Source organism: Pseudonaja textilis, chromosome 4 (genome assembly GCF_049901715.1).
Source record: "Pseudonaja textilis isolate UNSWEBS1 chromosome 4, rPseTex1.2, whole genome shotgun sequence".
NCBI lineage: Eukaryota > Metazoa > Chordata > Lepidosauria > Squamata > Elapidae > Pseudonaja > Pseudonaja textilis.
In genome coordinates, this window is record NC_141993.1 from 48,445,620 (window position 1) to 48,517,708 (window position 72,089).

The 72,089-nt window shown below is 39.7% G+C and overlaps 1 protein-coding gene and 1 long non-coding RNA gene across 7 annotated transcripts; one reads left to right on the forward strand and one right to left on the reverse strand.

Moving 5' to 3' along the window:
- Window positions 1–1,910: 1,910 nt before the first annotated feature.
- On the reverse strand, window positions 1,911–19,356 carry LOC148125819 (uncharacterized). 5 transcript variants are annotated; one of them, XR_015743705.1, is made up of 4 exons: window positions 19,274–19,356; window positions 10,942–11,070; window positions 9,326–9,402; window positions 1,911–2,186 (listed from the first exon to the last, which is right to left on the reverse strand). It is a non-coding gene; the product is annotated as an uncharacterized LOC148125819 (long non-coding RNA). The 5 variants fall into 5 exon arrangements; XR_015743704.1 differs by lacking the exon at window positions 19,274–19,356 and adding an exon at window positions 14,813–14,915; XR_015743703.1 differs by lacking the exon at window positions 19,274–19,356 and adding an exon at window positions 14,607–14,760.
- A 27,292-nt stretch (window positions 19,357–46,648) lies between these two features.
- On the forward strand, window positions 46,649–66,211 carry TLX1 (T cell leukemia homeobox 1). Of its 2 annotated transcripts, XM_087933882.1 has the most exons (3): window positions 46,649–47,145; window positions 51,795–51,996; window positions 64,674–66,209. In XM_087933882.1, the coding sequence occupies exons 1-3, from the start codon at window positions 46,665–46,667 to the stop codon at window positions 64,894–64,896; spliced, it is 906 nt and encodes a 301-aa protein (XP_087790008.1). In that variant the 5' UTR covers window positions 46,649–46,664; the 3' UTR covers window positions 64,897–66,209. The 2 variants fall into 2 exon arrangements, with proteins under 2 accessions (XP_087790008.1, XP_087790009.1); XM_087933883.1 differs by lacking the exon at window positions 51,795–51,996 and having other exon boundaries at window positions 64,674–66,211.
- The last annotated feature ends 5,878 nt before the right edge of the window (window positions 66,212–72,089 follow it).

The following is a 72,089-nucleotide window of genomic DNA, read 5'->3' on the forward strand; positions in this document are numbered from 1 at the left end:
AGGGTGGACCTTAATTTCCAGCCCATTAATAGTTCTGCTGGACTTCTATGTGTGGTGGCACTAGGTATGTTGTATCATTAGCATTTTGTCTATGTTTGCTTACCAATCCCCTGGGCCCATTCTGGCTAGGGTTTCTTTGGTAGATCTCACCATCCACTTCGTTTGACCATTGGTGCTCGGTTTTCCAGGTGCCGATAGGGTACGACGGATGCCTTGTTCCACTAGAAATCCTTTGGTTTGCCATGAATTAAGGCCCATTAAGTCCTGTAACCCCTGGGTGGCAAAGTTTCTTTAGCACTTTAATAATGACCTCTGCCACAGTCGGTGTCATGAGGGTTATTTCGAGCCACTTTGAATATGGATCGAATACTATGAGAAATGTTTGGCCCTGCACTGGCCCTGCGAAATCTGTGTGTATTCATGCCCATGGTGATTTGGGGTTCTCCCATTCTGCTGGGGATGCAGAAGGGGGCGCTGGTCGGGATTCCTGACATGGTGAGCATGTGGCAACCCATTCTTCTATTTTTTTGTCCATGCCTGGACACCACACATAGTTCCTTGCTAATGCTTTCATTCACACGATACCTGGGTGACCCTCATGTGATATTTCTAATAAAGTTTCCCTTAATGCCTTTGGTATTATCCAGGGGTGGGATTCAACCGGCATTACTACCAGTTTGGTGATTACTTTTGTGCCGTGCAAATGTTGAAATAAACTATATCCATTTATTTTTGCTTATCCATTAATTTAATTGTACCTTATGATCTTGACTCTTGACGAATGTATCTTTTCTTTTATATCCACTGAGAGCATTTGCACCAAGACAAATTCCTTGTGTGTCCAATCACGCTTGGCCAATAAAGAATTCAATTCTGTTCTGTTCTGTTCTGTTCTGCTCTGTTCTGTTCTGCTCTGCTCTGCTCTACTCTATTCTGTTACTTTATTGAAGAGCGCAATAAGGTTTATCTGGCATGATCTCTTTTTGACAAAACTATTTTGGCTTCTATGGCTTTTAGTAATAGCTTTGCTTGTTTCTAGATGTTCACATATCTGATGTTTATCTTTTTCAGGACTTTCCCAGGTAGTGGTGTCTGGCTGATTGATCTGTAGTTTCCTGGAAGACACAGGAAGAAATTAAATGCAAATAGCAGCCAGGAGATATTATAATCCATTGGTGTCAGCATAATCAGGAAACAGCACACACATAATTCATCCATCCACATTTGCATGATTATATGTCCTTTTGAATTCTATGTTGAATCTGTGCCCTCTGAGGAACAAAGTCCAACAATGCACTTAATCAACAGCTATAAACAGAATCTGTTTTTGTAGATTCATGATTGACAACAGAGGCTGATGATCAGCAATGAAGATAAACTCCATTGACATAAATACCAGTTAAAATATTAATTCCAAAAGCCAAACTCAATGCCTGCTTGTTTGCGCCTTTTTTTTGCTCTGCAAAAATGCAAACATGATTGGGTTTTCATTACTATCTTTCATGATGTGTGATATAACTATGCAGACACCATATTGTGAGGTACAGGTAGCCCTCAATTTATGACAATTGAACTCAAATTTCCATTACTAAGGAAGGAGTTTGCCTCATTTTATGACCTTTCTTCCCACATTTAAGTGAATCACTGCGGTTTTTAAGTTAATAACATGGTTGTTAAATGAATTTGGCTTCCCCATTGAGTCTGCTTGTCAGAAAGTTGCAAAAGGTGATCGCATGACCCCCAGAAACTGCAATCTTCATTCTCAACCACTCTGTAGGTCAAATGCGTGGATCAAGGAAAATAGAAATGCTTTGTTGTTTTCCTTCTTCTGCAAGGACACCAAGAAAACAGTCAAGCAATAAAAATAAAGTCAGCTCTAAACTGAGTTCAAACTGTATTTATAGTAATTTCTCCTTATTGCCCAGTATTATCTGTTATTACCCCTTATTACCCAATCACATTCATCGTAGTTAATTCCCATAGCCCAATTACTCCACCATTAGCTACATTCACATTAACATGCCCGTGACAAAACGGCTCCCTCAATACACCCTCCGTGTTTATTATTCAGGATTGTTGCTGGTGAATTTGAATTGCCATCCTTCTCGATACAGCCATCACCAGAGCTCTGTTGGTCTCTTGTGTTGCGTGGTCATGACAGGCGGCCCCCTCTACCAGGATCTAGTCTATAAAGCAATACACATTATATCAATACTTAGTTTATTACTGTGGTCCAGGCTTATCTGGATACTTGGCATGAAACTGCCTTAGAAGTCGGTTTGCACACACATCGGGATACTTCTACCCAGGTTCCCTCTGTTTCAGGATATCCCCTCCATCTCACCAGATATTGCAATACTTTTCTCCATATACACGAATCTAGAATTTTGTCAATTTCAGCATGAGTAGAATCCCCAGATATAATAGGTTCCTCAGTCCGAGATGTATTATTGTGTCCTATAGGCTTCAGTAAACTAGCATAAAACACAGGATGTATTATATGTATTTGGTTTAACCGTGGTGGTAATTTAAGTTGTACAGTAACGGGGTTAATCACTTTAGTAATCTGGAAAGGTCCAATATATTTTGGCCCTAGTTTCCTATTTAGGTTTAATTTTATATGTTTTGTTGACAGGTAAACATAATCGCCGGCTTGGAATGGTTTATGCTCTTTTCTTTTTTTGTTTGCCTGTTGTTTGTATTCTTGTGCTGTTCTGTCAAGAGTCTCTTACTTTCTCCCAACTATCCTTTACTTTTTTCAACCACATTTTAGCACTCGTAGGATGCATGTCATCACACTGTAAGTCAGGCATTGGAACAAACTCTACCCCATTTACTATTTGGAATGGGTTACACCCTGTGCTTTCATGTATAGCATATTGTTATATGCTACTTCAGCAAATGGAAGTGGATCAGCCTATTCCCGCTGTTGATAAGATACATATGATCGCAAATATCTCTCAATCATCACATTGGCTCGTTCAGCAGCGCCATTGGTGCTAGGATGGTATGCAGAATTAAGACCTTGGGAGGACCCTAAGATATGTACAAATGCTATCCAAAACCACGCAGTGAATTGTACGCCCCTATCTGAAATTATTGTCCTGGGTCTCCCATGTAGTCGGTATATGTGTTGTATGAATAGGTCTGCTAATTTTGTTGCTGACGGCAACCCTTTACATGGTATGAAATGGGCTTGTTTTGAAAACAAGTCTATGATAGTCCAGATTACCATGTATCCCTTACTGCGATGTCTGGCCATGGTCAGTTGGGATCTGAGACAGTTTGTAATAGTCCCAAAGGTTTTCCGACCCTCGATTTCTCAGTAGCACAGACATGACATTCCTTAATGTATTGTTCAATTTCTGATCTCATATGTGGCCACCAGAACTGCTGCTTTGCCAAATGCAAGGGTTTCAGAAATGCAAAGTGCCCTGCCTGCCAAACTTCATGACATTGGGCCAACACCTCTTTTTGACAGATCGATGGAACATATATTTTTTCTCCTCTCCAAGCCCACCCATCTTTATGCAAACAACTATCTTTATTGTTTTTTATCCAGACATCCTTTTCTGTAGCCTCCTGTAAGTCCTTCTTGCTGATCTCTTTTATGCTCAATACCTTAATTTGTTCGGTTGACACTCCCGTATCGCTCATAGGTTGAATAACCTCATCCTTACATAAATTGTGTTAGGGTAGTCGAGATAGTGCATCCGCCATGAAGTTTCTACCTCCAGGAACATATTGTAGTTGAAAATCAAAATGTTTAAAATACAAAGCCTACCTCACTTGTTTAGGGGACAGTTTTCTCGGCTTTTATAAAGCCTGCAAATTTTTATGATCTGTCCATACTTTGAATTTTTCCTTTAATCCTTCTAGTAGATGTTGCCATGTACCAAGTGCCCATTTTACAGCGAACGCCTCCTCCTCCCAAATAGCCCACCTTCGTTCTGTAGTTGTAAATTTTCGTGATGTATATGCGTATGGTTGTAACTGTCCTTCTGTGTTATATTGCAGTAGGACAGCTCCTACAGCAACATCACTTGCATCAGCTTGTATTATAAAATGTTTAGTAGTATTGGGATGTTTTAAAATAGGCTCTTGAGAAAATAAGGCTTTTAAACTCTCAAACACTTGCTGACATTCTTTTGACCACCCAATGGGTTGGCTAGGCCTTGGGTTTGGCAATTGGTTTTTCGTTTTTAACAATTCTGTCAATGCTAATGCGATTTGTGCGAATTTGGGGATAAACTGCCGGTAAAAGTTCGTGAAGCCTAGAAAGCTTTGTAACTGCTTTCTTGTCTTTGGGACTTTCCAATCGACTACTGCTTTTACTTTATTGGGATCCATCTCTAATCCTTTATTTGATATTCTATACCCCAATAATCCAACGACGTGCAATGAAACTCACACTTCGAAAGCTTCACATACAACTTCAATACAGCCTCAAATAATTTTTTCAGAATGGTTCACACCAATGCCACATGTTCTTCCATTGTTTTAGTGTAAATCAGGATATCATCTAAGTATACCAAAACGCCACAATATTGAAGAATGGAGTATTCTTGCAATACTTCATTTATAAGTTGCATGAAAATGGCGGGTGCTCCCTGCAGCCCAAATGGCATAACATTAAAATGGAAGCTTTCAAGGGGGCAATTGAAATTAGTTTTCCACTGATCCCCCTCTCTAATCCGAACCCAATAGTAAGCTTCATGTAAATCCAATTTTGTGAAATAATGGCCAGTTGCTAACAAATCATTGATTAACGGTAGGGGTATACATTGTCTACACAGATAGCATTGAGCCCACGAAAGTCAACAAAAAGGCATAATCCACCATCCTTTTTCTCGCAAAACAAAACAGGGGCAGCTATATGTGATCTCCCTGGTTGAATAAACCCATGAGCCAGATTCTTATCGATGTATTTTCTCATTTCTTCTATCTCCTTTGGAGTCATTGCATACATTCTTGGTTTCAGAAACTTCGCCCCAGGAATCAAACTAATTGCACAATCCGTTGTTCTAAGTGGTGGTAATGTTTCACATTCCTTTACACTAAATACATCTGACAAATCTTTATATGCATCCGGGTAGGCTCTAATTCAACCACAGCTGTTACAGCTTCTCTATTTTGCATGTACAGAGGAAGCGTAGGGCCAACTACAACTTGTAACTTCCGGAACCCATTTGTCTAACCATACTAAACCCAAAATGAGCGCCTCCCGCATGTCTGGTACCACAATAAATTGTAAAGACTCCCAATGACTCCCTATCTCTAGCTTGACGGGTTGTCATTACAGTGGCAGGACCCCCACCCAATAATGAACCATCTACTTGTTCAAATCACATAGGCTTGGGCAAATCCTCCACTGATAACTGCAATTCATCAACTACCCTTTTACTAATTAAACACCTAGTACATCCAGTGTCAATCAATGCTCCATACTGACCCCTTACTTTTCTTATCTGATTCTCCAATACTACTGGTATAATAAATGGTCATACGGGATTACTCACCAAATCATCCTCCTCTGGACTGTCCTCTCTGCTATCATATAGCCCCAAGACTACTCTGGGTGGTTGGCCATCATGTGTCTTATTCTCATGGCCACTTGACATTACATCCGTATCCTCCTTTTGTGATACACATTGACATCTTTCAGAGCTACCCAACCCTTTTGCACCATAGGTAGAATGTGGGTGGGTGATGGATGTTGGGTAGTTATTGGGGCGGGTGTTAGCTAATGATTGCAGAAAGGGATTATAACAAGCACTTAGAGGCAGACGCTCTTAGTGCTGGCTTTGCTTGGACTTACCGTTTGTTGCTGCTGTCGGAGGAAGCCAAAATAAACGCACATTGCTACACCAGGACTGTGAGTAAAGTGTTTTATTGAACTAGTTTCAGCGACCTCCCGTAGGAGCTGACATTTGCAATATGCCAGCCCAAGGACTGCATGTATAGACAGGTTTTCAATGCCTAATACAAGGTCAGTAGTACCAAAGCCATGTGAATGTTAGGAGTGGGGGCAGCTTTTTCACAGCACAGGTACAACAGAAAAGACATGCTTCTCCAAATGGCACTGCTTGATGGAGGGGACCCAGAAAATGACAGCTGTTTGGATATGGGCAGATAAGCAAAACTAAGGGGAGGCAGATGGTGTCACAAACAACCTGCAATTATTTAATGAAGGACTTTATAGACAACCAACACCTGGAATGGGCCCAGAAGCCTATTGGAAGCCAACTCAATTGGCATTGTAGATCTGTAACACAGGCCAACTGACTATGTCCTTAACTACCCACACTGCTGATTTTGAAACAAATGTAAGTTTACCTCCATTTATACCATATCTTTCATTCAGGAGCTCAAAACAGTGTTCACTCTTTTATCTAACTTTTTCCCACAACAGTTCTCCCTCTGTGAGATAGGTTGGTTAACAAAGAATGATTGGGCTACAGTCATCCAACCAGCTTTTGTAACTGAGGATGGCCTTGAAACCTCAGTCTTTCCAGTGGCAGTCCAAACCTTAACCACTGTACCACACTGGCTCTTTTCTGGTACTCTCTGAAAACTGTATCACATACTCAGATATAAGAACATTGGTTGAGAAAAACGTATCAAAAAATCATTTCTGCCCAATATGATAAATCAACCTCCAATTCATTTCTAGATTCAATTTCACATGAGGCTTTAGCCGTTTGGCTAGCCTTTCTACTCGCAGTTCTGCTAGAGGGCTCTGTATTGCATGGTTAAAGGCGTGAATTGTTGAAGAAGATGCCTCGTATATTAGTTTCTACCAGGAGAACTGAACCATGCTAAGCACCCTCCTTGTACTTTTGACTTTAAGCTAGATTTTTCTCATATAGGCTGTGTATATATATATTTTGAATCCATGGTGAGCAGGAAAAATTCCACACCAGTTGCTCACGTCTGTACTACATTGTAGAATGAGATCATATCACGCAGATCCTACATACTATAGGAGCCTTTCTCCATGCTCGAATGTAACAGTATATGATAGAATGCCAGGAACAGCTTATATGAAATATTAGGGGAACATTTTGATGATGAGCCAAAACCAGGTGCATCTCCATGCCACAATAACAACCCAGTCTGCCAGTTCACTGTCATAACTGTTATAAATAGCACTCAGCTTCACCATAATAAAAATAGCAGCAAACTGCTGCATAGACTCCACAATAGTTGAACTAGAATGTTTTGTTATCCATTTTCCAACCCTGGAGCACTCTTTGAAATTTAATGAAGACTTTCTGAGGCTGCACTCTTTGTTCTGACACAAAAGACTTCATCTAGTTTCACACAACAGGATGGGTATAAAAAATATGACAACTTTTTTCCCCAAAGGAAAATGGAAAAGATGGAAGGGACTGTGGTGATATAGGTTGTCAACATACATCATCAACCATTGTCTCCAAGAAAAACAGTGGCCAATCTGTCTGTCATTCAACCATCCAGGGAATATCTTTTTGACTAAAACTTTACACTGCTTTTCTACAAGGGCCATCTAAAGTTAAAGACACGTATTTCCGGGTTAATCATATTGTTCTCTGAGAAACATCTTAGATCCTGGATGCCTGAAAAAACAATGAGTAAAGTACTGGATGTATGGCCCTTTTGTCTGTGTGAACCATGTTTCATATTTTAACTGTGAATTGAATCTCCTTTTAATTCCTTTTAAATTGGAAATCTAATACTGAATTTAAATTCTGGAAAAACACCAGCTAAAATTATGCATGGCTCCATGAAGTAACATTGATAAGAAATTGCAGTAAAATAATAAGAAAAGCATAGAATTATTTATTTCAGATCTTAAAGTATTTTAAGCTTTTAAATTTTTAAGAAATTTAAATATAATGACAAAATGTAAAACTACTTTCAATTTTCATTAACTTAAAATTGTTGTAAATAAAAAAAATATTTTGGCCCCTCTAAGACTTCAGAATTAAGATTTAAGAATTGTTAAAATATTTTTGCAGAAGAATAAAAAAATAAAAAGGCTGAAATGATGAAATACGTTCATGAAAACATTTTTAATATATAGTATTAATGCTACAATGTGATCTGGTTGCTTGTCACAATGGCAAATGCCCTAACAGAGTACAAAGTCAGCAAAACAAGGCAAAGCTAGAACTCTCAATATGACAGCCAAGGGCGATAGGAGTTCAGATTGTGAAATTGAGACAGCATTGCATATAATTCTTCAATGCCCTGTATACCTGGGGCTAAAGGTAATCTCCTGTCTGGTCAGAAAATACTGATTGATTGCACATAGCACTTGTGCACTGCCTTCTAAATGACCAGGATTAAAAAGTTTCCAGAATGGTGGCCAAATCTACATCTTTGCAATGCTCAAAATTTCTGGATCTGACTACAGTATACTCTGGATATGCTTACTTTCAGATATAAATAGAGGTTTTCATTAAATATTTATATTCTTTTAACTTTTTGTCTTTTTTTCACTCTATGAGCCTATATTTTAATAAAGTAATCAGAGTACAGCATCAACCAGGTTCTATACCCCACAGTACTTTATATTACTTTATTCAATTCTTTTAATTAAATTAATATCCCATATCCCAGAGGCATTCTTAGATAAGCAGCTGCAACCTATTGCTTTCTTTTTCAAATAATCATTGCTATCATATAAAAAAGAAAGAAAAGGCAACATATTCAAAAAAGAAAAAGAAAAACAAGAAAAAAGGAAGAGAGAAAGAGAAAAAAAACAGAAAATGTTTTTCACAATGGTATTGTACCTCTAGGAAAGGCTAACACTACTGTTTACAAGCGTTCACCTTGGCCTAATAGTGATCTGTCATTCTATTTTGTCATTAGAGAATCAGTTCAAAAGCAAAAAACACAAACTATCAATCAAGATTTGTAGTTCTGGAGTGGCACAATCTTTCCATCAAAATAAAATAAATGTATTGTGGTGTGCCATGCTCAATAAATTCATAGTTCTTCATACAGTATTAGTATGTCCCTTATTCTTCTAACATAAAGAAAACGCTATTCCTTAAAGTGAAAATCTACATTTTGAACAGTCTCCTAGGTGGGAATCAGAAATATAACATCCTTAAAAACTACATTTACTAGAATTATGCAGCACCTGGATCCAAAGGGGAAAAGGTGATTCAGAGAATGCATGGACATGCAGTGTCTGTTGCACTTATTAGCAATTCCTTTAAAAAGCAGTGTCTTTTTTGGGGCTTGTATGTGAGCCCAAGAAAAAATGTGTTTGATTAAAAGATTTACCAAACAGGTACATACACCTTTCTCTCCTTGAATGTAGTATTTATCTTACCTGTTGGAATAGTCCGAGAAGCCTGAAGCTCTCTGCCCATTTAAGACTCTGCTGCCTGCAGATTATAGTAAATGTGGCTGGAAGATAATCAGGATGGAAAAAGTTAGGTATTTCCAAACCTTATTAATAAGTAATTGAGATTCTCAATAATATACATCCTTGCATAGTGTCAAAATATATTTTGCAGAAATACATGTGTTTTAATTTCATATCACAAATGAGAACAGAAAGGAAGGAAACCTAAGAGACTAGAAGATGACCACAGAATGTTAATCAACTTGCAAGCCTATTGCCTTTACAATACCGTTATCTTGGACGGAACGCAGACTTACAAAGGTTTCAAACTCAAAATGAATTTGAGATAAATGTTCTATTTTACATGTAAATTTAGCATTGTAATCTTCTGTTTTGAGACTACACCAACTTATTTATTCAGTTTCTATAGCTATACCAAAATGGCATCGCTTAATATGGGTTCAGGTTGCAGTAAAAACTTTCTCAAAGAGGTTTATTTTAACTTTTTAGTGGCGTTTTAAGAGCATAGCACTTTTCTTTAGAAGCAGCTGTTGCTCAGTAACAGAGAAGATCAGGTGTTGATGAATCACCATATTTTGAATGTGATTTAGCCAGAAAAGAAAATTGTTTCTATGGCAAAATATTAAAGTGAACATGAACAGGAGACACCACCATGCCCCCCCCCCACCAAAGTAAACCAATAGTTGACCTTTCACTTCTGAGGTCAAAGATCAAATTAAAATTATGGCTGATGTGAGTTCAGAAGATTCCAATGACACCACTATATGCTCATAGGGATGTATTTTCTTTACCCTTGTGAGAGCAGTCCACATGCATGTAATTCAGTCCTTTAAGAAGGACTTTCCATATTGATCAAACCATCTGCAAGAGTCTACTACCAGTATTATATTCTTCAGTACTCATTACTATTGTCCTAAAATGCCTTTTAGAGAATCCTTATGTGTGTCAATAGATCTGGACGATGAGAACACAAGGGACTATTAGCTTGCTGCCATCTAGTAGTTATTCTAGTACTCTACCTAGGGCTTGAAGACTACACATAATCTACAACTGGTTCACAATGTGACATATACAGTGATGAGCACTGCTGGGTTTGCATTCTGTTGAGCAAACTGCACTTATTCCCACTTTCCTTCCGGTGCAATTCAAAATGCTGGTTATTGCCATTAACACCGACAGAGTATGTGCAGGACTCTTTCCTAAGGATATCTACTTGTCTTAAAAGATCAGATAAGATGGGCATGCTCCTAGTCCCCTTTGTTAAATATTGCCACCTTAAGGGAGCAAGAAATGTGTCTTTTCCTTAATTTCCACAGGTCTCTACCCAGCTAGCCTTCCAAAAAGCACTGAGGACTTTGCTTTACTCCCAAGTACTGGGATAGGATGAGGTAGGTGAGATTTTATGAGGCACTGTATGCCAAAAGTTTAACTTTAGTGCCAGGTTTTTAATGTGTATGGTTTAATATATTTATATATTGTTTTATTATTGATATTGTTTAATTGCTGATTGAGAGCCACCCAGAGTACGAGTGAAGATGTGTGGCTAAATAAATGGTTTAAATAAATAAGAGTGTTCTCACCCTGATCTATAGCCTGACATTTATAGATCTTTCTTGCCAGATCTGCTCTGCCAAGTAGAAGCTTCCTGTTCACCCTCATAGGCATTACTTCTCGATCAACACAGAGTTCCCATGAACTTACTGGACATTCTGCAGTAATAAAAAGACAGAAATAGAAATTGTGAGTAACTCTCAGCTCTGGTTGAGTTCAAAAACAGTGACTGGTCTGAAGTGACCCAGCAAGACCCCACAGCTCACAGTGGATTTGAATACAAATATTCCAAACCTAGGCCAGCTTCATGTCACATTTTCCCTCACATGCATGGATGTGTTCCTCAAATACTGGATCATTCTAAATAGTCTAAACATAACTTCTCATTAGGGGAATATCAACAGTGCATTTAACAATGATTAATAATAAACATAAAAGCCTACTCTTCTTTAATGTCTAGCTTTGTGCCTAAGTGGTTGTATTCCTCCACCTTCCCAATTCAAAATTATTACAACCTTCCTAAGAGTTATTGGCAATGGCTATTTTCTGTAATGCAAGGATGGAAGATTGATGTTGTTGCTTATCAGTTTCCATCACGCCTAACAAGGTCCTCAAGCTCACTGTCAGGTTTCTAACTTTTGTCAGTGTTTCTCAACTTCACAACTTGGAAGATGTGTGGAATTCAACTCCCAGAACCCTACAACTTGCTACAATTCAGAAACAGTGCACTTTGCAATAAACAGAAACAGAAAAAGTACTTTAAAGAAGCCTTAAAAGTACTCAAGTGAATTATAAATCCTAAGAGCATTGTTTCATGCTCTTATGCAACAAGCCTCATATAAAACGATTGCAGTAAGATGTGTATTGAAGACTGCATTCATTAAACAAGTTTGGACTAATTAACCTCTTTATAGATATGATTTATAAACTTAGACTGCTCTTCAACTTGGTGAATTACCACTCCTGAAATTTAAGGTGACCATTACCTTTTGAATTCTGGGAATTCAAATTCAACATACTGTATCTAGATGACAAGAGGTGGAGAAATTTGAAGATCACCAAAAGAGGAAATTAAAAAAAAAAAACCAAACCAATCCCTTCTGAATGGTATTCATGAAATGTGCATATTTTTTTCTTATTTAATCTATTGTTTTCCTGGGTTGAACTAATCATGTACATTTCAGCCCAGAATATTTGAAGCTGTAGGACTTAAATGGGCAGGTTCCTTTTTTTTTCTGGATTTTTAACAGCCACCACGAAATCTACAGCCTTCTGCAAAACCTCAGCATCTCATTGAGCTGTTATTAATAGGGAGTTGGTCTAGTGTCAGAATGCAGAGACACAGAACACATTAACATTATCACATAATTATATTTAGTAAACACTTGGTGCTGCTTTGCCTTTGGTAATTGCATTTGGTAGATTCAATATTTATGAAAGGGGAAACAGAAATGTCACAGCTCATCTCCATGGAGCAGTAAAGGTCTTAGGATAAAATTGCATTAGATCCAATTTTATGCAAGCCTGCTACGTAAAGGTGCAGCACTGTAGTAAATTCTATCTGAACAAAGTGACTTCCTGGCTTTAGATTCCTCAGACTGGAAAAACCCACACTATAGCATTTATTTATTTAGCATATGGCATAACATACATGGACTAGCAATATATATTAACATTTTACCTAGATTAATAAAACTCAATAAAGCATACTGAAGTGTGCGTGTATATATACATACGTCCTATAGAATATCTTGGTTTTTAAAAAGATCCATTTTATTCTAATATTTATATTTGCTTAATTTATTTTTCCTTGCATTTTCCCTGTTCCCGACATCAGAAATATATACACAAGAAGAAAATCTGGATATTTAATGTGTTTACTGAATTTTTAAGGACTGCATAAAAATTGATTAATCAAAGCAAATTGTAAAGGTGTTTAGAGAAAGGACAGTTACTGTAACTTATTAAATGGTTGGAATGATTAGCATGCTATCACATATCACAAAATCTTGTGTAACTCACTCTTTTTATTCATTGATCTATATATTATTTATTTACTAGTAGTTATCATTGGCTTGTCAAAAGGGTTTGAGATATATCTGGACAGCCTGTACTCAGTTGATCTTCCCTTTGCCTCTCTTTTGAAAAAGATAATCTCGAGTGTTTCAGTTCACCCTTTTAGGGTTTCTGTTGTTTCGTAAATAATTAATCTTGATAAAATTTAAAATATTAACTGGGAGAATTTATAATCCTCCTGCAATAATTGAAATAAAAGTGTTTGATTATTTGGTAAATAGGAAAATACTACCTTGACAGTACAGCACTAGAAGTATTAGACAGTACTAAAAAGGCAATACCGGAATATAAAGTTTCTTCTATACTAGTTTCCCTTTCCTCACAAATGCATAGATCAGTTTCCTTTGATCTTCCTGATTGCGGTTTGTGAGCAAATTTCTATTGCCAAAACAAGGATTTGCCTAGTTTGAGAAACAAACAAAAAGCAGCCATCTATCTCCTCTGTGATCCCTCTCTGTGAAGGATTTTTTTACAAAGATAAATAAAAACAAATAAGTCAACTACTATGGCAAGAGAATGAAGGGCTACCTTCTCCTGAAGTCCAAAGTCCCCAAAAGTATTCAGTTTCAATTCCTCCACAGACTTGTACAGAAAGCTTTCAAAAAAAAAAAAAAAAAAGAGGATGCCTTTGGGGGGCCAGTTATAAATACAACTGACAATAGCTTAGTGCTTGGTTTTAGGGAAGAATTAATGTACAGCTTTTCATAAAACGATCTTGCACAATTATTTGTAGCATTCTCTCACACAGAAATCAATAAAGAATTAAAAAAAACCAATCAAAATAATTTTCAAACTTAATTATTTTTTTAAAAAATTCCATCCTATTGGGTGTTCCATTTGGGGGTAAGGGACAGCCATCCTACTCATAAGAGCTTGTGCTATAGTGATTATTATTTAATGGGCTGACTGGGCTGACTCTTCAGCACCATGCTTACAAAGTGGTTTCAACTGTACACTATGTAATAATTAATATAAAACATACAACAATTCAAAACAACTCAAATCAGTATCTAAAACACTAGTTTAATACATTTAAAAATATTTAATGTAAAATCAATTTACAACCACAGAAACTCACACACCAAACTGAACCATTACTCAACATTTTACAGGTCAGTATGTCATGCAATTCCAGCTTAATTATAACTGCATAAACCCACTGTGTTCAATTAACCAGTTTTCTAGGCTTTAGGAACACAAAAGTACTGAGTTTCGTGGGAAATGTGGCACAGAAATAAAAATGTATGGATTCTTCACACAAATAACAAGAAAAGCCTTCTCTGTTCCAGTGCCCGCACATTAAAACGGCCTTAACATACACGAATCTCAGTTGTTAGATTTACACAACCTACTAGATAAAACGTGATTGACTTGTCACTCAACGTGTCACGTGCAGGCAATCTGGCAGCGGGAAAAAAGAGGGCGGACTTCGCGGCTCGCCTACAACGGAATGCCTGTTTTATTTACTTACTCTTACTTATTCCGCACATGCCCTGCTCGAAGTTCTTGAAGTATAAGCACATGCAAAAAAAACAAAAACTTTGGGGTATCCTCCCTTCCCCTCTCTTCCCCCAAAGGATTTGGCTTTGCTGTCCCTTCTTGTTTACTCCCATCCCACCTTTCTGCAAAAGCTTGTTTTCAATTATAGCGCCGGTCCGTACTGGGAGGCAGATGCGGAAAACAGGCAACCGTTTTGCTTCTATTTCGACTTTCCATTATGTAGCTCTCCAAAGGCCGCCGCCGGGATTCTGCCCAGTTACGCGTCTTTCCTGTGCGCCTTCGCTCACAATAGAAGGATTTTCCTCTGAAAAAAGGTCTACTGACCTCGCCAGTTCTGGAGCGACTACGCCCTGCAGCCTCCTGTCCTTTAGTAGTAGGGTGGAGTTTCTCAATTTCCTCGGCAACTTTAAGATGCATGGATGTCAACTCCCAGAATGCCCTAGCTTTCAGTTCTAGGATCCAAAAGCTGTTTGAAATTATCTCTTGACCGGAACCGCGTTTATTTAACCGGGAATGAAATAGGTGGGTATATGCATGTCACTATTGAACCAAAATGTATTCATTTATTTTTTTGCAGGAATTACATGTGCTTTTCACAACTCAAGGCTTATGTTTTATCTGATGTGAAAGTGCAGCCAACTGATGTTTTTCAACCAATGGTGATCGTTAGATCAATCTGTAAATCAATCTGAGCTTTGAAAGGAAGTGTGGTAGAGAAGTTACTACATTTCCTCTCAAAATCATGCCCAGAGGTTGCTTTTGTCAGCCTTCCAACTTATTCAGACAAGAAGGGCATCCAGATGATCTAATCCTACTTTATCATAAAGGTTGCATTAATAGAATCTTGCAAGACTTTTTTTATTTCTCCCGTTCTCTCTTTTTGTCCCCAAGACACTTGGGAGGGTTCCTTCAGAAATGCTTCCCTTCTTTTTCTTCCACTTGTGGAGCTGAACTGTCTCTTAATCAGACCATCGCCTAGTATTCAGATCTTCCTCCCGTCTCTCCCAAGTCATTATCACACACTATATCTTTACAGTACTGTGACTAAGAAAATTTACATATACCTATATTGATAAAGCCAACCAACCTTAAAAACAATACACCCATGAACATTAAGGCAAATTCGGTTGGAAAAAGCAAAATAACAAACAACTTTAGGAAGAGTCTCTCTGGAAACAGCTTTAATTCTGGGAAAAGTAGGAGGAAATAGAGGAAGATGATGGCCAGCAGCAAGGTGGATGGACAGTCAGTTACAGTGGCCAGGAGTGCACCACTGGACAACCTGAATGGTCAGATTAAGGACGGATTGTCTGAATGGTCTCTATGAATCAAGTGACTTCCTAGCACATAGAAATCAATCAGAGACAGTGTAGAAATGGAATTAACCTCTCTTCAAAATCTCAAGAAGCAGGCAGGTTTTGAAAGGTGTGCATCCAGTTTACCTGTATAAGAGAGATAATGTCCATGAGTAAGTGGAAATCTGAGGCAACTTCCTTCTGAACATATGGAAAATTCATTTCTATATTAGTCACTTATCCTGTTCCAACACTTTCAGGATTTTATTTCATATATTTGTTATTTATCCCACCCGACATTTCTGGAGGCTTGCTTAGTTAAATATATATTCTGCTGTTCCAGGCCTGAGAAGATTGCTAACATTACTAAAATAAATTTTAATTGAATCTTAAGATCTTTCTATTGCAATACTTAGAACTGACAGTATCTATTGCTAGAAGGTAAATCACATCAAGAAATAAGATGCCCTAAGCCTTGCTCAGGAGGCTATGCAAATAAGATTGTGTATGTACTGTATTAAAGGACTGTAGACCGAGTATCTTCTGAAAGAAAGCTAGAAAGAAAAGATTAAAGGTGCTGGAGGACTGGGAGTAAAGAAACCTGTGAATTCTAGTCCTGTCTTAGACACAGAGCTCCCTGCCTCTCAGCCTTAGGAGGCAGATAATGGGAAACCACTTCTGAAAATGCTGCCCAGAAAACTGCTTCCATTTGTTCATGTAGTCACCAAGACTCAATGCTAATCTGATGGCCAAAATTACTAGCACAGGTCCTAGGGTGATGTTGGTGTCAAGAACTGCAGTATATTGAATTTGTATGAAAAAGCATCTGTATTCACATTTCCAGCCAATACTGATCAAATGGGGAAAATGCTTGGAGAACTCAGGAAAATACACTCTTTGCTGCCTCCTTTAATTCACTTATAGATGCCATTGTCAGATTTCCTTGCTGGGCAGCAAACCTAGGTTTGAACTGAACCTGTGCAGAAACTCGTAAGGACCAAAGATCTTGTTTGTATGTGTGAATGTGTGGGAAAGGGGGCAAAAGGGGGGACCAATTGCAGCAGTATTTGATTTGAAATGTTTTGTCTGCTCATCGAGTTTTACTTGAAGTACCAACCTGGAAGCCCTTTTGTATCTAGGAAAGCAATTCTCAGGCCCTTGACATCTCCCATCTCCGATTCATTTTAGCAGCAAATCCCAGGGGAGGAGGATAATCCAGGAAAGCAGACACTGTGGCCTTTCTTTTCAAATTTAGTCTAAACATGCATTGTTGGTGGTTGACATGCCAGAGGACAAGTATATCTCAAATCTTTCATCTTGCCACTTCTGGAATTAGGTGAATGAGAAATTCATACAGATGTTACATAGAAAAAACATCTCAGCCTCTCATGCAGCAATCTTACATGTTCCAGTTCAGGACTAATACTATGGTGCAGGATCGAGACTCATATTTAAATATAGATGGGATTTATTTTTAGTGTTATTAACTTAGATCCCATTCATTTCAGTAGGACTAACCTGGCTTAGTTAAGCTCACTCCAGGGAAGTTTGCACAGTATAGCCTCAGATAAGGGGGGAGGGGGAGAGAGAGATGCTGCCTTTTATTAACATGACAGTGGGAAACGAGTTTCACTTCATAAAGTGCTTGGGCAATGTATATTCTTCCAAAAACAAATGACTTAGCAGAGGTTTCCTCATTTTACCAGGCCGTAATTTATAAGCTTTCTTGAGGGCCTTCTAGGTAGAAAAGACAGGATATCAGTTGAATAACTAATAATACTTCATTAGTAAAAGTGGAAGAGAGATCTGAATTTTCTAGATCTCACAGGTCCTGGAGAACAGCCAAGGCTCTTATTCCATTTTGTGATAGCCATCAGCTAACATTGGTTGAAGAAAAGTGGGCAGGAGACGGTTCCTTGAAAGCCTGTGAGCGCTATTCAATTCTAAGGGAAAAGTCTAGACTCAAAATATCCCAATGGTTTGTGTTTTCTGGGCCAATCTCTGAACTTCCTTGCCTTTGGCTTCTCTCCATGCAGATCTGTTGACATCTCCTGTGCCGCAAAGCACTGCTTGTGGAAATTCTTTGGCACCTAGCTAAAACAGAAAGAAATTGGGCTACTTTCCCTGTAGCTCAATTGTTGGTCTGCAAAAGTATACTTGCTCTAAAGTAAATTTTATTGAATTCAAGAAAGCCTGAGTTCTTTCCATCTCCTGCCTGGTCTGGTTTTTGAGTGTACCTTAAGCCCTGTCTCCTGAATCTGAAGTATTAATTTTCTGGCTAAAATGAAGGTAGATTTTTTTTAAAAAATGTACTGATGTCATATCTAGAAATAATTAATGACTTTCAAACAACAACAACAAAACCTGATTACGTTTCTTTTCAGGATATCCACACAGAAAAATATCACTGCTTGAAGCCACAGGCTGCTGTTTGAGAACGTTTTCATCTGAACTTGGAGGGAAACTCCTCAATGAATACATTGTTTGATTTCCAAATGTGTATGGAGGCAGCTGAAAAATACATCTAATAATATCAAAACTACAAATGGCTGGAAATTGTGGAAGAAAGCAAAGAAATCCAGAGCTGCTTTAAGCCTCATTGTGCTGTGAGCTTTCATGAGCTACAAATGTGCCCAATGAAAGTTGCAGATCTGGCAACGAATCTCCAGAGCAGAGGTCTCCAAACTTGGCAACTTTAAGACTTGTGGACTTCAACTCCCACAATTAACAGCTTCCAAGATAATAGGAATTCAGCAAGGTTTCCGTTGCACTTGCTGCTCTGCTATCCCTGCAGCTACTGAATTTATTATTGAAGAAACGTTCCTTCAGGCTTAACGGGACACACACACACACGCCACACACACATTTTGCTGGGTCGGAATTCCAGTTTCCAGAGTGCCCAACCGATGGCTGACGGCCCAACATAACCATGGGGGAAAGGAGGCTGCCTCGGTCAATGAAAGATTTGTACGTAGAGCAAATGCAACCCGCGATCGGAAACTTACTCCGCGGAGGATGTTCAGCCTCCGGGGGAATTGAGGCTTGGGCTAGGCAATAAACCATCTTCATAAAAGAGATCTCGGGCATCCATTAAATACACGGCTCTCCTGGCAGGAAAGACGGATTTCGAGCGGGGCTGCGTCTTATCCATCTCTCTTGTTCATCATCATCATCATCAATATCCCGCATTTTACAATGTTCAAAAGAAGCGATTGTGCCACGGGAACATTAATGTTTGCAGCGGCATTTAAACTGTTTCCGGCCGCCGGCAGTTCAGCGCAACTTATCCTGTACAAGGAAAGAGGCTGAAATTCGTTGCGCGTTTCGCTAAACCTCGCGGAAGGGACGAACGGCGGGCAAGCGACGCCAATCTTCGACTAGGCATTCACACACACACCCCTTACATCGAAAAGAACCGGCGACCTACCTTCCTGCCTGTGTGCGGGCCTGAAAAGGGGGTGGGGTGGGGAATGAACCGACGTTCACTTACTTTCCAGCTCCTTCGAGATAGTAGTCTGGGGCTCGGCGGTCTTAAGCGACCCCTCCGTCGGAGCAAACACCTCCCGGTATGCCGGGTACGAGAGAGACGAATGCGGCGTTGGACCCGGGGAAAAAAAAAAAGGAGGCGCGGCCGACTCGGATACCCTTCCTTGTGCATGGTCCGCCGGTTTTCCCGTGAAATGCGCTTCCAAAGATAGTAATAGCAAAGCAAGACAGCAGCTCCTGAATGTTTTGGACTAGAGCAGGGTCTCAACGTTGGCACTTTAAGCCTGGAGGACTTCAACTCCCAGAATTCCCAGCCAGCTGGCTGGGGAATTCTGGGAGTTGAAGTCCTCCAGGCTTAAAGTGGCCAACGTTGGAGACCCTGGACTAGAGTTTCCATGTTATTGGTCGTGCTAGCAGTGGCTTTTAGGAATTAAAAGACCAAAGACAAGAGGGCACCAACTTTCTTTCAGCAAAGTACTGCCTAAAACTCCAGGGGTGTGGGCCATGCTGGTTAGCTATTTTGGTACATGCAGTAGTCCCAGCAAGTGGAGAGGGTAGAGGAATTTAATCTGATGGAGCCAGATTAAAGCAGAGCAAATCAATATGAAATGATATTGCATTTAAGCAATTAAGTTATTTATATCAAATCTGTAGGAATTTTACAAATAACTCACAGTAGCGGACATATCCAACCCTTCCTCCTCCTATTTTCCTCACAACAACCCTGTGAGATGAATTGGACTCAGAGGGACTGCCTCAAAGTCACCGGCTGGATTTCATGGTTGAAACAGGACTCAAGGTCTCTCACTTTCTAGCTTGGTGCCTTATAACCACTAGATCAAACTTGCCGTCTTGCTTAATTGACACAAAGGAAGTGGTTCAGTGTCAATTTATGCTCAACTCTTGCTGACCCACCTAGGGAGACCCTATAGCAATGTGGTCTATAGTGGTTCTTTGCTGTGATTGTAGGCTCTAAAACAACTATCAGGAAAGAGAAGTTACGAGTTTGCAGGAAATGAGGCATATCATATCATTTCTACATCTGAGTAGAAATTTACAGAGTTAATGCAGAGTTTCATTGTAATTCACTGGGATTACTATGGTTTTTCAGTGTAATTTCACTGGGATTACTATGGTTTTTCAGTGTAATTTCACTGGGATTACTATGGTTTTTTAGTGTAATTTCACTGGGATTATGGTTTCAGTGTAAATATAAAAAAATGACAACACTTTAGAAAGATAAGGTTAAAGCAAATGGTTCAGAAATAGATGTAGAGATAGGAACAAATAGAATAGGATAAAATAACGGGAATATCTAGATTCTTGTTTATTGAGGTGCTGTTGAACTACATAGATTAGAAACAGTTTCTGATCTAAAGATCGACAGTGTATCACCATTTATCTTGATTTATCTAATATTAGTTACAAGGAAGTTTCTGATTAAAAATAAAACTAGAATTAGATAAAGATGTTGACATTCAAAGCAAAGATGTCATGAGAGAAATACAAAACAATCAAGTAGATACCTATCATGGGAGCAATCTTGCTCGATGTGTGATGGATTCAATGGTTTTCTTGCTACTGAACAAATCCTATAACTTTATTTTGTTGTATTCTTTTAGGTCAGAAGAAAAACAAAAACAAAAAACAAATGACAAAGAAAATTTCGTATCAGCCATTTACTAGGGAAACACATATTTTGTTCCTTGTTAAAAATTAGAAGAGGAATATGTGATCTGATAAAATTTTCAATGTAATTTGAAAGCTGTGAATGTGAAAGTAAATAAAAATACATTTGAATATAAATGATTCAACTGGCTTTCAGCATTTTACCTGTAATGTGTAGAAGTGGAAAATGAGTGCCTCTCTACAGATCCTTGTGAGGCAGCTGTCCTCAACTAATGGTCAAGGATAATGATATCTCTAAAAAGATTTTGGCCTCCATCAATATTCATATCTGTTAAAATGACTAGTTAAATGAAAATTCCTGTTGAGAAACATCTCTCATAATCCTGAAAGTCCAATATATCACTGTTTATTTTCCTTATCACTGCAACATGTAACAGTAAAATCCATTCCATTTCTTTATAACTTTGAGTCCTTCTGGAATGTTTAACTACATTTCCTTTCAAAGTTGCTGGATAAATTAAGCAGGGATAATAGTTATAATTTGGCTCATGAGAAGATCATTTAGCTGGGGAAAGCTGCCTTCTTTCCATTCCTCAGTAAATAAATTTTAGCAGCAATCTGCATCTGAAAATTCTACCTGGAAAGTTTTCTTTCTTCTTTCTCTTACAGTTTAGTAAATCCAGGCTTATTATTTGTTCTTCAGGGCACCCCAGCCAATCTCAGCTCTGTTACAAAAGTATAGCTATACTATGCATATTCATCTGGTACTCTGCTGTACTTCCCCTTCATCCCAATTTATAAATAGATATCCGGAAGAGCTTTGCAAATGGGTCCAAACATAGTGGTTGAGTCCAAACATTATGCAGAAAGCTGTAAATATTGTTCGGCTACTGTGGTTTCTGCCTTTGTGAATTAGTTGTAGTTTTGTAGCATAGAGATGGGAATAAACCACCCTGGCAGGTTTAAGCCTGAACTGTTTCTGCCATCTCTTTAGAAGAGGAGAAAAAGGAGAAACGTGGAACAACTTTCACCCTAGATACGGGAAAACATACAGCTACGGACTCCTAGGCACAAGACTGAGGAGAAGACGTGGAGCAATTTAAGCAGGAAGTTAATATCAGGAGTCAAGAGTAATCAATCTCTGTTTCTCTGAAACAGCGTGAAGAGGCAAATAAAAGTTCGGCACCTGATGTAGGGCAGCAGCTGAAAGCTGGTTGATTCTCCCTCCCCTTTCTTCTCTTTCTGTGTCATTCTCCTCAGTGCCTCCATTCATCACACTGTCACTGTCCATTCTGGCTTCCCCTGGTGTTTAACTTGCCTCAAAACTGATGGCACAAATTTAATTTGTTACAGGCAAAGGAGGGGTGAGCTGAGCCTTGCCTGGGGCCACCACTGCTATAAATGGTGTCAGGTGGATGTATTGTTCCTTAATGGTGGCTGGCTGGTGCAGATAGAGGTGGCACAAGAACCAAACTGATTAAATTAAACCAAATTGCTTCTTTTTTCATCCTGCAAGTAGGCAGCTTTTGCCAAAAGACAATAACTTTGGAGGCAGATGCTCTTCAGAAGCAGAGGAACAATTAATATTTATTAAAAAAAAGCTCAACAGCTAAAATGGCCTTCCTGCCCCAGTCTGGTGCCCTCCAGATGTGTGGGCTACAATCCTCACCACCCCATCATCAGCATGCCTATGAGGAGGCTGGCCTTAAAGGGCAGCAGGTGAGGAAGGCTGAATGGTATAGCCATACTTTGGGAATAGGTGGAGCTCTTCAATTACCATTAGCAATGCAATTCTATGCATATATTTTCAGAAGTGAGTTCCATAGGATTTCCTTGGTAAAAGTCCATGGAACTGCACCATAATTGTTTCCCTTTTATATTTAACTCTTGCCTATGTGTTAATGCTGGTTTTGAACCTTGGTATTATGCCAAAGTTTCATCAGCTCTCAAAAGTAACTATTTTATTATATTTTATATTGTATTATTTATATTTTATTATAGAAAACCTCAACTCCATCCTGTTTACGCATTGGTGCTTATTATCCACTTTGTTGTTAATGTTAATGTTTCATCTTTTAATACCCAATATTTTAATGTAGTTAACCTCTTAATTTTTATATGGTTATTTTTGACATTATAAACTGCCGAGGATCACTTGATGCAGAGATGAATGGCATATAAATTTCATAAATAATTAAAAAATTGCTATTTGGAGTAAAATGTTTTTAAATGGTGCTTGAATCTGTAGGAGTAAAACAATATTAGTTTTAAAAATTACATTCACTTTAAAATATACTCACCTTAGAGAGAAATTTCCTGTTTTCTCTCACAGAAAATTTGTGACAGGTTACTGATAATAGTGACCTTTATTATATGCTGGCAATATCCTAATAGTCAGAGGACACTAATAAAGTCTCTGAGTTTATTACTAATTTCTTTGATTATAAACCACATAGATCTGCTCCAGAATAATATATGAATCACAACTCATGATACTCCCTTATTGGGGGTATAGCTATATTAATTGCAGCAAATATATATATAGTAATAGCAATAGCATTTAGACCTACAGTATATACTACTTTACAGTGCTTTACAGCCCTGTCCATGTGGTTTCTAGAGTCAGCATATTGACCCCAACAATCTGGGTCCTCATTTTACCGATTTTGGAAGGATGGAAGGCTGAGTCAGTCTTGAGTCTGGTGAGATTTGAAGTGCTGAACTTCTGGTAGCTGGCAGTCAGCAGAAGTAGCCTGCAGTACTGTACTCTAACCACTGTGCCACCATGGCTTTTATAAGGTTCTGGGGGGGGCTGTAAAAATGAGCACATTCATTATAGCATTTTTGTTCTTGGATTCTGCCATAATAAACAGATTAAAGTTTAAGATGATAGACTGTTTGTTCTTCCAGCTTGAATGTTTTACCTGTTGCTCAGAAGGCACATTTGCAAGATTAGGGATGGCTAGATCATCTTTTAAAAAAGACAAAATCAAGTCTCCAATTCTCAGACATTGTTTTTAAATTAAACCATGGTGATTGGAAATATTGAAAATAAACTCCTTTGTCAGTTGATAGGCCAAGTACACAGTAAATCTTGTAAAAACAGAAGCTTTTTTTTTTGTAAGATCTATCCAAGTGAAAACTTATCCTAATTCTACTACCTTATTGAAATAAATTCATAAATCAGATTTACTGTTAGGAAAAGTACAATAGCCACTAAAAGTGGGGTTGCTACCAAAAAGCAAGTTATCTGTTAACTTTCTACCTTGGAAGCTGTAGTTATGCTACAGTGCATCCTGAACCCCCTTAAAATCCTGTATAAATCAATTACTGTGTTGTTGTTTTATCACAGACAATTGGAGATTATTGACCATTTATGTTTTTAAGTAAAGAAAATTTTAAAAACTGACTTAGCCCAAAATAGTTCTTTAGCATTCTGTAGTGGAAATTCAGCTGACTAGCCCAGGTTATTTAGTGAGTTATATAATAGAGTATAGATTTAAAACCTGTGCATTTCCAATTACCCAACATTGTCCATTTTTTGTTCTTTCTTCTTGCATTGACAAATGCCATTATTTCCCGTTAGCACAGTTGTAGGGATCATGTAAAGTTTCACCCTAAACTTTGAAGGACATTTCCTAGCTTGGGAAACTTTAGCATAATTTAGTCTATATGCCAGAACTGAGCATTTTACGGTTTATACACCACATCCAGCCCATAGGCAGTTTCTGTGCAGCCTGTGGCATTGGTGAAATTGATGGTAGCAGCCATGGTGGGGCAGCAGCATTGGGGGTCTGCAAGGGGGCAGGACAGCGGTAGCAGTGGCCCTCAATGGTCCCAGTTTCTCATGTGCCCCCTTGGGAAAATTAGTTGTCCACCCTGCCGTATGTTTTGTTTATATGCTATTCACTATTTTACCTCATGAATGTTGGCATGTGGTTTTGCTTTAAGACTCCACAATAGTATATAGCATCCATGGTTCTTTTATATAAATAGCTGAAGTTTTGATTACACCATACCAAGATGACTTTGCTTGACTAAAACTCAACTTATAGATTAAAATCTATCAATCAGATCTTAGTTTGTTGACACTTTATCAAGTTGTACTTCAAATGTCCCCAAAGACAGATGGGAAAAGAAGCCAAAGACCAGTCATTTTATGCTATTGGTTTCAGCTGAGAGTGGCTTGCTTCCTTAATCTTTAAGCATCATTCTATGCATATTGTAGAGGTGTCAAACTGGTGGACCATGGGCCGAATGTGTCATGTGTAGGCCATGCCCCACCCCAACTCAAAGAAGGGGGAAAATGTCATGAATGTCACGTGACAGCAACATGACACCATGAGTTTGACACCCGTGATATAGAGTCAAAGTACATGAATGATACATGATCTTCATTCTATTGAAGAGGCAAAGATATACTGCAGCCTACCCTTTAGATTCGTGTCCACAGTATATATATCAACAATAATGTACCGTAATGTTTTATATATAGTCAGTCAAACATTAATTAACCATCTGTTCTGAAATTAAGTAGCTAGGGAATACTGAAGTAAATGCCTGATGCTTTTCCCCTGTGCTCCCAAGAGAAGATGATAACCACTGCTTTGCTTTTGATTTAGTTATTATATACTATAGACAAAGGCCCAGCCCTCTACATGCATTTCCCATCCAGTTGTTTAGCCACAGGGGAAAAGTACCCAAAGTCACCTCCATTCTTATTTATCTAACCAATATTTGTAATGATGTATCATTTGCTGTGTGGATTGCACCAAACCGCACTGGCATGATAATGTTTTCTTAGATTCCATCCCCATAAAGTTTTGATCATTTAGTAATGTAGAGAGCCAATTAACAATTTGTAACCATAACGAGGGAGAAATGGTGTTTGGTCAGGTTCTTAAAATCATGCATTTATTCCCATCCCTTGAGCACAAGGCTCTTTATACTCATTAAGAGCTCCAGAGTGCTAAGTCATTATTATAATAAGGATATATGCTGAATAAAAGGAGCCATGCTTCAGGCTCCATAAATTACAACTGTCAAGAACAGTATTCAAGGGATCCACAGAGCTGGGAATAATTATTTATAGCATGCTTTATAGAGCAATTAAAAATTCCCCAAATGGTGTTAATTGCTTTTAATGTGAAGAAAGCTCTGTCTAGGCTCCAAGAGGATACACTGTACTGAAAAAAATGTTTCTTCTTTTAGACTGTTTTTGAAAAATATTATATTCTAAACTTCTAGTTCTTATAATTTCTGTCATTTTAAAGAACTGTGTCATAGGTGCTTGTTAAAACAATATTGCTGTTCTGAATCCATCTTATTTGGATTTTCTCATTCAAGCAAATTCATTAAAGTAATGAACATATTAAATTGAAATTACAATTTATGGAAATACAGAGTTATAGAATTGGAAGGAAACACCAGGCAATAAAGTTCAAAATTTATCTTTCACACCTGTGGAAAACAGCTATTAATTTGACACATTCTCCTCAGTCATTTCACTTAGGCAACTCTGATGCTTGACAGTATATTGTTAAAATTCAACATTTAGCTTTCTAAAAGGAAAAAAGAGGCTTCTCCAGCACTACAAGTTATTCTATTTTGTCTTTCTTTGCAGTTTTTTTCCTAATAAAGAAAAAGAATAGAAAAGTTATTGGAAAATATGAGGTTACTATATGAAGTAAGCAATGTCTTCCAATGTCATTTCTATTGTCAAGTAGAAATGAAAAGATCCATTGTCAAATTCTATGGTCTTCATGTATTGATAAAAAAAATCTGAAATCACCATTGTTTTGTTTTCCAGAAGAAAATGAAGCAACAAAGCAAAGCAAAACTTGGCAGCAGGTATGAATATCTCAGCAGGTGTGAATATTTCAGAGCATAATTTCTACTTGACTAGATTAATTGATGAGCAAGTTATCTTTAATTTGATTCAGAATTGGCTTACAAAATTCTTGCTCACAAAATTCTCAAAACCATGATTTCTGAAAGTTGCATTCCAGTTCACCATTTGGTTTAAGCTTGGTTAGTGTCCCGTCCCGCCGCCCCCAGTGGAACTGTAGTTTGATTTTACTCATTCTTTACCCATTAGATAGTCCCAAATCTTGTAAGATCATTTCTTGCTGGCCTCATTGAAGAGACTATGTCATGATCTACATCAACAATAAATCACTTCAAACTCACATACCTTCAATAATCCCTCCTTCATATGTTCTAAAAAATGTTTTTGCAGAATTTGTCTTAAACCCAGCCTTGTTGAGGATGAAAGACCGGCCCAGATTATCCACATCAATAATGTTACTATACCACCACCATTCATGTAAGCAACACATTATTCTCTTCTTTATCTGTCAGTCACTAAGCTGTGGCTGTTTTGCCTTTCTGTTGCTTAGGAAGCATTTCTTTCTATACCTTTCCAAGTTAAACTTTGTTCTTTAGAATCTCTTTGTAAACCTTTTCCTCTTTTGTCAATATATGCATGCTTGTATGGATGATTGAAACAAATTGTACGGATTCAATCTTCCAAACAAAATCCACACTTTTGGCTTTGGCAAATCACAGTTTTTCTTCAAATCACACTTTCAGATTAGCAACAATTCACTGTTGGTATTAGCAAAAATCCCTATACACTGTGCCCAAACCTACAAGGATTACTTCCCTATAAATAGGAATTAAGAAAGGAGAAGCTTCCATTGATGAAAATAAATGTATGAAGCAATATTGTACACTAGTTGCCAGCTCTGCTGTTAGTTTTCTATGTTCTGATATCATCCCAATTAGATAGCCTCAATATATTTGAAGACAATTGAGAAATATCAGTTGATACAAGCTTGGCAGCAAAATTATTAACTATAACCAGTGATAAGTAGTGTACCAGGATTTAATGATTTTTACTCTTTTGTGTTTCCATACAATCAAAGACATGTGGCTATCTAAAAAAAATCACCTCCTGCCAATATTAGGATATTTATGAAACCTGCTCTATTGTTCCTGTGTTTTGAGTTTAGGCACATGACCATTGCAGACCATTTTTCTTTCTCTCTAAGCACGTTCAGCTCTTTTAATTTTCAGAAAATTTAAATATTTTCTTTAGGGGCTTAGCCTGAATGGTTCTGGTAAACCTTTCATTTGTCACTCATTTAACACAATGCATGTATAGAAAAATTGGAAGATTTGATAGGGATGTGACCCCGCCCCCCAAAAGCTTCCAGTTTGAAAAGAGGCACAGGAGAACAACACTGGAATGTTAAAGAGCGATGAAGACAAGGAAGAAAATGCGCAATGTTTTATTTACATTGCGATTTCTAATGCTATTTGAGTAATGTTTCTTAATTAATATGCAGTCTTGGGAATTTACTGGATGAAAAATGAAACATACATTCCCTTCATACATGTCATGTACAAGAAAATGAACATTGTGTTAGTTGTGGTTGACATAGCCAGCAGCACAGAGAAATGGCATCTCCCACTGCAGATCTATATGCTTGTGGATTTCAATTTAGGATTTTAGGCAGTCTACCCCACATTTTATTCTCCAAATAGACTGAATTTCAACACCATCATCCCTAAGCAAAACAGTTTAGAAAAACAACATACATCTTCAGACATTAAGTATTTTGTGAGCATGAGTTTTGTTAATTAAAGGAGTAGGCAGACTTTGCAATTAATTCACAAAAGTTTGCTATACCTAACAGAAAAGTCATGTTAACCTTCAAAAGTCACGGTGCGTGTGCCAATCACTTTCTCTCAACCCTAGGAAGGAAGCAATGGCAAACAAATTCCGAAACATTGCTAAGAAAACTTAAGGGATATTTCCAGGAAGTCATCACGGATCAACACTGACTTGAAGACTCACTCTCTCACACACAAAGCCTCTTCAGGAGACAAGAACCCTATGGAACCTGAGTTATATTTAGACACCAGAAGGACATGTATTTAGAGAGTCAGGAGTTCTACAAAGATGTCTGACTGCCAATTGTTGTTAACTGCCAATTCTTCAGTGTAATCTGGCTGCCAATAGATACATTTCTGCCCGTGAAACAAGCCGGCTTTCGTCATAAGTGCAGTTGTGTTGATCAGGTGCTGAGCAGTGGCGGAATGCTGCAGGTTTGGCCCGGTTCAGCTGAACTGGTAGCAAAAAAGCCTCCGACAATCAGCTGAGAAGATCAGCTGAGAGGAGAAGGAAGAGAAAAGCGCAGGATCGGCACTCCCACCTGCCCCTGCACTTTTCTCTTCTTTATCTGATTGGGACTGCAAGCCTCAGCTGGTATGCGCAAAGCTGCGCACTTGCATGTTAGGTGCATGCATGTTAGGTGCGCACACGCATGCGATCACCAAACCGGTAGTGGAATAGATAGAATCCCACTGCTGGTGCTGAGCCTAACAGGATGTATGGAGGCTGGTTTCTAGTGAGGCTTAAAAACCACAGCTGTGTTCATCGACTTTACTGCAGCATACAATACTGTGTGAAAGAAAGGTCTGTTTTACAAACTGAATCACATCATCCTCTGTAAAATCCTCTTATCACCTAATAAACAACATGCTCAGCAATAGATCCTTTCAGATCATTATTGGGGACAACGTTAGCAAGTTCATAAGACTCAACAATGGTTTTCCATAAGGTTCTGTACCCACACTGTTCAATCTTTATATCTCAGATATGCCAGCTACAAGGGGACATAAATTTGGATATGCAGATAACCTGGCCCTAGCAGTGAAAGATTAAAAACTTGGAAGTTTTGGACTGCCTCCTCCTCTCTGAGGACCTGAAGTCTCTGGGAAAACGCTTTGCTGACTGGAGACTCACACCCAGTGTCAGCAAAACGGTGACCACCTGTTTCTATCTCAACAACAGACTCGCCAATGCCACCCCAAAGGCCTACCTGAATAACAACTTACTCCCTTATGATCCTCACCCAAAATACCTTGGAGTAACTTTGGATCAGGCTCTCTCCTATAAGAAACCCCTAGAGCACATGTCCTCTAAAATCAATATCAGGAATAACTTAATCCAGAAACTAAGAGGATCAAGAAGGGGAGCCTCAGCCTCTACTCTCAGAATATCAGCACTAGGGTTGGTCTACTCCACAAGCTGAATACTGCACCCCTATTTGCTTACTAGCTGCCACCCTAGCAAGATCGATGCTACACTAAACGATACAATGAGGATCATAAACGATTGCATAAAATCTACTCCTAATTATTGGCTCCCCGTCTTGAGCCACATTGTATCACCAGCTCTACAAAGCCTTTGAGAAGGAGTACAACAAAATTTTGAGAGACCCGCTTCTTCCTGTGCATACTGATCTTCCTCATCTATCAATTGGCGGGCTTAAATCTAGGAAGCCCTCTCTGGCACTCCCTCAACAGCTGTCTAACAACTTTGACATCAACTCACAGCGGAAAGGCTGCTGAATTCCCAGATACAGGCAGCTACATAGATGACCCTACACAAAAGGTGCCAGGTTTTGACCTTCCTCACCAGCACTGGTCAACTCTGAGCGAGATCCGTACCCAACATGGTGTCTGCCAGGACTCGTTATTTAAGTGGGGTCTTGTGTCTACCCCTCAGTGTGACTGTGGTGCTCCTTGAGAAAATATCCATCACATTGTGTCCAAATGTCCATCAAGAGTTTACACTGGCCCAATATCTGATTTTTATAACATAGACCACCCTGTCCTTGAATGGCTGGGTGGACTGGACATTAACATTTGAATGACTAAGTCCATGTATTTGCCATACAATAAACAAATAAATAAATAAATAAACCAACCAGAAGGACAGAATGAAAATTATAATTACTCACAAGTATAATTTAATTGAAAAGGAACAAAAGGAATTTTAATATTGTGAATGTTTGACTTGTATATATATATATATATAAATAAATAAAACATCCGATACCTAATCCTATAAATCAATGCTTACACTTTGGAATATTCCTTGCTTAGGTCATTAAGGTGTAAAAGAACAACACTGTGGGAGGGGGGAAGGGGGAGGATTTGTACAGCCTCTGCAAAACAACTGTCATAAAGCTACTGCAGTCACACATTTATAGACATTTATATACTATTATGCAGGAATGTTTTCTTTGTGTGTAGTGTAAGTAATTCAAGGAGACTGGTTTGTCCACAACATCTTTAGCATTTCGGCAAAATAAATTGTCCTATTTTGCAACATTCTTCATCTGCAGTGGAAAATTCATGGAGAGCCCTTTCAGGGTAGCCTTAATCAAACTGATGGATTTCTCTCCAGTGTCTTTATTAATCCAGATTGAAGGAGAGACTCTAAATACCCCCTTAGGAATTTGAGGTGGGGAATGAGAAGAAAAGGGAGCTAGGACCTTAGCCGATGATTGACTTCCACAAGAACTGATAGGAACTAATAAATAAAGAGGGCAGAAATGGATTGCTAGCTCTTTCCAATAGACACACTTTCAAAGAAGGTGCTATGCTGATGTGAGGCTATGCCAGACACAGTCATTTATTAGAAGCAGTAAGGCACATCACTACTAGAGTTTCAAATACTTGTCCCACTCAGATTGCTTCTTGCCCCCTAGCACCCTAATACTCAAGTCCCCAATTATGCAAGATTGCCTGTAGATCGACTTATTCCGTATTTAATAGAAATAGATTACTGACGGGTGGTTTGTAATCTAATGATAAACTGACCTACATGCCTGTGACAGTATAGATGTCAGTTACATTTCCTAATGGCCCATAAATGATGCAGGTTTCTATAAATGATGCAGGTTGCTTTGATTGTCTGAGCAGCTCTTCTGTGAACACAATGCCCACTAAAGGTTTCCAAGGAAACATCCATGATGAGTTAATGAACATTTGAGTTTTATTCTGAAATCCAAATTCACTTTCATTAAACATGTTCCAATCATACAATAGGGAGACAGAGCCAATCTGTCCAGTGAAATCTTCGTCCTGTCTTCTAACCAGGCAAAGTGCCATTGGGCAATTAACTCCTATCATCTCTTCTGGTTTTGTTTTTCCAGTTCTGCTGGGGAAAGTTGTAGGTGTTAGGATTAGAAAAGTCAACCATCTCAAGCCAGTCCAGAGAGAAAGAGAGAATATTCCTTGATTCATCCTCAAGAAAATATAATTATACATAGAGAATTTTTTCCCCATGCTGGTGTGCTCATCCAGGGATATTTTTAGCACTTCTGAATAAATATTTGCACTAAGTACATTACTGTTATAAATAATCCCCAACTATCTTATTATATTAGTTGCTATAAATAATTCCTAGCTATATGATGAACTTAAAAACTGTTAGATTGATTTGTTTTATATAGCACCTTTTCTCCAAGAATTCAAGGCATGGTATTCTGTTCTCTATTCTCTAGTTAATAACCCTGTGTGGTAAGTTTTCCTGAGAAATAGTACTTGGCTGAAAATCACCCAGTCAGCCTGCCACCCTCTCCCCCAAAAGGGAACAATAAATCAAGAGAAATATTTGACATAAAAAACCTCTGCCTTATTCAGTTGTGCTATAAGTGTCAGTTACCTACAATATATACCAGTGATGACGAACCTTTTTGTTGTGGTGTGTTGAAAGCATGCGCGTGTGTGTCGGCACCCACAATGCAATGGCCCTGCCTCCAGGGTGAAAATGGCCTTTCCCAGGCTCTAGAGGCCCTCCGGAGGCTTAAAACTGGCGCTTCCGGTATTTCTGAGGCTGCAGAGACTTCCCTTGAGCCTCTGGGAGGCCGAAAAAGGCCTCAAACAGGCCAAAAGTCAGCTGGGAGGTGTGCACATGCTCAGTGCAGGTAAATTTGGCTGGGGCTCACGTGCCCGCACAAATGGCTCTGCGTGCCACCTGTGGCACGCGTGCCATAGATTCGCCATCATGGGTATATACTGATATACTGTATCTCCAAATATGTCTAATATTTTTACAAATCCGTCACCTCCACAAAATATGATTAGATTCTGAATATTTTCCAGCTTAGTAATTTTATTGAGAGTAAATATCTCTGGTTTGAGATGGTGAAGCTAGAGAAATATTAATTTGCTCAGGCCTATCAATTCAATGTCTAGGTGAGTAGAGAGCAACCTGGCCTGCAACTGACTCTCCATGTGGCCCTTAGAGCACCTCCAAACATTACAAACAAATTGTAATTTTAAGTACAACTGTTCAACTTAATGTTAATTTAATTCAGATTAAGTCAATTTGAATACTACCCTGCCCTGATCCACTTACCCTATCACTCAAAGATAGTGGGTCCTCATTGAGTCCCATTGAATACCAATCTAGGTGTGTATTTTAATAAACATATGTTTCTAATAATTCATGAAAACCTAATCCTAACCTAGATGGATTTTCAGTGAATGGGATTTTCCCATTTATTTTGCCAGGAAATGTAGATAAGGCAACCCAAAAAAGTAGGCACCCTTCTAACCATACCCTCGGTTTCAAAATTCATTGGCAATGTCCATTTTGCTCTCCCAATTCATGGAGAGATAAACCTAACCCTAAGTGGATATTCCCCGAAAGGGATTTTCCCATGTATTATGCTAGAAAATTTACAAAAGGCATACACAAAAAAATAAGGACTCTCCTATCCATAACCTTGGGCTCCGAATTCATAGGCAACATTTATTTTGCTCTCCAAATTCATGGTGACCTAACCCTAACCCAAAATGGATTTTCTGCAAATGAGATTTTCACATGTACTTTTCCAAGAAATGTAGATAAAGCTGTCCTGAATATTTGGCACACTCCTAACCATACCCATAAACCCTAAATTAATTAGTGATGTTCATTCTGCTCTTTGAATTAATGGAGCCCTAACCCTAAACTGGTATTCCACAAATAGGATTTTCCAATATATTTTTCCAGGAAATGTAGAGAAGGCAAGGGCAAAAATTAGGTACCTTCCTAATCATACCCATGGGCTCCGAATTCATTGGCTATGTCCATTTTGCTCTCCAAATTCATGAAGACCTTACCGTAACCCTAAGTTGATTTTCCACAAAAGGAATTTTCCAATGTATTTTGCCACGAAATGTAGATAAAGCAAGGCCAAAAATTAGGCACCCTCCTAACCATTCAAAAAATCCCATTCATGGAAAATCAACTTAAGGTTAGGGTTAGGTCCCCATGAATTCGGAGAGCAATATGAACATCGCCAATGAATTCGCCACCGATGGTAAAGTGCCTACTTTTGGGGCTGCCTTATCTACATTTCCTAGCAATATATGGGCTTTTGTTTGGGGGGCTGAATGTGGTTGCTTTCAGGGTAGCATAGAGTAGAGTATTACCTGTTTTTGGAGGGATTGTTTTTGGAACGTTTATTTAGCAGTAAAGTACTGTCTAGAGTCCTTCCTTGCCCTGACTACCTGGGTTATATCACTTATGTGGTATGAAACTATTGCGATGGTCATTTTGGTCTTTAAATTCATGGAGACCTATGTCTAAGTAGATTTGCCCCACAAATTTCCTGTGTATTTTATTAGAAAATGTATATAAGGCAGTCTCAAAAAGTCTGCACAGTTTTAAGTAAAAAGTATAGTAATAGCAGTAGCAGTTATATAGTGCCCCATAATGCTATACAGAAGTCTCTGTGTTTAGCAATATGTGTTTGCTACCAACAATCTGGGTCATCATTGTACTGAATTTAGGAGGATTGAATGCTGACCCCTTCAACTCTAGGCTGTGGGCAGAGTTTGCCTGCAATACTCTATTCTAACCACTCTGCCATCAAGGCTCCGAAGCATATCAATATGCTACAAATTCATTGGTGATGTTCATTTTGCTTTCCGAATTTTTTAGAGACTTAACACTAACCATAAGTAGATGTGCTCACCCAATGAGGTTTACCTATATATATTCCCAGGAAACGTAGATAAGAAAGGTTCAAAAAAGTAGCTCCTTCCTAAATATATTGATGTGCTATGAATCCATTGGCAATGTCCATTTTGCATGAACATTTTGCATGGACATAGACATTTGAATTCATGCAGACCTAACTATAACCCCTAGTAGATTTTCCCTGCAATGGGATTTTCCCATGCATTTTCCCAGGAAACCTAGATAAGGCAGAATTGAAAAGTCAGCATCCTCCTGTGCATAATGTGGCTCAGGGGCAGTGTAGTGGCCCACTACCTGCTGAGTTTATGGGCTGGAAAACTGACAGCTCTGGTTCAGGACCTAAGTGCCATGTGACAGAATTATTTTCTGTTCTCACTCCACCTCCTGCCAATCTAGCAGTTTGAAATCATGTAAATGCTAGCTGATAAATATGTAATATTTCAGTAGTAAAGGTAACAGCACTCCGTGCTGGCCACATGACCACAGAAACATCTTCAGACAGTGCTGGCTCAACTACCCTTGATATGGAGATGAGCACTGCCCCCTACAGTTAGCAATATCAAGCCAAGCAAAATCTGCAGGGATTCTTTTACCTATTTCTAAGATGAGGGTAAAGGATACACCTACAAAAAGACTCTTCCCGTGTGTAACTATTGTTGTAAACCTTACAAAGCATTGCACAGGAACTTAATCGGATTAGCATATTGGAAGCTGGAACCGAGTCAGAGAGAGAAGTTTGCTAATTTGGACTTCAGTAAGGCATTTGATAAAGTGGACCACAACCTACTACTTGAGAAAATAGAAATATGTGAATTAAATAGCATCACCACCAGATGGATTCATAACTGGCTGATCAACTGTACCCTATATATAGTCTCTAATGAACCTGCATATACATGTAGGGAAGTATGCAGTGGGTACCCAAGGCTCTCTCTTTGGCCCAGTATTCTTCAACAACTTTATCAATGACTTAGATGAGGGGATAGAAGGGGAACTTGTCAAATTTGCAGATGACACCAAGCTAGCAGGAATAGCCAACACTCCTGAAGATAGACTCAATATTCAGAAGGATTTGAACACTGGGTTCTGTCTAACAAAATAGAATTCAAGGGTAAGAAAAGTCAGGCAAGAAAAACCAAATGCACAAATATAGAATACATGGTACCTGGTTCAATAGTATTAACTGCAAAAGGGATCTTGGAGTCCTAGTGGACAATCTCTTAAATATGAACCAGCAGTGTGTTGCAGCTGCCAAAAAAGCAAGTGCAGTCCTAGACTGCATTAACAGAGGTATGGAATCATGTAAAGTGTTAGTACCATTTTGTAATACCTTGTTAAGACCACACTTGGAATATTGCATCCAATTTTTGTTGCCACGATTAAAAAAAAAGGTGTTGAGAGTCTAGAAAGATTGCAGAGAAGAGCAACAAAGATAATTAAGGGACTAAAGGCTAAAATAAATGAAGAATGGTTGCAGGAATTCAGTATGTCTACTCTAGTTTAATGAAAAAAAAAGGATTATGGGTGACATGATAGTAATGTTGCAGTGTCTACCACAAAAAGAGGGGGTCAAACATTGTGCAAAGCACCTGAAGAGAGGATAAAAAACGATGTATGGAAATTAATGAAGAAGAGAACCAACCAAGTACTAAGGAGGAATTAGTGGGATGACTTTACTTTACCTTATAGTCATTGCATCTCGTACAACAAAATCAAACACCATCTTCAGTGCACATCATGAACACGACCATGAAAATAAACACAAACACACATCCTTCACTCTCCACACATTGAACCGGAAACCCTCGACACCACACCAACACTGCACTATACAGCAGAATTCAAAAGAGCTACTGCCCTGGGATAGAAGCTCCTTTTCAGCCTATTTGTCCTGGTTTTTATTATTTTGTACCATCTGCCAGATGGTAATAGTTCAAAAAAAGGGTTCCCAGGATGAGATGCATCTTTGAGAATGTTTTGAACTTTCTTAAGGCAGCGGGAGCTATAAAGCTCTTCCAAAGAGGGAAAAGGGCACCCAATGATCCTCTGGGCAATGATGTTAACCCTCTGGAGCGCTGTCCTATCTGCCCCTGTGCAATTGGCAAACCATACAGAGGTGCAGTAAGTTAAAATACTCTCTATGGTGCAGCGGTAGAAGGTCACCTGCAGTTTCTCATTCAGTTGTTGTTTTCTGAGAAGCCTCAGGTAGTATAATCTCTGCTGGGGCCTTTTGACCAGGGCTGCAATGTGGGCACCCCAGGTCAGGTCCTCTTTTAGGGTAACACCCAGAAACTTAAAACTGGCCACTTGCTCCACTTGCCTCAAGAAGTTGTGGGTGCTCCAACACTGGAAGTTTTTAACAAGAGGTTGGACAACCATTTGTCTGAAATGATACCGTGTTTCCTGCCTGAGCTCTGGATTGGACTAGAAGGTCCCTTCCAATTCTATTATTCTGTTATCAGACCACCTGAAATATTCAATGTAGTAACCAGATTCGAATGTTATTCAATCTCTTTGGCAGACTAGTACTAGACCAGCGTTTTCAAAATTGGTAAATTTAAGATGTATGGACTCCGATTTGCAGAATTTCCTTTGCTAGCCAGTTTTTTCACTAGCCAGTTTTTGGGTATTGAAGTCTTCACATCTTAAGGTTCCCAAGTTTGAAAAATCATGTGCTAGACCAGGGGTGTTCAACCTTGGCAACTTTAAGACTTGTGGACTTCAACTCCCAGAATTCCTCAGAATTCTGGGAGTTGAAGTCCACAAGTCTTAAAGTTGCCAAGGTTGGACACCCCTGTGCTAGACCTAATCATTCTTAAAGGGGTTGAATTAAGTAGTTATTTTACTTTCCCCCGTGGTATTATTAAAATATGAACTATGAAATAAAATAATTCTTAGAAGTCCTATGCCACGCTTAAAGAGGTTGAGTGAGAGAGCCAACCTGCCACGCCAAATATAACCCCGTGTGCCTCTTTTGTGGAAGAGCAGCCGTATTGCTCTGCCTAATGCCCATCCCCCCGATCTCCCCGCAGCAGCCCGTGGAAGGGCCATTAAAGAGCTCTCTCTCTCTCTCTTGAAGCAGTCATCAGCGCCTTCCTTTCTCTCCCCAAAGCGCCCGCTCTCCCAAACAAACCACAAGGACTTGGGATGACGGAGGTGGCGCCGGCAGATTCCCTCAAGAACTCAGGAGCACTTTAGGGGAGGGGCAGCGGGGGAAATCCGATCACCTGCAGACAAGGCGCGGCCCGGGAAGAAGAAATCCCGGGAGACCACGGGACGCAGCAGGGTTTGGGGTTTTTTTTTTTTTTTTTTTTTTTTTGACGCAGAGTCCGGAAAAAGGCTGAGCGAGACTCTCCGGATTCTGGCAGAGCCGCTGGGACTCTTTCCCGGGGCCCCCGCGGAGAAACGCGTCGCCGCGCCTCGTAAACGTTCAATCGGCGTGGTCAGGAAAACCTGTAAAAAAAGCTGACCCGGTTGAACTTCTGCTGTCAAATCGATGTGAAAAGTAAGTGCACCCGACGGCGATGGCACAGGCGCTGGGCCAGACAAAGAGGAGAACGCAGAGGAGTCCAGCTGTTAGGCCAGTGTTGTCTGCTGCCACTCAAGTGCATAAAGTGGATTGGAGTTTCAGAAATGTACAACGGTCAAAGATGAAGGCAATATAGGGGAAGGCAGAGGGGGCCCTCAAATGGTTCTTCGAGGAAGCCACAACCATCCTGTGCGCTTGAAGGAAATCCGCCCTCTCCAACATTCCCCTAATTGTTGTTAGTTGTGAAGTCGTGTCCGACCCATGGCGACCTGTCCTCTACCGTCTTCTGGAGTCCATTTAAGTTCGCGCCAACTGCTTCAGTGACTCCATCCAGCCACCTCATTCTCTGCTGTCCCCTTCTTCTTTTGCCCTCAATCTTTCCCAGCATTAGGCTTTTCTCCAGTGAGTCCTTCCTCCTCTTTTCGTGGCCAAAGTATTTGAGTTTCAACTCCCCTAATATACTATAGTTGTTGCACAACTCATGACTGGCTGGCCTTCCAGCAGCCTCACTCGCTCAGCCTAATGGTTAGAGCTGTGGAAGGAGTGCGGTATCTTAAGCCTGATTTTGAGCCTGCTAAGAATGCCCGATCTGCCCGGTGCAGATGGCTCCTCTCAAAAGACCTGCTTGTTTCCTTTATAGGTGTCTCGTGGCAAGGCATTCCTCTAAAGGCAGCGTATAAATGACCCTTCCAGACATACCCCTGAGCTGCGGAGATTCGATGGGGAGCAAGGCGTCAACTTCAGCTTCCCAGTGGAATTTTATTTCAAATACATAAATAAACAAATATGTGGAAACTGGTAGGAGATAACATGCACATCTACTCCTACGTCCGGATATCAGGGCAGTTTTGAGCCAGAGCTTAGAAGAATTCAGAAGTTAAGCTAGTTTTCATCGTAGTAAAAATACCGTATTGGCATCTCTTAAGATTTTAACTTTTGTCTATACACTACTGTTGGCTCCAATTAAAAAGCATCGAGAAGCTGGAACCATTTACACTTTTACTGTGGGGGCGAGCCCGTATTACCAAAGAGCGCATACATGAGGTGTGTGGTAAAACCCTACTTCTTCAAACTGTGCTGACAGTTACAAATGTAGTTGCCACAAGTGAAAAACTTTCGCTATCGAATAAAAAACAGGAAAAGAGTACAGTTGGGAGGGGGGAAAACAAATTCAAGGTGGAAGGATCTTAATGGGTATATTTTTCTCTCTCTTCTTTTTCCACCTTCTGCAACCCCCTCCCTTTCTTTCAGGGGCGGAGGAATCTGTGCATTGGGCGACGCAGACTATGAGCGATCTTTGGCTTAAATTGGATCTGACATCGAACAAAACAGCCTTGCAAATATTTATTCGGAGCTTGGGTTCCCTGGGACATTTGAGCTCATCCCGAAGAGAGCTGCGGGCAACAGGAGAGGCGGTGGGGCTCGGCGTCCTAAGTGAAGAGGCGGGGGAAGGGTGCCTGAACAGATGCTCTTCCCAATAAGACCGTCTCCCAATCACTTAGCGGCGGCGGCAAGGCCAGGCAAAGGCCATCTGGCCTGTTATTCTATAGCGGGGAAGGGGTATACTTGGGGGTCCCGGGACCAACTGGGAATTGTGAAGCGCTGTTACAACAGAAGCACTGGATACATGTATGGATGAGGCGCACGTCGGGAGGGAGGAATAATGTTAATTTTAAATTCTTTCTGAAGGATTCGCAAATATTTCCACAATCACGAAAGAATGAATTGCGAATCTTTTCCTCCCATACTCGGGGTCCTTGGTTAGTCACCACCATTACATTTTCTGCCCCAATTATTTGATTCGGAGCAAAAGCACCACTCTCGCTGTACCTATTGAATGCTTTCTGCTACTGCAACTAGAAAACTTACAATTGGGTATTTATCTCTATAGTAACCTTGTCCTCCGTAGATAAACTGGCCTCTGTAGATAAGCTGCATTAAAGTTCCCAATATTCCAATTTTGGGGCATGACTGCAAGCAATATAGGGTTATAGGTCCAGTTGGGGAAAGCAGCTAGAAGACTAGAGGCCTCTAGGGAAGAGGACCTTGTTTTCAAGTTTATATATATTTTTGACAATTTCAACTGTTTGAGAATATTCCACTAAAGAAAACAATGAAAAAAACACATTACAGTTTCCTTTACACATAAGAAAAGATTGTGGATTAAGTGCTCACAGGCTTTCAGCAGAAAGGGCAAATTGGATGTATTACACTCGCTGCTGCGGTTATAATCACATTCGATGCCATGAACAGTTGACGGATTACCTGATTGATTAACGGGTGGATCCTTCCAGCATTTTTAACTGAAAAGTTTACTAATTCTGCGACATATCAAAGCATACAGAGGACAGATTCATATAGTTTAGCAATATAACCGTACCGCTAATTTGCCCACGAAGGGGACCATGTTTTTAAACCCATTGCCTAAATTCGTACCCTTCCTTCTAAACACTGCATTCCTCTGAGTCAGGTAATGAAATGGCTTCAAGTCGAGCTTCCCAAGGATGCCGAAGAAAAAACGGAGCCGGGGTTATACAGATGTCGCCTCAGCACCAACTATTTCTCAGGATTACATTGATTTCCCTCCTCAGCCATTTTCATCCAAAGGATATCGCTGGCCACTCATTTCTTGTTCTTTTTCCAAATTTCTGGTCGCTTCTTTGTGGATTTTATCGCAGGATCTCCCACAAACGAACAAAAACATTCCAAAATAACTCTGAAGCGGAAAGTGGACATGAGCCTCTCTCCTCGTTCGGGCACCAGCCGCTCCGGGAAATTTACGTTGCGTTCGGATCCTCTCGGGTCTTGGCCCTCGCTCATCCCGTTAGTCCTTCGGTGGCCTGCTCAGTTCGTCCACGAACCTTCTCCAAATAATCGCCCCGACCCAGTGGGGGAACATTTCATTTTAACTATTTACCTGTTAGTGAGAGGGCTCCATCCACTTTTTTCAAGCTCCCCCCGCCCCTCACCCTCCTCCCAGCTAATGGTTCTGTTCCTTTGGGCCGAGGAGCCTTCTAAATCTGGCCAGCAGATCATTTCATTAAAATTTAATGTCCGTCAATTGCCTGACATAAAAAATATAGACTCGGATCCCATCTAAAATATTAATACTTTAATGCTTGCAGTGAAATAAGCCAGGCCCCCGAGGGCCCCAAATCAATTCGCCAGAAGGCTCTCCTCGTTTGGCCACCGGCTTGGAGACATTTTTCTTACACCATTATTAACTTCTGTCAGTTGCTTTACCCAATTAGTGCTCGTGAGAGGAGGTAACGGCTTCAAAGAGAACAAGCAAGGAAACTGCACCACTCCTGAGAAACCCAACGGCCAGTGAGGCCCGAGGCGAACTCTGGACCACAGGAGGGCCCCCCCCACCCTCGGCTTCATCGGACCACTGGAGGATAAGAGAAGGAAGGAAGCGGCAGCGCTCACATCTCTGGCTGTCCAAGAACAGCTCCGGTCCTGTTGGACTCCAATTCCCAACCCCTTAGCATGCCCTGCCTCTGGTCGTGGTGAAAAGGAGTGCTAGGAGTTGAGCCCAGTGAATGTACTGGTTGGGGAGGCTGAGCCTAAGCCACATAGAAGTGGTAGCTTCCCAAAGTAGGTCTCAGGAAGAAATCTGAGATACACCAGTTCAAAATTTATACCCCACATAAAAAGTCTGTTATAAACTAGAAAGACAGGGGTCTGACTGCTGGGCCAGGTTTGTACCTGAAGAGTTCAAAACAAAAAACCACCAAGTCTTCAGTATGCAATGGATTACACCACTGACGTTTTCCCACTTGCGGTATGATCCGGGGGAACAGCATGACACTTCACCACCCTGAGCTCATGTTCAAGGAACATGAGAATGAACATGAAAACAAAATGCCACCGAATTCGAAAGAGCCTTCCTTTGGGTGAGCACTTGCCCCGTTTACTGGGTGAACAATTGACAGTACTATAAATCTGGGCTCCCGCTGACTGTACCTTGAACTCGTGGCTGTTGGACAGGCTGCTCTGACCAAGTGAAACATGGAAAAGTTGTGTCCACAGCAGAAAATGAATAAATATGTGTTCTTTTAATATTATTAAGACTCACTGCAAGGGATTTACGTCCTTCTGTGCTCCCCAGCCGGTTTCAAAATAGTTTGAAAAATGAACTACTATAACTATTCTTCAAAAATAAAAGAGTTCACCTCATCATTTTTCCGACTCCTGAAACCCGAAGTCCAGGTGGGAGACTCTTACCAAGCAACATTCCCCACTTCTCGGTTCATAACTGAAGATGAAATAGAAATGGAATGAAAGCAGCCCTTGTAAACTGGGCATCTCCCCAGCAATGGTGAAAATGCTATCATACTGGGATTATTTACACACGTATATCAAATATAGGCACAACTGCATTGCATAATGGCAGATAATTTGAGTGCCAAAAGCATGGCACTCAACCTTGCTCCTGGTTGCTGAGATTATCTTCTGCTTACTTTCTGCTTTTCAAACTTACAATATACTTCCTCCCCACACAAACAACACACCGTTTGGTAGAAGAGAAAAAACATTGTTCTGTCCTCAGTCCCATCAGAAAATCAGAAAAGCTGTGCTTGCGCCGCTCTAATATTCTGAGTATTAAAGCAATTTAATCTTTTCCATCATAAACTTCTTGACATGCTAGCTTAGCAGACGAAAAACACTGTTTTATAAAATCATTTTTATCTGAAATTTCTTGAGACTACCACAGCATCTGGTCAATTTTAAGGCAGCCAAAAGTTCTTTGGCATGAAAGATGGGGAGAAGGAAGGAGCTGAGAGCAAGCATGCTGTGCACTCAAAACAAAACCTCATGTGTTGATGTGTTGAACTGAAACTTCCTCCATTTATGTGACTAATGCTGAACACATCGTTTACCAACCCCCCCAAAAAAGGGGGGGGGAGAAAGAAAAGAATTAAAAGTTAATTCAGGTGTGTGTATTCATTGTTGAAGTATCTATGGCTTGTTTTAAACATTGCTGCAGAAAAGAACAGTTTTGAAAGCAGAGAGCTACTAGAAAATAGTATTGACGAGCATAATGATACTGATAACCCTGCTGAATAATACTGAGACTTCGTATGAGAACCATATTCACAAGAAAAGTTGCATTTTTACTACTATACTAATATCACAAAAAAGGCATTCAATTTTACTTTGGAACAAACATTTGGAATTAAACTCATGGTGAATTTTGTCCTTGATTTCCGTAACAAACAAATAACAAACAGTCATATAATTATAATTTTAGAGGAAGGCATGAGTTGCTTTTAAAAATTGGTTGGATTGAAAGGAAGAGAAGTTTGTCAAACATTTGAGTCTCAATCCTGCCAGTATCAAACCTAGTCTAAACTCTGTTAAAGATAATCAAAATTCCTCCAGACTAAATAAGGCACATTGTACAAATACTTTTTAATTTAAATGTACAGTTCTACAAAGGCACTAATGAACCCATGTGAGTGATGGAGGAATCTCTTGGGCTCAAGTCAAATCTGTTCCTTCCGTCTGGTCTGCTCTTATTGAAGCGGTGCTAAAGTTGAGCTACTCCACTTGGGAATTTGATGCCAATTATGTTCCAGCAATTGCAGATGCCTCTGAATATAGAATTTTGGATTGACTAGAATGTTTTTAAAGCTACTTTGAGAATCCAGTTAAATCTTACTTGCTTTAATTAATAATTATTGCTATTATTGTTATTCTAAACAATATTCAGGCATTGTAGTAAATGATTCAGTGCCTATACTGTGTATGTCTCAACTGATTTTGAAAATAAAACAGATCTACTTTGCCCTCCTTCATTTTAAAAGCAAATATTATACTTCTGTCACTTCAAATTACAATGTCAGTAATTTTGGCTTGTGTTCACTCACTTAAAGGTTCGTAAGTGATTGAAACCGGTGGGGGAAACTTGAACAAACATGAGTGAATACTGTACTTACGGAAGGACCTATTTGTTGATTTTGAAATTGTTTGATAATCTATCATTCGATCTACATAAAATGTCAGGGTAATTGATGTGTGCGAATGTGTGTGTGAACGTCCCAAAGTCAAATGTGTCAAATGATTTCTGGTAGCCATAGCAGCTGTTGAACATAGACCAAATTTCCATCAGAGCTAAAGGAAAGGATCCTCCTGGGTACTATTTTACATGCTTTTAATCAGAAATTAAAAGTAAAATGCAAATTGTTTCCACCAGCTTCTTAAAGAACATTTTATGAGTGACTGATTGTAGAAGGGGCAACATGTGGAACAGTGTATATTCACAACTCTAGGTGATGAGGATTCTAATTTACCTTTAAGCATTGAAAACACTTCCAGAAAATCCTTGATAATTATTGTATCAGTAATTTGTACCAAGGGACTTTATTTGCCTTCAGCTTTATTAGGTCTTTTCTGCCTCCAGCACAATTGACCACATCCTGAAAGAAACTGCACATTGACTGTAGTGAAATAACTAGGAAAGTGAATACTAAGGCGCAGCTCCTTCTCCCACCTGCTTTCATTTCTAGTCTTCACCCTTTTCCCATGAGCATCTTCTGCTCCTTTCAAGAGCTGCAGAAGAAGTCTGGCCTCCCCATACAAACCATTCTTCAGGCTGGGAGTCCAGAGCTCACTCACATCCTTCTCCATGGAAAGCACCGTCTATTAATAGAACTGCATGCAGCTAATGAGAAAAGGGCGCTCTGGGAGCTCGGAGAGCAAATGCTGAGGGCTGACGTTGTTTGCAAAATGGATGGGTGAAGGTAAGGGAGGATTCCTGGATCTGCAGCCAGCTCCCAAAGTCTGAGACTGACTCAATTTTTCTGACTCCAAAGGAGACCAAAAGGATTTTCCGGATTTCCCATTTTTGGCACTTGTTATATAGAGAGAGAACCAGCCACTGACAATCAAGAACTGAGTAAAGTCTGGAGATCATACCATCCAACTTCTGGAGATCTACCACCTCACTCTTGATGAAATTTTACTTTCACACTTAACACATAGTCAGTCATATGTGACTATTAGGTTAGGTAATTGAAACAGGTCATTAATGAAGAGTTTGTACTCTCTGCCTCTGAGTAGACACACAAACTTCTCTTAATCAGATTAAAAGAGATTGGTAGGATTATGTAAATAGGAGTTCACTACCAAATTTGCTTTCCTCTCCTCTCTTTCTCTCCCCCCCCCCCAATTAATCTTACAGATGAAGATGGGGATTATAAATCGCAGTAGTAATCTTTTGGCTGGTTTCATTTTTGTACAGAAAAACCATTCAATATGGTACTTCTTATGGTCAGCACAACTTTGTGAAATTTCTTACATCCATCCTTAATATTTTTATATCTATTTCCTCCCTTCCGAAGATTAAAATGTTAAGTGGGTATTTTTCCCTTTTTCTTTTAACTGAAAATGGGGCTTTGATGACTGAGGTGAGGGCAAAAAGTGCGGAGATGTTCAAAACATACCAATCTCTATAGAAATTTGTTCCGAAAATACTGTATTTGCTTTGGAAAGACTCAATCAATTAAAAGAAGACGGTTTTGGAAAGACTCAATCAATTAAAAGAAGACGGTTCTCTATTCTGCAGGGACTAGTCTAGGCAGCAGCCAGGAATCAACAGTAACTGGAAGGGCTCACACGGAGGATACACACTACTACTCTTGCCCAGTATTGAGGGCACTTAACGATAAGCGCTTCTACCCCAAATTAAGTTCAGGGACGGTGATTATGGCCTTTTTACACTTCAGGATTCTCCCTATTCAGTGTGGGTCGAAACGCAAAAAGGAAAGGAAAGGGGAAAGGTAAAGAGGGAAGATACAGAGACAACAACGAAAGAATTCTTTTTTTGTGTTTTGCTTTTTTCATAGGACCGAACACACGTGGCGCTCAAAGGTTCAAAACACCGGAGCAAACGCTTCAGAGGCAACAGTTTCCGCGGGGAATGAGAACAGAGCGCCCTGCAAGTTTCGCTGCCTACCCAGACCTTCCTTTCCGCGCGTGGTCGGCTCATTTGCCGGGCTCCCCGGTTAGATTTTTGCTGGGGGAAGAAGCTCCTTGGCCTCCGTCTCTTTTTCTCCCTCCTCGTTTCTCGGGGCTCCACCAATGGGGGAGCAGGGCCTAGCAGCGCCAGGCTTTGGGCCAACATGATTGATGCCCTCGGAAAGAGGCGAGAGAGGGAGCCCACGGGCGCGCATGTTTCCCCTCCCCACCCTCTCTCCTCCTCCTCCTCCTCTCCCCGCTTTTCCTTCCTCCGCTTCCGGCCGTCTTTTTGCCTCTTCGGGAGCAAGTGAAGCGAGACCAGAAAAGCTGCGCGTATTTTTAAAAAATCTCTAGCCCTGAATCCGGAGGAGGAGGAGGAGGAGAAGGTGGCGGTGGCGGAGGAGGGGGGGAAGTCACCCTCTCTGGGGTGGCTCTCGGCCCAGCATGGATCACTTAGGGGCGCACCACCTCCACCAGAGCCACGCCGAGCCCATTAGCTTTGGAATCGACCAGATCCTGAACAACCCGGACCAAGGCAGCTGCATGATCTCCAACGCGCGGCTGCAGGACGCGGCGGACTACGGCCTGGGAGGATGCGTGGTGAGCAGTGCCTACAACCCCATGAGCGGCGGTCACTACGGCTCGGCCCCCGGCGGTGGAGGGTCCTCCTCCGCCGGGGGCTACAGCAACGGCGGCGCCTGCAGCATGGCTTCGCTGGCGGGCTCCTACAACCTCAACGTCGGGGCCATGAACGGAAATAACCTCACCGCGGCCGGGGGCGTGATCCGAGTGCCGGCACACAGACCCATGGCCGGCGGCGTCCCCCAGCCACTCCCCACTGCCGTGCCCACCGTGAACAACCTGACGGGGCTGACCTTCCCCTGGATGGAGAGCAACAGGCGCTACACCAAGGACCGCTTCACGGGTGAGTGAGAGGCTCCGGGGCTCTTTCCGCCCCGCGCGAGTTGCCGGCGCCTTCCAGCGCTGTCTCCCCGCTGTCTCCCCGCTCCTGCCTCCGCAAGCCAGTGGGCTGGATAGCCTCCCTCTCCTGCCCTCCAGCGAGAGAATCCCGGCCGGGCTCGCATTCGATTTGCAACTGCTTTAATTGAATCGATTGGTCTGATTTATAAACAGCGTTGACGGATGTGCCTTAGCTGAAAGAGCAGCGGTGCCAGCAATTCAGAAGGCTAAGCATCAAGTAGCAAGCGTTTCCTAGCACTTTTCACGGCGACTTGATTATCCTTATTAAATTAGCGATATCTTAGAGCATAATTAGTAGGAGCTTTCACATTGATTAAAACTTCTACGGAAGAGACCCTAACCCACCATACCATCTTTCTGAAACTCTTACCACTTCTCTCAGAAGCGCAATCGGCAGGCAAATAATCTGGTTGCCTAGCCTTTATGCAACCTTTTAGAAACATTTAAACATTCAGTTTACTTTCTTGGATCAAGATGTTGTTTCAACATTTTTAAATTAAACCATGTTCCCGCAATGTAGGTCCTTTTCCAATTTTCTATACTTCGTTCACGAATAGATATATTTTGCGCACCTCAATTCTGCTCGTAAAACGCGTCCGCCAACCATAACAACACCTTTTAGGAACATGGCTAGAATCTGTACTATAATACTATAATAACCCTTTAGCCATCACTATCCTCGACAATTATCTCTCTGTGTGTATGTTTACGTGTATGTAAGCATACACCTAGTTATGTACACAGAGAGACGTACAGTTATCAAACGATTTCATAAACATAGTTCATCAACTTTTGTTAGCCAATAGTTCAAGTTAGAAAATAACCAGGTTTTTAAAATGTACCATAACTAGAATTTCAAAACTTACAAATCGTAAATTGAACAAAGAATGTGTCTGTCTACATATTCCCTGATCAGGTTTATTCTTCGTAATTGTGTGCATCCCTCACACTTACTGTTATAAATTATGGAGCATGGGAATACGGATAAAATATACATTTAAAAGAAATTTATCTTTCAGTCAGACATTACAGAAATGATATTAATACCGGTAGCCCTGAAAGGTAGTGCCAGAAGATGATCTATAGTTGAGTCCAAGAAACCCTATGCCTCCCCCCCCTCCCCGCCAGGTTCATCTTTTCCTAGAAGTATGGGGCATGCATGACCCATAAATTGGCACCTACATTATTCGACGTGCCTTAAAAAGGGCAGGGGAGGAGGAGAAGAGAGAGAAAAGTCAATTCGTCGTTTAATGGCAGATCTATTGGAAGATAAATCTTAGCAATTCAATGCTCTTTCCGAATCGTCCAGATTCACGCTCATCCCGCCCCTCCCTCCAACCAGGATGCCACAAACAATAATGGTAATTATATTTCAATTTTAATTTAAACAGCGAGCCCCGACCTTCATCAATAAAGGCTCCCATTATCTGACGCTCCGGAGCAGGATACGACCTCCCGTCCCCAGGGCTAGCCCTTTACCTGGCTTCCAGCCGGGGAGGAAAAATTATTACTTGCAGATTAGAGTAGTGGTTGCTGCGATGTCCCCGGCAAGACGGATGGGCAGATCGAGGCTGTGGCGGCGCGATCTCGCTCTTCGACGCTCACGGCGTTCAATGGCAGCAACTCCCGGCCTGCAATTGTAGATCTAACCGGGAGTCATTACCACTGAACAAGGGGAGCCAATTTCGGACTAGACGCGGCCAGGAAGGCGGAAAATTTCCGTTCGGTTGTAGGCATCCGCTCTCGCAGGTTGGGACGCGCCCCGGTCCGCGCAAAGAGGCCTGTAATCCGGGTTGCACTGCGTTTTGAATTGCCCGCCACGCCTCAGTTTCTACGGGAGTTGGTTGCTTTTATTGAATGGCGGAGAGAAATCGTAAACGGCCGCGGAAGCTGGGGAGAAGGGAGACCGGCGCTTTTTGGCAGAGCGGCAGTGTCTGAAGCAGTTTAATCCGAAGACGCGACGACCCAAGCGGTCCCTTTATCTATTTGGCCTGGCCGCCGCCAGACTGGGGGTCTGTAGACCTGCTGGATTACATCGCCACCACCGCCAGTTAGCAAGGCCGGACTAGAGATGGTTCTTTCGAAATTTCCACCCGCGATGGCGCAGACGCGGCTGTGGGCCTTGCCGCCCGAAAAAGGCCTCGCCTCGGTCTCCTCCCTGCCGAGGGGGCTGCTGCAAAAGAGGTTGCGTCGTTTTAGTTCGAAACAACTCACCCTCTGGCTCGTCCTCATCGGGCTCTAGATATTTTTTATATATATAAGAGGATTTTTTTTTTAACTCGAGTCTCAATTCGTTCTTCGGAAAAAAAATATTTTGTTCTTGCTACAGAGGCCTAACCTGGGCCTTTTATTTTCCCGCCGCCCTTCAGCCGAGGGCCTCTTCTGGGGAAACGCGGGCCATATTGGCGTGGAGAGCGAAGGCTGCGCGGGGCTGCTAGGGCTATTTGTGGCAAAATCAGCCTCGGCACCGCCGAACAAGGTAGTTTGCAGAACTTCCCTCCGTTCCTTGTTCGGTTCAGGAAACTGCTGACTGTTACGGAGAACACAGTACCCAGATAAGGGGAGCTTAGAGAGATCTCAGGTGAGATAACGGGGTGTTGCTGGTAAATTAACCAACAGCCGCCAGTTTCAGTTTGGGGTTTATTTGCTGTGTTCTTAAATGGATCTATGCCACTAAACGACATAAAAATAAAATCAGGTATCTAGGAGAGTTGGAGATTTGAATGCAGTGATATTGTATTTTAAACATTACTGTCACCGTCCTGTTTCTTCTCCGAGTTCCCAGCTAAACTTTTCTATGCATCTCTGGCATCTGATTACTATCTTTCCAGCAAATGCTCTAGAGAGAGGGAAAGAGGGTACAGGTAGATAATGCCCCCCCCCCCAATTTGATAAAATACATCGACCCAAAATAAAATCCCTGCAAGAGAGTCTTAAATCACATTTCTTTTTGTTGCTGTTGGTGATTTTGGTGTCTGTAATGTAACCGTAAAAATCTATTTAAGCTAGGAAGATTTTGGAAAATAGGTTTGTTAATTACAGCTGTCACAAGTGAAATATATTAGAGAAATTTAAAAGGAGCCTTTAATTGCAGGGGGGGGGGATTTATTTAAGGCCCAAAGGACCCAATACTGTAAAAATAATTCCCTCATGTGCAGAATCATTATGCCATTTAACTAAAAACGCTACAATTGTAGGGGACAGTACAATTATCCTGATAGTTTCAGTCCAACAATGCTACAAAATTTATAACAAGTCACATTTTCTCAATTTAAAATCAAAGCCATAAATGAAGGAATTCCAAAGAATGTCAAAATAACTCAGAGCAATTATGCCTAGAATAATTCATGGAAAGCATTCCTGTGCTGCTGCTTTCATTTCCTGCTTCCTTCATTAACATTTTTCTTAGCTTTATGATTTAATTCCCACAAGTATTATTTCATTTGGTAATTGCATGGACATTTATGAATAGATCAAATATCAAAAGCAGTTTTTGATAATGAGAGGGAGAGATGCATCCCAGTTCCATACACATTTACAAATAACTGTGCCCACTTAATTGCAAGCTGAGTTATGTGACATACAGCGTCAGTTCCATTGAGTTCAGTGGCACTTAATTCTGAAAAATTGGACTCATCTTTAACAAGCAGTTTTCATTCATGTGAACAGTATTGTAATTTACAGGCTATATAATACACATACTTTTAGCCAGAGAGAATGGCTCAAACTTCAGAAAGAACTGCCTGATTAGTTAGGTTTATATTGAGTGAACTCCTGTTGATTTTTCTGAGAGTACGAACTTTGCCCAGGGTTATGGACTTCAATAAAAGCAATCTTCAACAAAATAAAAACACATAAAAATGAAAAATGAAAGTGTACTTTGATGATTACATTAGGATATGAATAATCATAATTTTAAAAGGGTTGTCAAAACAATGAAAAGAGGGATGAACTGGAATGCCAGATTTGGATTTTTTATAGGGAGGCTCTCATTTTGTTCCAAAGTCTAAAATAATAGTAGTTCATGAATGCTCTTATTCAGGCTGCAGCAGTCTGAAGCTTTATTTTTACGTACTTTCTCCCAAATAACATTCAGGTGATTGGGCCATAAATGTACAGTTTCGATCTCCCTGTTCCTAGCTTGCAAGGTAGATTTGGCGCTCCAAACAAGGATTTCTCCCCTCCCCATTCCTGCCCTCTGCCCGCTTCATATATACCCTTCATGTGCTCATCTGCCACAGAGCTCGCTTCTTGCAGAGAGTCTGGTGCCTCCATATTGGGATCCACCTGGGGACATGGGAAAGCTCCTTCACAGCAGCCCATGAATAAGGAAATATTGGTGGGTTCCAAAACAGAGATTTGTCCTTGAAAAAGCAAGGAGGAGATTGTGAGCCCTGGGACTAAGCCTTTGCTCTGTGCCTTCCTACTTCTCTGTTTGACTCTTGGTGTGTGTCTTTCTGTCTCTCCTCTGCCGCTGCTCTGTGGAGTCCTTCCTGATCATGTCACCGCTTGCTTCTTTGCCCCCCACCCCCCTGCCCGCCCTGTCTCCCCCTCCAGTGGCCCTCTCACCGTTCACTGTAACACGCCGTATAGGTCACCCCTACCAGAACCGGACGCCCCCCAAGAAGAAGAAACCGCGCACCTCCTTCACCCGTCTGCAGATCTGTGAACTGGAAAAGCGCTTCCATCGACAGAAGTACCTGGCCTCAGCCGAGAGGGCGGCTTTAGCCAAGGCTCTGAAAATGACTGATGCCCAAGTCAAGACCTGGTTCCAGAACCGGAGAACAAAATGGAGGTAAGCACACCAAGCAAGTGAGCTGTTGCTGCTGTTGCTGTGCTGGAAGACATTTTTCACCCACTGGACTAGGTCACCTTCTGGGCCATCAAGACCAGACTCTCTCTACAAACCTCCAGTAGGTTTTTTTCCCCAAAACTTCTTAGTGGGAGTTGATCAGGAATAGGGGTGATTTCCTGGGGTGAGCATGGTTAGGTCTGGTCTGCCAAATGTGAAGCATGCCCCAAGGATCTACTGGGCACAGATCCAGTCATTCTTGGAAGAGGTTGCTCCCACTGGGAGTCATTCAGGAATCAAATAACTCATTTGGGTTCCTGTTTAAAAGTTCTTTGTAGCAGGCCTTCCCTAACATGGTCCCTCCAAATGCTTAGCAAATGGAGTAGTGGAGCTTGTGGTAAATATGTGTTTTGCAATTTTGGCATATCTGGAGAAAAATTGATGAATGGTGTGCAGTTTTAATGTCAAAGGGATTGAGAGTTGTATCAGAATTCGGATTTTTTTTGTATTTCACTATTGATCCTACCATCCAATCTGATATCTAATATTTATTTAATTTCAGATATATATCACTAATAGTTCATACTTCTTTTTGAATGTGTCCCTTTATATGTAATACATAGACATTTTTACTGTGTTTATCTGATTCACCTGCTTCTTTTCCTCCAATTAATGTACGTTGTCTACTTCAAGCTGGCACTTTCTTATTTCTGGGTAAAGGAGTGTCTACTAATGCTTAAATTAGGAATCTCTGCGTCTTACTTATGCCATTTGCCCCAAAAAACATGACCAGTAGATGGGTTAGATGTAAACTCCCATAATTCCTAGACAACACAGTTGGGAATGGAATCCATCTTCTTTAAGCACTGAGATACATGTACAAGACAAGCCTTCCTGTCCATCATGTGACTTTTGTTGTGGTGGAAAATATTTCGGACATATATTAGCTGCTGTCTCCCATTTGTTTTGCATTGGAAGCCAGCAGTCTTTCTGATCTATTTTAAGTTTGGAATAGATTATTTGAAAACTGATTGGTTAAAGCTGAGTCTTGGCTTATTGGCTGATGGTCTGGAAATGGTGGGGAGGGGCTGGTTCCTGTGAGTTGCCATTCAAAATGAAGACAGCCGGGTTTGTTGTGGAAAGACAGCTTCCGATGCTAGAGCTACAGGAGAAACAAACCAAGGAAAAGTTTTGAATGGGGTCTCAGGCATCCGGTCTTCTGTCTTCGCAAACAAGCAAGGAATTTCAGGGGCTGTACTATATGTACCACCTCTCATTCTGGGTGACTCTTCACCCACCTTCACGAGCAGAAAGGAGGTGGGGCTGCCATCACCCACAGCAGAATCCCAAGCCATTTCCTTTGCTATCCTATGACTCAGCAACAGATTGGAGGGAGCTAGAAGTGGCTTAACCCATAAGTGTTGTCTATTTCTGGAAATGTTGTCTTTAAAATATCAGATAAGCTGCTCCGACATTTTTTTGTTCCTTGTTCTACTTCTGATCTTTAAGTCGTCTAAGGCATGTGTTATCCATTGCTTAAAATATTGTTCCTGGGAACAACACAGGATTTAAGCAATATGAGAGGGTTTGCACCGGGCAGCCCACAGGTATTGAGGGCAAAATTTCATTGTTGGGACTGATTTAGAACTGGAGAGATGAGCTTTTGTAAAATTATTACTAGGACTGAAACTGTGTGGGCAACAGAGGAGAGAAAATTTTCATGGCAGCTAGAGGAGGGGTATCAAACTTGCATTATCACATTGTCGTCACATGATGTATCGTGACTTTCCCCACCCCTTCGCTAAAATGGGGGTGGGCGTGGCCAGCACATGATGCATCTGGGCTGCGGACCCGTGAGTTTGACACCCCTGAGCTAGCCTTTGTTAAAGCAGCCCCCTGGATAGATGAACTAGATAGGATTGAACAGAGTCCCCTGAAAGAATAACTTAAGGACAGTCTTATTTTGCAGTCTCAGTCATTTTTAATGTAATCTGATCAACTAGATTGTCCATGTATGCTATCATAAATATATAGCCTTGAAATTCATAAAGTCCCTAGTGGTATTATTATAAAAAGTCTTCCAGACACCTACCGTAAAGGTAGATATTAACATCCTGCTTGAAAATGACTACAGTTTTGGGAGGCAAACAAGCTATTCTCCCACCTAAAATTTTAAATAGATAGTTTGTCTTGACCTGGAATTAAGGAGGCAATATAGGCAGTATACTTGGTCTTTTCTCAGTGTAAGAAGAGGATAATCATTCCATAAGAAAGTTATATGCTATTATAGACATACAGTATGTTACTCAGTTCTGACTTTTTAAAGCCCTGAAAATTTTGGTCTTTACATCCACATAGGGCAGTGATGGCTAATCTTTTTGGCACCGACTGCCCAAAGCGCATGTGCGCGCATCCCCAAAATGCAATATGCGCGCTTCCCCCATGCATGTGCCCCACCCTTGTGCATGCCTGCACATCTTCAACGCATGCGCCCAGCATCCCCCCCCCTCGCAGATGCGTGGCAGAGACTTGAAGACCAGCTGGCTGGCGAGAGGTGCACATGCACATATACGGCGGAGCTGAGCTGGACGACGGCTCATGTGCCTGCAGAGGGGGCTCTGCATGCCAACTGTGGCGTGTATGCCATAGGTTCGCCATCATGGGATCCTATAGTATTAAGATGGAAAATAAATACGTGTAGTTTCACCTTTGAAAAAAAAGTCAACAAACATGAAGTATTTTCACAGAATAGGGATACAAATGGGGAGAGGACTAGTGATATTGAAGAAAAATAAAATGCTAATATCCTGAGTACAAGTATTCCTCAACTAACAACAGGTCACTTGGTGATCGTTCAAAGTTACAACAGCACTTGAAAAAGTGACTATTTTTCACACTTATGACCATTGCAACATCTTCATGGTTGCGTGGTTTACATTTGGATGCTTGACAACTGACTCACATTTGTGACGGCTGCAGTGTCCTGGGGTCATGTGATTACCTTCTGCAACCTTCTGACAAGCAAAGTCAGGGAGGGAACTAGATTCACTTAACAACCACGTTACTAATTTAACAACAGCACTTTTACAAATGGGGAAAACCTCACTTAACAAATTTCCCACTTAGCGACATAAATTTTGGGTTCAATTGTGGTCATAAGTTGAGGCATATATCAAGCCATTATTATGTGTGTAATGCTAGTAATTATACACTACCATATGAAGGTAAGGCTTGCAATTATATTGTCAAAGCAAATGTTATTTGCACAGTTATCTAGGGATACAAATATTTTTTAAAAAGTATATATATATATATATATATATATATATATATATATATATATATATATATATATATATATATATATATATAATATTAAAAGCTACAAGCAACCAAACTAAAAAAAAAATAAAGACACCCAGTGCATTTTAAAATATATATTCTATTTGCAAATGTATTCCAAATTAAAACAACACCTTCTCTTTTTATTTTTAAGAGATTTTATACACTAATAAAAATCAAGATACAATATAAATGAAAAGAAAAAGAATAAAGAAAGCAGAGCAAGTGAATAAGTATAAGACATAAATGGAGGAAAGAAAAAAAAAAGAAAAACACATCAAGGTTTGGTTTCCAACTTATTTTATAGCAGTTACAAATTTTTCATCTATCCTTCCTATTTATAGTTACATCATAATTCCCTTCTTCCCATATTTTTCCCTTTCTAATTATCAAATCCATAAATCATCAGTTCATTTTTTTTCATTTTCAGCAGAAAGTCCATAAAGGTTTCCATCATTAATAAATGTATTTGTCGTCTTCCTAATCAAACAAGTCAATATTGCATTTTTGCAAGTTTTGTCATCTTTACCAATCATTGCTTGGAGTATTTCAGAATCTTTCTGTCTTTGTACATATAGTAGTCTTTCTGCTATTACCATATATAAGGAAAACAATTTTTCACGAGTTTCTTCAAGTCCCAACAAAAAAAAATCAGGTTTCCTATGTATTAATCTTTAAAATTCTTTGCATTATTATATGTATTTGTACCCAAAATTTTCTAATTCTCTTACAAGTCCATTATGCATGGTAAAAGAACCCTACATGTTTTTCACATTTCATACACAAGTCAGAAGTATCTTTATACATCCTGGTTCTGTTATCATACACTAGCAATACATCATTTTAGAACTAACTAGTACCTTCTCTTATGTACATTTTTCGGACAACTACTTAGCTAACCACCATATGTAGTAATCAATGCAAGAATCCTGCTTCCTGCTGTTGGGAGAAACTCTTTCTACATAATGGTAGTTTGGGTAAAGACACTCAACTTTCACAGCTCAGTCATGTCTTATGCACCGCTGCCTTTGTGCTGGAATGCAGCCTATATAATAATAATAAAGAATGTGAAGTGTAAAGTGTAAAGGAGAATTGATGATTTGTCTAAAACTGAAAATAGATATTAAATAGATATTTATATGTTTAGCGGTTGACACTACAGTAGCTCCTCTTTTGTATTTATGCCCATAATTGATCACTGGAAGAATTGATGGTCCCAGATGTTATAATTTCATTTGAAATACAGCATGTTAAACTTTTCTATTAATCAGTGTCTGATAAGATATCTGGAGCTACATTTCTTGGCCCCTATTTAGTTAGCAGACTTATTAATAATTAGAACATTTTGAATCTTCTCTCTGGGTACATTATTCATTTCTGTAAGAGCAATAAAACATTATAAACAGGGCATTTGTGTTATTAGCATTTACTCATGAATAAAGAATACATTTGTTTGTTTGTTTTTAATTTGATGTGTCCATCTGTAATTTCACTATAAGCTGTTTTATATTATACATGTGTCCTGAAAATGCTATTAAGGCTGCAATCCTATGCCAATGTACATAGGAATAAGCCCCACTGAATGAGTAACACCTATTTCTAAATAAGCATGTGTAGCCTAATAATTAGCTTAAATTATATATACAGAGAAATGCATATTGTAAAAGAGCCAGGAAAGGTGTTAAAATAAGAAGAGGCCCAGGCTTTGTGTCTGACCCCAGGCATGAAAGCTTGCTGGATGACTTTGTGCCATTTATTTCCTGTCATTCCAACTTGGGAAAATAGGCAAAGAGAATGTAAACTGATGGGTGAAAAGCAGAATTGGATATAAAACAATTAAATTAATTATTGTAAGTAAAGATTGAGGGCAGAATTGATATTGAGTTTTGTAGGCCCAAAGGTTTTATATCTCAATTTTAGAGATTAGTGTTGAAGTGTGCCTTCTCATAAGACCTGAAATAGGCAACGTCTTCAGGCCACAGAGGCATTTTTTTCTCAGCCCAGGAATCTAATGCCTTCCTTATATGTGGGTTTCAGTTCCCATAATTTCCCAAATACCATGTTTACTGCTGAGAATTCTGGGAATTTTCTAACACCCAGATTGGAGAAATGTGATGTAATAGGTAGCCCTTGGAAGTTTCCTTTTGAAATAAAAAAGGGAATAGCCTTCACTTATGAAAACCTTTACCTATAAAGGCTTCCTGGCTTTATGATGTCATCAATCTGTTCTTGACTTTGCTAAATATCAGTCATCACTTGCCATAAAAAAGGACTCAGCCTGTCTGAAGCTGGCAAAAAAAACAACTTATTTTGCACACTTGCCAGCAGCAAAGCCTAAATTGTACACAACCAAGATAAATGAAAAGAATGCCAGGAAAATTATTGCAAGGAAAGAGACATGGACATGATTGGTATAAATAAACAGCGCAGCTCTGCCACAGACCAGGTATGGGAATCTGCAGGAATGCATTACTTGAGCTCTGTTTATAAATTTACTTTTGTCAGTGGATTGTTCTATATGAAAGACAGATTTATTATTGCAGAAATTGCTACACTGACCTTGGAAGACTTTATTGTCAGATAGGATTGTATGAATGATATGTGTTGATATTGTATGATATGAATGTACCTTTTCCTTATGTATACTAAGAGTATTTACATCAAAACAAATTCCTTGTGAGTCCAGTCACACTTGGCCAATAAAGCTATTCTGTTCTATTCTATTCTATTCTATTCTATTCTATTCTATTCTATTCTATTCTATTCTATTCTAATTCTAATTCTAATTCTAATCTTATTCTAATCTTATTCTTATTCTATACTGTCTTTACAGTTTTGGAAAAACACATCTTTAACCCTGCATGTCTGGTATTGGACACCTCTTGGTTTACCCCTATCATGCTGTTGTTACCCAAGCAGCTACTCCCTCCCTCTTTCCTTCCAGTTTACCATTCAATGTGGGGCTCAACATTATACAACGGCATGTTATTTGTGGGATTGTCTCTTCATGAGGTACCTGTCTGGCCCATCAGGTTATTTAGGATGGGCATGTTCCAGGTCCGTTCCCTTAAATGGTGCCATCTAATGGGATTTTGGAAGCAATAGCAATAGCACTTAGCAAAATCACTTAGACTTATATATCACTTCACGGTGCTTTACAGCCCTCTCTAAGCGGTATACAGAGTCAGCATATTGCCCCCAACAATCTGAGTCCTCATTTTACTGACGTCCGGCAGGATGGAAAGCTGAGTCAACCCTGAGCCAGTTGATTGCCAAATTGCAGGCAGCCAGCAATCAGCAGAAATAGCCTGCAGTACTGCATTCTAACCATTGTGCCACTGCAGCTCTTATCCATGTCCCTTGCTCCTATCTTATGCAATATTTTCCTTTTAAGATTTGGCATCTTTCCAGAAAAGTGTAAAGGGTTGACTGCTTCCCAAGGCATTGGAAAAGATAAGGTTGGAGACAGAAGATTGTTCTGTTCAATGGATTGGATATTGTTGGTTAGGCACCAAGTTGTACCAAATTTGGTTTTTATTATTATTGTGAGCCATCCAGAATTGGCCAAAAGAGAGTCTTCCAAATAAATAAATAACCACCTACCCAAACAAATGACTTCTGGGTAGATTTCAGGGGAGCAGTCCTTTTCCTATCAACTTGGGCAGTCAGTGTGGTGTAGTGATTAAGGTGTCGGGCTAGGAGCAAGGAAACCCAGGTTCTAGCCTAATCTTAGTCATGCAGCTGCAGCCAATCTTATCACTGACAGGTTCTGCAAAAGCTAGGTGATAAACAAAACTCTTTGATAACTGTTACTGTGCAAACTAGGTGACTACAGTGCAAAACAAGCAGACTCTGCACTTAACTGCAACAAATGCTAGGAAAAATAATCCTCTGTCCATATTTCCTTGGGCAATTTTTTTAAAAAATTCTCAAATAGCCTGCTTATCTTATAAAGATATCAGACATACCTCAAGTGTAATCCAGAGACAGCTCGCCTGAATGTCAGAGACAGCTCGTCCTCTATGGCTGCACAGCTTTCTAGAATGTTTGGTTCCTTCCCCTGCAGATTGTGGGTTTGTGATGATTTTAAGGGATAAAATGGATGCCTTAAGCTTTTCAGATACTTATGAACCTTCCTTTAAGAATGGGCCCTACCCATCAATGCAAAACCTGGAAAGGCTTATGGTTAACAGCAGTAACAGAACATCAGTTCAAAGTGCAGCACTACAAATTTTGTCTTTAAAATAATAACTTTGCGAGGCAGGTTGGATTGGGAAAGAGTGACTGGCCCAAATTACCCAGTGATTGGTCCAGTGAGGACCTGGGTCTCATCAGTCCAATACAGGTGGTTCTCACTTAAAGCTGCCTTGTTTAGGAGCCGTTTGAAGTTGCAACAGTATAAAAAGCTTGGATTTATGATGGGAAATGCAGAAATAAAACCATAAGTCGTGGTTATATGATGTTTTGCTGAAAGACTATGGTGACTCACTTAATAACTGAATGGGGGGAGTAAAGTCATCAGATTTTTGACTTAGCGGCTGCAGTGATTAGCAGCAGAACTGCTGGCCCCAATTTTGACAGCGAAGTGAGGACTCCCTGTATTCTTAATGCACCAGAGTAGATGTGCACAGGATTTCATTCCTTTTGTCATTAATATATGCTGGACTGTACTCAGAAGCAAATATTTCCATTTTTGACAATATTTCCAAGGTCCCAGTGCAGTCTGGATGGGACTTTTCCCATGAGACATTTCTTCTCAGTGCCAGGAAAGCTTTACTTGAATTTGCATATTTGCCATTAAGGCAATGAAGGTCTGGCTGAAGAGCTGTAACTAAGCTGCTTTCTACTGCAGTCTTGAAACAAATTGAGGTGGGACATGGTGCTTACTTTATTCTCTCTCTCACCCCGCCCCCACCCCCCAAAGCCCGGGCTTTGTTTTTTGTTCTTTAACAAATTACTGCTTTTCTCTGCCAAGTGGACAACTTGGCTAACTGAGAAAAATATTCCATACTGAAATTAATAATCTGTTTTCACTAATTACAAACACAGCTAAAAAAGCAACAGAAGAGGCCGGGTTACAATTCTCTGAGTCAAAACAATATTAAATATGCATCAGGAGTAAATTTGTAGTGGAAAGAAAATGGTGTTTTTTAATTCATGCGCTTCTTTTCGTTAGAGGATGAGCAGAATATGGCTTTAGAATCCTTCTCCCAGTAAACACACAGGCCCTCACACAGTACATTTGTAGACACACACATATGCAAAGGGCTTAATTTAAAACATACTGCTTTATATGAAAAATTAATACACATTTAAACTATTTGTTCTAAACATCTCCTTCAAGAAATATTGGATCAGGCTTCCCATCCTTCTCAGTCATTGCAAATGCTGAGGACTATAGTCCCAATTAACCAGAAAACACCAGATAGGATGAAGAAGGCATACGTGCATGCTACAAGGCATATATAGGCAGTTTTTTCACTTTATTGCATTTAGATGGGGTACTTTTAGAGCAGGGTTGTTACATGTAGCTTTTTTGAGCTACATGAGTTACATGAAGCTATGTCTATTCAGCGCCCTAAGACAAATAAAAAACACCCCTACATTATATCCTAGGGTACTGTATACAAGTTTTTCACCAGACACATCTTCAGTTTTATGTTACTCAACTCTAAGGAGTCTTTTACAGTTATGTGTGTATGTAAAAATTCCACACCTATAGCATCCTATTCCTCATTTACTCCCAAGCTGTTGCACCTTTATTTGAGCATGAGGTCTTTTTTGGTTCTGGTACTTCCTTAGCTATGGAGGTAGGTACCATTCTTTCTCTCATGTTTTGCCTGCTGCAGAGTCGTGATAGCACAGTGGTTAGAATGCATTACTGCAGGCGGACTCACTGCTCACTCCAGGAGTTCGGTTCTGAACTTCCGAGGTCGGTAAAATGAGGAGCCAGATTGTTGAGGGCAATATGCTGACTCTGTAAACTACTTAGAAACAGCTGTAGAGCACTATGAAAGGGTATATAAGTCTTAAGTGCTATTGCTATTGGGTAACATTAACTCACTTGCTCTCAGGGAAGAGGGCTATTCATGGTTGTAATTTCAAATCTGCCAATGAGAACTGAAATATGTTTAATAGGCAATTGATGGTTCTACTGCTAATACAGAAATGTTGGTCATGACCTAGTAAAAGTTAAGTATTTGAGGCCACAATGAATTCATAAGATCAGGTTATAAATCTGCCTTGAAATCAGATTGATCTAAATGCTGTACCACATGAAAGGTGTTTGTGTCTAAGCCTTGCATATTTTTTTGTATTTCTTCTTAGGTATTACACCTAAGGTATTACTCCTGTAAGATACAGTGATATTAATAGGGCATGTTTGGGAAAAAAGGTTTAGATCTAAACATTAATCATTCTCATAAAGAAAGAAGTAAACTTCTTAAATATAGGTGGTTCTTGACTTACAACCACAGTTGAGCCCAAAATGTCCACTGCTAAGCAAAGAGGTTTTTAAGTGACTTGCACCCCATTTTATGACCTTTTTTTGGCACAGTTGGTAAGGAAATCAGTGCAGATGTTGAGTGAATCGTGTAGTTGATAAGCAAATTTGTCTTTCCCTTTGCTTGTGGGAAGCCAGCTGGGAAAGTTGTAGATGGTGATCATAGGTCCTCAGGACAATACAACTGTCATGAATACATGCCAATTGCCATGTGCCAAATTGTAACCACGAGGATGCTACAATGGTGGTAAGTGTGAAAACTGGTGATAAATCACTTTTAAAGTACCATTGTAACTTTGAATGGTCATTAAATGAATGGTTGTAACTTGAGGACTACTTGTAAGACAGCAATACTGTTTCTTTTTCCCATCTCCACTCTTCTTGAAAAGTATTGAAGTTTTTAGATTAATAATTTTCCTGTGCTTTAAGGAGTTGAAACCTGCACTATGTATTACATTTCACTACTCTCCTTTTTGATAATTGTTTCAATAATCTTCCCAGATCCAATGGAATCAAACTAAACCAATATCCCAGGCAGAAATTGTTTTATATTGTGACTAAAAATCTGATGGTTTGTGAACTGCAGCAATGGAAGGAGATCAATATCAATAAAGATAATGAAAAGGAATCTCTTCGAATTGTATTATATAAATGATTTTCAAAACAGTTTATTACCAAGTAAAGAAAAGAGAAAATTAATAGTTTGATGGACAGTAAATCAGTCTCCTCCTAATTCCAATCAGAATGACTTTTTTTAAAAGGCGTAGATTCTTGAAAATAGTAACATTTGGGTGATTTCACCAGAATTTTGAACAATGGAATGTTCTTCTAAGAATGGTCTTACTAGTTAGCTTGTTGGCTTTAGCTTTGATGGAATTTGCTACATAACATAGGGCCCCAATTTCTAGTTTCTGGTCTAGCTCGGCATGTTGGGAGAAGCAGCCCCGCTGATTCCCTTCTCAAATTTCTAAGTCTAAGTCAAAGCAAAAATGTTTTATGGAAATTGGGGAGTAAGATGCTAGTATGCTAGTATGAAAGAGAGAAAGAAGTCAAAACTTTTCTGATATTAGCATTCTCATCTGAAATCTTTTGAGATTTGGCATTCTTGCTCAAAATCTCAAAAGTATTTCAGATAGAAACAGCAGCAATTGATAAAATTTGGTGAATTTTTCAGATATTAAAATAACATATCAAATGTATTTATTTTTAAGAATCTATATGGTCACTAAGAGTCAACAACAATTTGATGACATATAATCACTATAAACAGGTAATCTATATTTTTATTGATTTCTGTTTTTAAAAGGCAGTCAGGAGTATTGTAGCATTTATTTTAAAATACCACAGTTTTATTGTAAGCTTGTCAAAGCAGAATACTTGATGTATCTGATGGCAGTAGTTCCAACAAGCCTGAAGTCTTCCATTTCCCGTTTGAACACTACTTAAGAGATAATTTCTAAACTCCAGAATAAATTCCTTATGACTCAGATTTAGGATAAAGTGATTGTGAAAGAAAGAAGAGAGAGATATCAATGCAAATAATTTCTAACTTGTCTTAAAAGAAAGTTCAGTTCATTCTTCTGGTAGAAAAACAGGTGCCAGACCATAACACTAAGTTGTAGAAGTGGAAAGAGAACTGCTAACACCTTTCATACCTCTTCCTATTCTGACAGTTTTCTTGCAAACCCGTTTTTTGTTTTTTTTTTGCCTCTCTCGGTTTCTTTTTCTTAGTCCTTTTCTTTTCCTTTGCCTTCTCACTCTTCCCCCACCCTCCCCGGCGGTATCATCTTGTGGACTTCTTTGCTCCTTTTGACTATTTCTATAGTCCTTACCTAAAATAGAATTAAGGGAAGTTATTTAGAGCAAAAAAGATGAAAGGTGTTATGTATCTCTTTGGGCACATGAGATAAGTTATTGTGAATTGAGTGACACCAACTTTAGTTCATAATGGACTCTGTGGGTTCTTTGATGCTCTCTGAGCTTGATCGTTTTGTTGCAGACTTTCATCCCTAAACTAGGTAACATCATCATGAAATGTTTTCAAGCAAACAACAAAGTTCAGAGAGCATCCAGAACCCCACAGTTCAACCCTGAGCCACAAATATTACCTTATTTATCTGTTTCTACTTTTTGTTTTCAACTTCAGTGCTTCTGATTGTGACATGATTTTAGATACTGTTCATTTCTATGAGTGGTGGATGTGGACTAGATTAATGTATACATTTTCAAAGGTTTTGAAATGTTTGTTCTGTGTAATGGTGGCACAGTTTTAAAACAAGAGGCATTCTTTTTATGAATATGAAGCAAAACATGCAGTAGATGGAGCAAGGTTTGGAATCTCTTGCTTGTTTCTTTACATTTTTCCACTCATATAAATGTGTACGGACAGAATAATCAGATACACACCATCATGTACACACACAGCTGATCCCTCATAATTCTAAAATCTAGCATCAACCAATGACATTAATAGTTAATGGATGGATGGAGGTCGTAGAACGGAATATGCTGCTTCAGACAACACATAATTAATATATTGGCTGCCACTAAGATGATCATAGATTTAGAATGGTTTCAAAGAAGGGCTAGGTCTTTTACGGGATGTTCCCTTCAACTGTTCCATGGATTCTCCATGCTCAGTTGTTTTATATAACCAGGCAGCAGGTTGCCTTAAATGTGACTTTTCATTTTGGCTTTTATGGAAGAAAAAAACCCTTGAGCATAAGAATGTTCCAAAAGATGGGAAGATGTTATGGTGAAATGGAAGTCAACTTTTACATGTAAGGGGCATCTGTTGTCCTGCTGAAACATGACATACTTTGTCCATTTCTCTCAGGCGGCAAACTGCAGAAGAACGGGAAGCAGAGCGGCAGCAGGCCAATCGCATCCTCATGCAGCTCCAGCAAGAGGCCTTCCAGAAAACCATCAATCAGCCCATCCAAGCAGACCCAATCTGTGTTCACAATTCCTCCCTCTTTGCCCTCCAGAACCTTCAGCCATGGTCAGATGACACTTCCAAGATCACCAGCGTTACTTCTGTGGCCTCTTCCTGTGAGTGAAATCATAACTTTGTCCATGCACGGACTCTTGTATTACAGAGTAGCTGGCCTTATTCAGCATCATCATCCGTAGAAGACATGGTTACCTATGGATGAGCCAGTGGCAGCAACCAGACAATGTCCCTTTGGTAGCCGAGGCTCTGAAAGGTCACCCAGTGCTGGTCTAGTGGAATGTTCTAATAAAAAGCAACACTTTCCTACTTCCTTCTTCATCGTCATCACCATCACTATCAACAACTTCTTGAAAAGAGTAATATTGGAACACTTGAAAACTCTTTTGGAGAGAAAACAACCCAAGGTTCTTCCTTTGAGCATTTTTAAGAAACAACTTCTATACCATTTTATCTGCTGACACACAGTTGTTCTCCCATGTAAGTATTGCAGGCTGATCATTTCAAGAAAAACCACAATAGCGATCTGAATGAAGAATGCGAACCTTTTTTTTAACAACTTGCATCTCCTGCTGGAGCCCTTTTCTTAAAAGTCATTTAGATTTTGCAAATAAATAAAATCTCTCTCCTTTCTCTTTTGTGTTTTCCAAGATGAACTCCTTGGGTTTTTCTTGATTTATTTCTTTTTGTTCTGCTGAAGGAATGTTAATACTAGAACGACTGAGAAATGCAAAGCTTGCCTCATAAACTCTTGTGTGGAAGCTGAAATCAGTTTCACAGCTATCCACGGACTCTGCATTGATCAACTTATATTTTAATATCTCTGAGGCATCTGTGGCATTTTGCAGGGGTAATGCAGTTTTACTTGATAGATTATTTTGGTATTGTTGATGATATTGTTCAATATTTTATTTACCTTTGCTGAAGAAGTCTGCTCCACAAAAGAGGGAATGTGAACCAAACAGAACATCCTACTTTTTCCATTTCTTGACCAGTAATTTCACAGTTTTTTTTTATTGTACTGAGGAAAAGCTTGTGATTAATTTAAGCACTTCTTACAGCAAATTTCAAGAAGATACAAAATATCTAAAATATATAGGGGGTTTTTTTAGTTACTTTTTAACCTATGCATCATTTATATTTAAAATGAGATGGTACACACAGCCAATTTATCAAAAAGAAATATTTTAGTGAGTTTCTGAGATGCATTCTTTGGGTTTGTTTTTAAGTTATGCACTTATAAGAAGGTTTCTTTTTTGTGTAATCATTTTCTAAAGTGTTTGTGTAATTTATGTGGAAAAATGAATAAAAGGGGCAAAGTATTAGTCTCAATTATTAGAAATAACTTTTTAAAAATGACATTTCTTCACCTGACTTTTGTGTTGATTTTTCTAGAGGAATATAGTTTCAAAGATAAACCAGTAGCTGCCCAAAAGACCTACTGTGAGCTATGATAGAGAGGGGAATCTCTACTTTTTTAGTTTACTTCAATTTTGTATCCTATTAAGTATATTCTTAATTTCAAGCATAAAACTTGAAAATTAACCAAGGCTATAAACACACATAGTCCATCCAACCAGTTTTTCCCACTCTGGGAACTTCAAGAAGTGCTAAACTACAACTATCATCTCTTTTCTAGCACATTTGGAGATTTTCAGTTTTGGCTAAATTGAATTATAAAATATATTTAAATATTAAGTAATAGGCAAACTAAATGCCAGTTGCTCTGATCTTTTTATGTCTAATTTTTAAGAAGAAGAACTGTAGTTTCTGTTGTTTGTAATGAAAAGGTAATCTTACATTAAAACAGAATGATGATTCTCTTCACAGAAACCATGAACAAACATTAATATAAATAAATGAGGAAGCTGGAAAACTTAGCGCAGCACAAATTCCAGCCGCTCAAAAATGCTCCAAGAACTCTCCCCATGAGCGACAGGGGAGATTCATCGAATTCCAAAACATACTGTTTTTATATAAAGCCTCCTGCCAGCATATTAAATTATCTTTGTTTTCCTGGCATAAGAAATGCTGGATATTTATTTTTAAAACTTTTTTACTTTATTAAATATTACTTTTTATTTATCAGCTACCCACTCCACGAGACTCTGGGCAGCTTACAAATCCAAATATATAATTGAAACTGTCAATTGAAACAGTCAAAAGCATGAAACAAAACAGCCATCTTCATAGCTTTATCTGGAATATCACCAGTTGGCTTCACGCAATGCATTAAATCCTAAATATATCTGATTAACAAAACACTAGTTTTGTGTTCCCACATATTAAGCCCAAATAAACCATGTTAAATGATGGCCTGTTTCACATTATGTGCTAAATCAATGACTGAATTTTCACAGTATGTTGAATAACAATGTAGGGTAATTCCATTTTACCACAGATTAGCATGTGGCATGAACCTAGCCAATTCTATCTGAATAATATAAGTTCTAGAAAGGGGAGTGGTATGTATATTTCGTACATGGTTTCAAATATATGTGTTAATCACATTTTAAAATTTGTGCCTTGTTCCCACCCCCCAATACCTGCCAGCTCATATCTGTACATAGAATAAAAGGGATACAATTTTGTCCTTTGTCTCAAATAGTAAAAATTCTTAAATTGATTGCTACAAGATTTGCCCGATGATTAAGATAATGGTGGAATCATTGGTGCTTTCTGAACCTGGTTGTTTTCTTGCCGTTGGGTACTTAGGTAATGAAATGTCTTTAAGCAAACAACCAAGCTCAGAGAGCACCAACAACAAATCCACAATTCAAACCTGAGTTACATATATTCTCTTCTATTAAGTTAGGATAATGTAAAATTATGTTGGATTTAATTCAATAAGTAAAATTATCATTCTGATATATTGCTGCTTTGGCCATTCCTTTAACCTTCTTCAGAATTCTGCTATATTACATTTCTTATTTTGAGTTCATAGGGTAGAAATATGAGTGGATGACATTTCTCAATTTTGGAGGATTAGTGATGAATTCCTAGTTATCAGCCAGCCTTATGCAGTAGATACTGCATAAGTAGATACATAGATAAGTAGATACTGCATATTATCAGGGTGATAATATAAGTCAACCTTCTGGGGAAGATAGGAAGATATTTCAAGAAGCGAGCAGTTGCTGTTTTTTTTTCCAGAATGTGCATGAGATTTGGCTAAATCCCAGATTTTGAGATGAAGGGGTATAATTTAGACCTAATTTTCAATGTTCTGAAGCAGAGTAGACTAGTTTGAACTTGAGCTGTCCTTAATATAGTGCCAGCTCCAACGTAATATCTTGCAATGTATGCCTTGTGGCAAAGAGAGAAAGTACCATGATTCCCATATGCATGGCCAAGCCAAGCCGCTGTCCTGCAAGCAGAAAGAAAATCACAAGCTTGTATCAGGTGCAAAGCTCCATCGGTCCCTAAGACTTCTTCCAAAGAATCCTGCATTGGGAGAAGATAGGATGTGCTGCACTAAATTTTTCAGGATCTATAGACATTTATCTTTGTGGCTTGATTTATTCTTCGTCACTTAATATTTTGGATTATAGTATAATTATCCCAGGGATGTCCACAGGGTATGGTCAGAAAATTCAAGGGATGCCACAACACTATGATTGAGGCTCTATTTGTTTTATCGGTGCAATGCAGCTTGACTTCTTTGGCTATACCCTGTGGAGACCCCTCTCTCCGTTCAGAAGTTGTCCCTTGAAATAAGCCTCCTTCCTGAGAAGCTAGCCATGATGAAAAAGCAAGGGCAAAGCTGCTCCCTCTCACAGACTTCACAGCGCTTTGGCTTTGCTCAGGTAACAGCTGAAGCTTGAAACAACTTGCTCTAACTGGCCTCCCAAGAATGTGTCAGTTCCTTGTCACCAGAGCACCATTGCTGCTTTCTCTGCCTGCCTCTCTGAGGCTGTTCCAGATGGAAAACAATAAGAATCAAAATATTTCAAAGACCGAGAGAGGGAGGGAGAAAGGGAGATGGGACTGAAGATGTGAAAACACATGGTGTCAAAGAGAGACATTCGTCAAAATAGAGGGAAAGCGGTAATATCCTCAGGGTAAACAATTCTGAGAGTTTCTAAAAAGTGTTTCTTTTATGGATATCATACTTACGGTGAGTTTTTAATATATATCCTTTCGACTTGCCTCCATTATGGTGAAGGCTTTCAGTAAGCAAGGCATCCTTGTCACTGGACGTCTCAAGGGCATAGCTTTCTTCAGGCTGAGAACTAGATTCCTGTAGCCTTTTTAAATGGCACGGGGGCACGCTGAAAAATGAGGGGGGTCTCATTGTAAAAGAGGGTGGGGCAAAAAAAGATTTTAGAAGGCATGTAGTGACTGATCATTTAATAATCTATAACATTTAGCACAAAAATTTACACATACGATGAACCCCAATTCCCAGATTTGGAATAAATTAGGAATGTGTTAATTGAATGAAAGAAATGAATTTCATTACAATAACTGTATTCAGTTTAATGCAGTTATTAAAAATAATATACTCCTGCAACTTTCTGTCATAGGCATAATTTCCTATGGATATACACACCTTTATAAATGCAGAAAAGGGCACATGTGCATGCATGCAAGAAAATCTGCTCGGTTATATTTTATTTCTCATTTGTAGTAATGTTGGAAGCAGATTAGAGAAAACTGCAAAAAATCGTAGTCAAGGGATTTGATACATTGTGGAGAACAATGACAGGAGACTATATTTGACCCCAGATAGACTAGCGAAAATGTATAAAGAATTTCTAATAAGTGCTGGAAACGTAGTCAAAATCCAGGTTCATTTTATTTTTATATAGTAGTCTCGCACATGTGAAAACATATAGGATAAATATAATGACAATGCAAAAAATATTTAAGTTACAAATATTAATGAAACCTGAAGCTTTTCTTTTAGGTATGGACAAGCCAATTGAAAATCAATTTGGGGTGCTATTCCTTTACATGGTGACAGCTGCAAGGACTTGCCAAACACTGGAAAGAAAAAGGGATGTCAACCGTTTAAAAATGGATTTTGAAATTGACTGAAGTAGCAAAGATGGCTAAATTAACTGTTTTGATTCGAGATAATGGAGTAGACCACTTTATAAGAGATTGGAAACTGGATTTTCTATGCATTAAATACAACCACAAATGGTTAACAGAAGGATTTGAAAATTAGTGAAATGTTGAGTTTAACCTATGAGAGAAAGAGAGAGAGAGAGGAGAGAGAGAGAGAGCGCATCTGTTACTGCTGTGATGGCAAACCTATGGTATGTTTGCTGGAAGTGGTACTTCTCCTGGCACGCAAGAGGTCGCCTGGAAGAGCCCCACTGTGCATGCGCACGCCCCCCGGCCAGCCAGCTGAATGTGGGCTATCGGTTGCAAATGTGCAGGGGAGACACGTGTGTGGGAGACGTGTGCATGCTCAGAGGCATGTGGCATGTGGGGGGGGTTGCATGTGCATGCGCAGGGGATGAAGGGAAATAGCACATGCATTGTATCATGGGTGCAGGCATGCGAGCACGTGCATGTGTGGATGCATGCACACTTTTGGCACACAACGTGGAAAGGGCTAGCCATTACTGTGTATTTAACCCATAGAAAGTCCACAAACATTGTTGCTAGAATTGAATGGTATGCTTTTGTTTTGTTTTACTTTATTTTTCTGTCTTGTATTTTACTCATTATGATAAAACAATCATATAGAAGAAAAAATATAGGAGCATCTAACAAATAATGTATTTGCACTTTGATAAGTTTTAGGAGCATAATTATAAAAGTTATAGCATAAGGTTGCACAAAAATCAATTTTTTTGAATTTTTTCCCACATTCACGAATACTTCAACACTGCATTACAATGTTGATTTTTTTGTTTGTTTGTTTGGTGCCTTTTGAGCCAGTCTTGACTTCAGGTGAAGGCCTAGAATAATCCCTGAAGTTTTTTTGGCAAGATTTTCAGAAGCGGTGTGATACTGCCTACTTCCTCAGGCAGGGAGTGACTGGCCCAAGGTCACCCAACTAACTCTGTGCCTAAAACAGAATTAAAACTCACAGTTCTCTGGTTTCTAGCCTGGTCCCATAACCACTACATCAAACCCATTCGCCAATATTGATTACTTTTTATTTAGGTGAGCTGAATAACATTTGACACCTGCCAAATCAATAGGTACAGTGGTTCTCAGCCTAGATAGGGCTATGACATCTTTCTAGCATTTTTTAAAAAATTGGATTTGCTTGGACGCATATTTATTTTATTATTTAAAATCACACATTCTTTCCAATCTTGTTATGAAGAACAAACATTCTGCTGGCAAGAGAAATGAAATTGCTACCGATATTGATAATGCTATAGAAAAATAACTTTAGTTTGGAAGAAGATGAATGATTTTGATGGGAGACATTTTTTCAAGGAATTGAAAAATCAATTTGTACTTAAATGCATCATGCATGCAATTCATATAAAATTAGAATTAATATGAATGAAACAAATCCACACAATCTACTTCTAAAATTGATCCTTATGTGACATATGGAACCTGGCACATGAGCAATACAGAGAACTTCCAATCGCAAACACCGTTTCTACCCTGTATGGTTATCACTTTAGGAATGACAGCTGGGTTAATACATCTGAATCAGATTATGTGCCTAATGTTGGGTTGGGTATCACATGAAACAGAGGTGGTATTCATCAGGTTCTGACCAGTTCTAGAGAACCGGTAGCGGAAATTTTGAGTAGTTTGGAGAACCGGCCAATCCCACCTCTGGCTGGCCCACTCCCTATTCTCTGCCTCCTGAGTCCCAGCTGATCAGCTGGGTCTTCTTTTGTTGCCCTGCACAGGAGAACGGAGCTGGAAAGCAGGTTGGTGGGCTGGGGAGGGAATAGGATTTTGCAGTAACCTTCCCCCAGGAGTGGGGAGGGAATGGGGATTTTACAGTATCTTCCCCTGCCACACCCACCCACCCCTGGCCACAGAACCTGTAGTAAAAAAATTTGAATCCCACCACTGATATGAAACCACCTAATTCTGATTTAGTTTAATTTCTGGTTTAATCAGTGAATTATGATCAAACAGTGGCTTAATGAAATGTTCAACTAGGCCTGTGAATCACCTATGTTTTAGCAACCCTATGAGATGGGTTGGGCTGAGAGAAAGTGACTGACCCAAAATCACCGGGCTGGCTTTCATACTTAAAAGAGGAGTAGAACTTTTATATTTATTTACTTTTGTATTTGAGTACGTGCCGTGGGAAAACATAATTCATTTGTTCTCTTTTCTTCTTCCAATAATGCAAGAAAATACAGT

Coding starts and splice junctions, on each gene's coding strand:
- TLX1 (XM_087933882.1), top strand. CDS start 46,665: ATGGATCACTTAGGGGCGCACCACCTCCACCAGAGCCACGCCGAGCCC. Junction 47,146..51,794: donor CACCAAGGACCGCTTCACGG/GTGAGTGAGAGG, acceptor CACGCCGTATAG/GTCACCCCTACCAGAACCGG. Junction 51,997..64,673: donor AACCGGAGAACAAAATGGAG/GTAAGCACACCA, acceptor CATTTCTCTCAG/GCGGCAAACTGCAGAAGAAC.